General features: G+C 36.1%; 1 protein-coding gene across 1 annotated transcript; it reads left to right on the forward strand.

Annotated features, from left to right (window-relative positions):
- The first annotated feature begins 14,723 nt into the window (after positions 1-14,723).
- On the forward strand, positions 14,724-54,731 carry TNFSF8 (TNF superfamily member 8). The gene is made up of 4 exons (XM_074211745.1): positions 14,724-15,395; positions 27,464-27,509; positions 46,339-46,410; positions 50,663-54,731. Exons 1-4 carry the CDS (start codon positions 15,198-15,200, stop codon positions 51,061-51,063), a joined length of 717 nt encoding a protein of 238 aa, XP_074067846.1. The 5' UTR covers positions 14,724-15,197; the 3' UTR covers positions 51,064-54,731.
- Positions 54,732-72,089: the final 17,358 nt, after the last annotated feature.

The raw sequence follows: 72,089 nt of genomic DNA on the forward strand, positions 1-72,089 counted from the left end.
GTGCTTAGTGCAGTGCCCAGGGCATAGTAAAGTCTACATACATGTTAGCTCTTATTTATAGTGTTATTACTACTGCTGTTGTTGTTGTTATTCCCAACCCTACCATGAAGTCTGTGACCCAGAGATACTGACATCCTTTCTTTCCTCTCCTGGGACTCTCTTTGTCCCATCTCCAGTGTTTTTTTCCTGGCTTTTCACCATGCCTGGTATAGTCTTCTTATTCATCTTTGCCTACTGCTTCTCTGCCTTCCTCAAAGTTTCAACTAAAATGCTATTGTCTACAAGCTTATCCTTCAATCCCTCTTAATTTTGGTACCTTCTATCAGTGGAGTACTTCTAGTTTATCCTGTGTATTGCTTGTTTATGAAAAAATTTGATTGCATACTGTCACCTTCACTAGACTGTAAGCTCCTAGAGAGCAGGAAATATGGGTTTTTTGTGTTTGGGGTGGGGAGGTGATCTCTTACTTTCTTTGTATACTTACCACAGTATTTGATGCATTAGATTGTATCTGACAACACTGCAGGTGACAACAAAACATTGAAGCATAAATGCTTATTGACAGATGCATACATAAGCAGAAAACAAGCTAGTTGGATAATAGCTGTAAAATGTATATCATTGATTATTTTAAAAGTCCAAATGTGCATTGAAAATCCAAGAAAAGAATCTCAAATGACATATCCTCTTATAACTTTATCAACTTTGAAAAGATCAGTGATTTTTCTTAGTAACGTACTGTTTTGTACTTTCCACAAGAGTTTTTTAAATCACTTTAAAAATACTGCCACGTAGCACCTAAAATTATCTAACAAAAGCTCATGAGTTTTTTGTTTTGTTTTGTTTTGTTTGTTTTTGCAAGGCAATAGGGTTAAGTGAATTGCCTAAAGTCACACAGGTAGGTAAATTATGTGTCTGAGATCAAATCTGAACTCAGGTGCACTGACTCAGAGCCAGTATTCTATCTACTGCTCCACCTAGTTGGCCCTAAAAGTTTTATATATGATCTTCTTTTGTGTTCTTTTCAAATTGAAATGTTTGTACTGATTGATGATTAAATTCATAATAAAAACAAAAATATATAAAGTTTTCATTTGCAAAAAGTTTTTCTCCTTGACTCATGTCTATACTTAATTTCTTTTCTTCATTGGTCACCCAGCCACATGAGCTTCAGACATCTATAAAGTGAACAGATTTTTGACTATGCCCACTACTTCTGCCTTGGGGGAGGTGCAACCTAATGAGCTGGGGATTTTTCCTCTCTTTCCCAGTAAGCATTTTCAGTACACAGAAGTAATCCGTAGAGCTACAGTTGTGGTTCATCTGTTTTTCTCCCCTTGCCCTCTGACAACTGACAACAAAACACTGAAACACACTTTGATGCAGTAGCCACTGTAGCAATAACAAAGTGTGTTCTGTTTCATGTCTGAAGGACTGAAGGATTTGACTCAAATAGCTCCTTGCTACCCAAGGCCAGAAACACTTTTTTGCTGAAAAACCAAGAAATGATCTAGCCTCCAGTTTCATAGAAATTAGAAAATAACTTCAGTCCATTTAAACAGAAAAGTTCACTTCCTGATTTTGCTAACGTCAGGAAATGTAAAGGTCGCCCCAGGAAATTCCTTGCTCAACTCCCAAACCAGTGTGATCAGAAGGCTCATAAATCTTAACAGACATCTAGTCACCTATTACTTTAGATCAATACATAAGAAGATGTATCAGTTCCCTCCACTGGGCCTCCTCTATCCCCACCCCCACTCCCATTAAAATCAAGCATTCTTGATTAACTAGTTTTCTTTACTTCATTTTATAAGCCTAAAATAGTAGACTTAGACAAAGAGAACAGGAGAGATGAGAGAAACCTCAGAACATAAAATATTAGACTAGAAAATGTTGAAAATCTTAAAATGACCAACAAAAATAAAACTTATAGACTAAAATGGTATGACGTTTGTGTGTGTGTGTGTGTGTGTGTGTGTGTGTGTGTTTGTGTATGTGTATCAATCATAGAATGTTAGGGATTTTAAAGAATCTCACCTAAGCCCCTCATTTAATAGATTGAAGCTATTTGCTCATGAGCACACAAAAGAATCTGGGTCACCTGACCCTGAGGCAAATTCTCTTTGATCTACAAAGTACCAAGTCTCTCCTTGAGCAGTGCTCTCTCTGATCTCTTCTCCCCAGATTTCACTAGATGTAACATGTTCTAAGACAATATCAATTATACTGATCTCTTTACTTTTCATCTAATGGGTCACACAGAAATAAAAAAATGAGTAGAAGGAAAGGGTAGAGAGTCTGAAGAAAGCAAAAAGCTTTTATGGAAATTAGGACTCATTTAATTCTAGTGAATGATATGCTAATTTTGGAGAAAGAACAAAAATAAATATTTATTAAGTGCCTATTAAGTGCCAGATCTTGTACTAAGCACTTTGCAAATAGTATCTCATTTCAGCTTCACAACTTTAGGGGATAGGTGCTATTACTATTACCATTTTATGGTTGAGAAAACTGAAAGAAATAGAGAGCAATAGTCTTGCCAATGGTCACAAAGCTAGTAAAATACCTGAGATAATTTGAACTTACATCTTCTGAGTCCAGCTCCACCAAGCTATCCTCTAGGACATCTAGTAGATGAATATTGCAAACTATTTTCATCTATTCATTTCTGAAGGTGAAACATTCGGCTATTAGTCCACATTAATCATTTTAATAAAAGTATATAATATCTTCCTTTTCTGAACCCTTTTTGAACTTAAGATCCTATCTAAACTTTATAATTCCACATACCAAATTGCTCTCTGAATATAGTAGGTGATGAATAAGTCTTCCTTGAATGAATGAATGAATGAATGAAAGAAAACAAATGAATGAAGTCAGTACCAAAAAGCTAAATTCAATTCAATATTTAGTGTGGTTCTAACTTGATCTATCATTATTGCACATATGTCCTAATGTAGTCACCTAAAATCAGTGGAAAAAGAGAAACAGGCACAGTATTTCTCTTTTCTCCTACCTAGTATCTCACACTGGGCTGGACATATGAATATTCCCTTTGGGTTCATCAAATCTCATAAAACTGTATTTTCCCTAAAATGTTTATTAATTAAGACCCTTCACTGCTTGAGACTGGATAATTTATCAAACATTAACATCTTACATTAATAATAATTATTAGAGAGAAGGAGAAGGGTAAAATATGAAGGACTTAATGATTATGAACTGCATGTATTCCTGCATAGAAAAATGATACTGATAATACTCATATGAAACTTCTCATTTAATAGAGCAGGTAGAAGTAGTTTTTAATAGATGAAGTGCAGGAGGGAGCTGAATTTGAAGATATAATATATTGTAAAAATGGAGTAAACAGCTAAAAGGGAAATATAATGGGAGTAAGAGAAAGGAGAGGTGAAGTAGGCTAAGATATTTCATACAATAAGATTTTATTTTACAATGAGCTTTTGCAGTGGTATGGAAGGGGAGAAGGCAAAGGGGAATGAGGGAACCTTCACTCTCATCAGAAATGGCTCAGAGAGGAAACAGGATACACATTCAATAGGGTATAGACATCTAGAGTAAAAAGGAGAGAAGGGGAAAGGGGGAAGTGGGGGATGTGGGTGATAGAGGAGAGGGTATATCATAGGAGAGAATAGTCAGATATAACACATTTTCTTTTTTACTTCTTGCAAGGGGCTGGGATTGGGTGGCCTGTCTGAGACCACAGGAATGGGTGGTTGCTGAGTCTCAAGGGTGGTATGTGGTCTCAAGGCCTCTTGGTCCCAGGGCTAGCAATCAATCCACTGTGCCACTCAGCTACCCTACAGCACATTTTAGAAGAGGGACAGAGTGAAAGCAGAGAGAGGAAAAAATAATATATGATAGTTGGGTGGTATGAATGGAGGGAATTATAATCAGCAACAGCAACAGTGGAAAAATATGGAAGTAACTTTTCTGATGGACTTATAAAGAATGTGATCCACCCGAGACAGAGGTGATGGTATCAGAACACAGACTGAAACACATTTTTGTTCTCTTTCTTTTACTTTATTTCTCATGAGGGTCTATATTTTTGGCGGGGAGGGAATATTATATTTCCTCTTAAACAAGAATATTTTAGTAATGTATAAAAAATCTCTTGTACAAAAATATTCATAGCAGTTCTGTTCATGGTGGCAAAAGAATTGGAAATTGAGTAAATGTCCTTCAATTGGGGAATGACTTAACAAAATGTGGCATAAGTATGTGATGGAACACTATTGTTCTATTAAAAGCCAGGAGGGATGGGAATTCAGGGAAACCTGGAAGGATTGAGCGAGATGAGCAGAACCAGAGGAACATTGTGCACCCTAGAAGCAACATGGGGGTGATGATAAACCTTGATGGACATGCTCATTCCATTAGTGTAACAATCAGGCACAATATTTTATTTTCTTTCTTAGGGATATGATTTCTCTCTCATCACATTCAACTTAGATCCATGTATACCATGGCAACAATGTAAAGACTAACTGACTGCCTTATGTGGAGAGTGGGGGGGAGAGAAGCAAGATTAGGGGGGAAAATTGTAAAAAAAATTCAAAATAAAATAAAAATTATTATTATTGTATTTGCAAGTATTTTATGATTTTCACAAAATCTCACTTTTCTCCTTATCATCGATGACCTTTAAGGTAGGAAGGGCAAGGGTCATCTCCTATATCATAGACATAAGGAAATTGATGTTCAGAAAGTATAAATGACCTACTTGGATCTATGATATTGATATGTTTGGAAATTTGTAATACTGCCACCTCATTAATAATATAGGAGGGGAAAACCTTCATAATATCTAGTACCTATAAACCCCAATACAAAATTAGAATTCATTTTAGTAAATTGTATCATTATTCAAGCTCAACCTAGTCCCTCACTATAGGTCTTCCTAACAGCATATATTTCAAATATTCAGAGATCACTTAGAGGTCCAGAAAAGAAAAGTAACATGTCCACAGTCATATAAATGAATAATTACAGAAGTGGCATGAGAACTCAGAGCTACTGATTCCCGGTCCAGGACTTTTAAAATAGTATGGCATACAAGGAAATAACTGTTACATTGAAGCAGAGTAAAGGATGTCATATCTGACTGAAAAAGGAGATGGTCATAGTAATAGTAACTTAGGAGGGTAAAGTAATAGTAATTTAGGTATTACCCTGGAATCTTCTGATATCAAGAGCAAATGAAAAACTGACCCCAGCTCACTGAGGAAATCTGTGGAGGCCTTATGGGAGAATATAGGCCAGAGTCATGGAGAAAGATAGAAAGGAATAGGCTTCGGTGTGTATTTTTAAGTGCAGGAGCAAGATCAAGGATTCATTTAAGTGGTATAGCAGAGAGGGACCTGGCTTGAAATATTGTTTCTATCACAGCTATGTGATCTGAATAGGTTATTTAACTCTCCACCTAAGTTCAGGTGCTTCAACTGGAAAACGAGAGAAATGATACCTATCTTACTTGATGACACAGAGATAGAACCTTCAAATTTTGGATGTACCTCCCAGCTCAGGATCTGTAAATTTGTGTTGCTTATATCTGGTATCTCTCAAGACCCTATACCATGGAAAGAAGAATTCCTGTTCCTTCATTGAGAGACAGCTGCCATCTATGCAAGATATAGAGGATATATGGAAATGGAATCCAAGCAGGTCTTCATTATACAGGATTGTTTCTCTTTCTTTTGCTAATTTAGAAAGTATTCTCTCATTCAGGGGCTGACAATCAGAATACAATCCCTGCTGTTCACCCAAACCCTCAAGTCATACTATATACAGGTTATGGCTCCCAGGTGCATCTTTGCAAAATAGAAAGAAAAGAGAGATGTCAGTACACAAGGAGATTTGGAGAAGATTAAATGGGAGAAAGAGGTAGGGAAGTGTGGAACTGTTTTCTGAAAAAGAATTGCCCTTAGGATAATCACTTTTTACAAAAGAGGGTTTTTTTGAGATTTTATTGAATTTTTATTGAATTTTACAATTTTCCCCCTAATCTTGCTTCCCTCCCCTGCCCCCACAGAAGGCAGTCTGATAATCTTTACATTGTTTTCATGCTAGACATTGATCAAAGTACAAAAGAGTTTCATACAGTCAATCATTAATGGAATATCTTTTCTGTACTAAGCACTGTGGGGGGATATGAAAGAAATTATTAGAATCTCAAGGAATTCGCAAGCTAGTTGGGAAGACCAGATTCAAGCACATGGAACAATTAGCTTAAAGTGGAATGCAACTAATTGCTAAATTGTATGCAAAGACTATAAAAATTGTAGTCTTCAGGAGACACAAAAATTCAAAGTAATGAAAAAAAGCTTCATGGAAGTTATGTGAAATTTGGACTCTATCATAAAGGATGGTTATAATAGATGATTGTTCAGGAGCTGGGGAGAGGACAGGGAAAAAACAAGTGAAAAGTATAAGCAGTAATAAGTCCATTGTATTTTGCTGTTGATCAGTCATCTTCATGACTCCATTTAGGATTTTCTTGGTGAAAATACTAGAGTGATTTGCCATTTCTTTTTCCAGTTCAATTTACAGGTGAGGCAAAGAGGGTTAAATGACTTTCCCAGGGTCACACAGCTACTAAGTTTTTGAGGCAAGATTTGAACTCAGGAAGAGGTGTCTTCTTTGGATTGAAGTTATAGTTCTATATTTAATTATCATTCTTTTCCAGTTGAGAAAATTCCCCTCTCTGGATCTCTATTTTCTCATTTGTAAAATGAGATCTAGTATTAGATGATCTCTTTCTTTCATATAACTTTCTATGAATCTATGACCAATTAGAAGAGAAGGTACTTTTCCCCCTACTCCCGGAGTTATACAAGATATGGTGATTTGGGAAAGGACAGTCTGATTGTGTAAGGGCCTCAAAACAAAAGAAAAAATCAGATATGATGGGTGGAAATTAGGGAACCAATGAATGTTCTTGAGGAAGGGAGTGGCATGATAAAAACTGTGCCACCTGGTCTAATGAGTGGTAAAGAACTAGGCCATTCTGAATATCTCGAATGCTCTGAAGATTTTTCAGTAAGAACAAAGTTCTGTTTTCCTACATGTCCTCTAATCACCCCCTGTGACTATATATTGTATGCAAAACCTGTAACAGTAACTAAAACATTTTTTTTTCCATTGCTGGCCCCAGGAGGGGGGTAAAGGGTAAGGAAGATCTGCTCTTTTAGCAAAGTCTTTTTATTTCTCAAACACCCACATCTTCCATTTCAACTATCAGAAGTTTTCCATTTTCAACAAAGAGGCTGAGGTAGTGAAGTGTTTTCAGCAGTTCTCTAGAGAATGCAACCTTCTCCAAAAACCAGCTCCCATACCTACCTCAAAAGTGTTCCACCACAGCCTCTAACCAATGTAACTACTAAAGTAACCAGTTGATGTCCTTGATTCTCCCAATATCTAGCATAACTAATAATATCTTTTTGTAGAAGAGAAGAAACAGCTAAGAAAATAGTGTTCTCTCTAGCCTCATTTATAAAAGGGGGATAATAGCAATTTAACTGCTTCAGGAATGGAGAAGGCTGGGTCATTTGATCTTTTGAGGTCAGTTTCAACATTATTCTTTTGATAAATTTAGTTATTTGAGGAGAGAATTAGGTTCTTTGAAGGGTCCAGATATCAAAAGGCTAAACTAGAGGCGGCTAGGTGGTGCAGTGGATAGAGCACTGGCCCTGGAGTCAGGAGTAGCTGAGTTCAAATCTGACCTCAGACACTTAATAATTACCTAGCTGTGTGGCCTTGGGCAAGTCACTTAACCCCATTTCCCTTGAAAAAAAATCTAAAAAAAAGGCTAAACTAAATCATCTTTAGCTACCATGTGTGCTTCAAACCCACTGCAAGGCAGCCATAAGGAACCGCAAATGACATTTCAGACATAAGTTGTGTGAAAGTCCTGTAAATTTTCACTCAAGCTTCCTCCACTCTAAAACAGAGATGAGAACCTACTCTCCAGGGTTGTTGTGAGAACCAAATGAAATAATATATAATCAATTTGCAAATCTCTAAAGCACTGCATGAATGTTGATCTCTGTCAACATGCATATATTAAACCATTATTATAGGAATAAAATAAAACTATCCCCTTAAGGACCTCAAATTCTAATTGGGAATATAAAACATAAATAACTAGTTATATACAAAATATAAGCAAGTTGGGTGGATAGTAAGCTCTGAAAGACAATCACCCAGAAGCTAAGAAAATCTGGAAAGACTTCATGTAGAAGGAAGGACTTGAGCTGAATGTTAAGGAAGCTAACAGAGAAGAGAGAATATTTATAGCTCAGGGACAGCATGGAGATGGATGATGGCAAGGCAGATTTGTAGACTAGCAAGGTCACTATCGGTGGATCACAGAGGACATGGAGAAGAATAAAATGGAAAAAGACTAAAAAAGATAGAAAGGGACAAGGTTAAAGAGGACTTGAAATGGTAAAGAATTTTATATTTGATTCTAGATGTTATAGAGAACCACTGAAAATTATTGAGTGGTTAGACCAAAACTTCAGAAAAACATTTTTGTCAGTTGAATGGAAGATGGATTGCAGTGGAGAGGTTCTTGAAGCTTGGAGACCAATTAGAAAGATATAGTTATTAATTGTCAAATCAAATGGTCTTTTCTCAGTCTTATTCTTTTTTCGACTTCCCTATGGCCTTTAACATGATAATCCTTTTTCTCTTTGATATTCTCTTCTCTCTTGAATTATTTCTCACTTCTGTTTCTCTTCCTACATGTCTGATCACTTCTGTTTTTGCTGGATCTTCATTCAAATTATACTTGCTTACCATGGGAGTCTCACAAGCTCTCTCTTGGGGTCTCTTCTATGTTATTTCACTTAGTGATCTAATCAGACTCATGAATTCAATTATCTCTAAAACAAATACTTTAGTCTTAACCTCTCTTCCGTCCTTCAATCTCACAGCTGCAGCTACCTATTAGACGTCTCAAACTTGAAGTCTCATGTACATCTTAAACTCAACATGACCAAAACAAAATTCTTTACCTTTTACCTAAAATTCCTTCCCTCTTCCTAATTTCTCTATTAAGGGAACTACCATAATCCCAGTCAACCAGGCTAACAACCTACTGTTATCCTCTATTCTTTACTCTTTATTGCCTCCTATATTCAAATTTGTTTTTACCTATGCAACATCTTTCTTATACAGCTATCCTTTCCACACTGTAGGGTTGGGGTACAGTACCACATGACCTGGAAAATCCATATAAATTTTTTGAGCCTTCCTTTGCAGCAGAACAGCCTGATGCTTTTCTTTTTCCTTTATGATCATTAAATATCTACTATGTAGCATATTGCACTATGCCCCCAAATACCATGTGTTCAACATAAGCAGAGATAGAAAGTTTAGGTAAAACATTCTCATTATACTGACTTCATGGACTCTGCAGAAAAGTAAGGAGATAAGACGAATATATAGGCAACTATCCTACAAACAATTATAGGAAACAGTCCTAAAAGAGGTAAATGATGCTGTGTAGGATTTGGAGAAAATGGTTGTGACAGAAGAGTGAACTCGGAGTACCATAAAGAGTATTTTATGGTAAAATTTGGGTTAATTATTTGGTCAAGAGTTCTGTACCTTATGTTGACATTCATGTGTCATCTGCAACTTCTGCAAGACTTCCAAAAAATTCCCTTTTAATATTTCATGTCATTCCATGATATATAGCAAAACCATTATGGGAAAAGTCATCATACATTCTCCAATTGATAAATGGTCAAATGATATGAATAGATAGTTTTCTGTCCATTCATATGAATGAAGAAATTAAATGAAGAAATTGAAGCTATATATAATCATATGAAAAAATGCTCCAAATTATTATTGATTAAAACAACAATGAGGTATCACCTCACACCTACCAAGATGAGAAAAAGGGAAGATGATCAATGTTGGAGAGGTTGTATGAGGATTGGGACACTGATGCATTGTTGGTGGAATTGTGAACAGATCCAACCTTTCTGGAGAACAATATGGAACTATACCCAAAGAACAATAAAAATGTTCATACCCTTTGACCTAGCAATTCCAATTCTAGGTCTATATCCAGAAGAAATTATAAAAAAGGGAAAAGTCCTACGTGTTTCAAAATATTCACAGCAGCTCTTTTTGTAGTGACAAAGAATTGGAAATTGAGGGGATGCCCATCAATTGGGGAATGGCTAAACAAGTTAGGATATATGAATACTATGGAATATTATAGTTCTATAAGAAACTATAAATGGTCAAACTCTAGAGAAGCAAGGAATAACTTATGGGATCTGATGCTAAGCAAAGGGAGCAAAAGCAAGAAAACAATGTACATATTAATGACACTGTGAGATGAACAATCTTGATGGAAGCAGCTCAGAGAGCTAGGACAACCATATGAGACTGGCTATGGACAATGTTATCCTCATCCAGAAGAAGAAAAAAACAAAACAAAGCAAAACACACAAAAATAAACAAAAACCCTTTAGAGTTTGATGAACACTTTATAAAAATTATCTCTTATGTATCGCTTTCCCTTAATCCTAATTCCTCATACCAAAAATAATGAATCTATAAACATGTTTAACAAAAATATGAATGTACAATGCTAACCTTACTGTTTGCTGCTAAGGGGAGGAGGTGGAAATGGAGGGTGGAAGGATATTTCGTAACTTAAAAATATACATGCACATATGGATGAAAATAAGCAAACAAATGAATAAATAAATAGAAAGAAAGAAAAGTCATGATGCAGAAGAGAAAACAGTCTATTTCTCCTCTCCTCTGACATTGCCACATTCCTCATCATCTCATGCCTGGATCATTGTGACAGCCTTCTGATTAGTCTCCCTGCCTCTATTCAGATCTCAGCCAAAGGCTCCCTTTATGAAGAAGCTTTTCTCAGTCCTCATCAATTTTGATACCTTCCCTCTGATATTATATATCCAGTTTAACCTGTATATAGTTTTATACTAAGATTTTTACATATTGTTTGCCCCCATTAGACTGTGGACAATTTGAGAATCAGGACTGGGGTTTTTTTGGTATAACCAGGGTTTAGCAGAGTGATTAATCCATTGGTTGGGCTATTAATATTAATGTTAATACTTTATTATTGTAGAGTTATTCATTGAATAAGTATTTATCAAGTATCTACTATGTACACACTGCACTATGTCCTCACCTACTGTGTACTCAGAATCAGCAGAGATAGAAAGCTTAAGTAAAATATTCTCATTTTCCTGTCTTCATGGATTCTACAGAAAAGTAAGGAGATAAGATGCATATATTGGCAACCATCATACAACAATTAGAAGGAACCAGATCAAAAGAGGTAAAAATTGCAGTGTGGGATTTAGGGGGAATGGTTATGACAGAAGAGGGAAATCAGAGTAAATTTCATGAAAGATGTGGCATTTCAGTTATCTTCTTGTTATTTGGTGTTAAGTCATTTCAGTCAGGTCCTACTCTTCCTGACTCTATTTGGAGCTTTTCTGGCAAAGATACTAGAGTGGTTTTCCATTCCTTATCCAGCTCATTTTACATATGAGGAAACTGAAGCAAACAAGGTCAAGTGACTTGCCTAGGATCACAAAGTTATTAAGTGTATTAGGTCAGATTTGAATTTAGGAAGATGAAACTTCCTGACTCTAGGTCCAAGACCCTATCCATTCCATCTCCTAGCTGCCTAAGCTGCCTTATTCTCTATAAGAAAGGAATGAATTCACCAGGAAAAGAGGAAAAGGAAGAATAATCCTAACACAGAGAACAATGAAAGCTATGTTATAGAGCTCTAGAATGAAGCATGTGCATGAGGAACAAAGAATCAAGGACACTGAAAGTCTCAGTCCTGAGAGACTGAGCTAATTTATTTCTTTTTAAAGAGAGGCAAGGAAGCATATATTGGAAAGGGCACTTACCTTAAAGTCAGAACTCCTGATCTCAAGTACCAAATCTAGTACCAGAAACCATGATATCCTGGAAAGAAGGTTAGACAGGACTAGTGAGGAAAAACCTGGTTCAAATCCTGGGTCTAACACTTACTAACTGTAAAATCTTGGCCATGCCACTTATATTAATCCTCGGTTTCTTTATCTGTAAAGTGAGAATAATAATGTTTACCTTGCAGGGTTATTGTGAAGAAAGTATTTTGCCAATCTTAAAGTACTATATGTGTGTGTTATTCTTATTAGCCATGGAAAAGTCTGAGAATGACTCTGAGCCTCTGTTTCTTCATTTTTCAAAGAGATATAGGAATATTTTCTCTCTGGAAATTCTCTCTGGAAACTTCACAGGGTTATCATAAAGAAGATTCTGTCTCTGCCTCTATCTGTTTGTTATGTGTATTTATATATATGCATATATATTTATATAAATACATAAATATTTTTAATTTGAAGGCAATTGGGATAAAGTGAATTACCCAGGGTCACACAACTATTAAGAGTCTGAAACTGAACTCTCCTGACTCCAGGGTCAGTGCTCTATCTACTGCACCACTCTACTGCCCCCATACTCTATATATTTTAAAGGGCTATAGAAATATAAAAGGTAGCATTTCCTACTTCCACATCAAAAAGCCCCAGATTCAAGTCCAGCCTCTGAGACATGACCCTGAGCAAATCACTTACCTTCACATTGCCTGTAAACAGCTCTCCAAGACTCTAAATTGTAGAGAAAGTGTTTATCTAGATTGAGTAAACTCCTCACTGGAGCTCCTTACACCAAGGGAATTGCAAGCCCAGGCAAAATTAGAATAAAGGAAATGTGAACTATCAGTTAATTTTGGATTCAACCTCTGTGTAGACCTTGGGAAAGCCATGGCATCCTCAGACATTCTTCAGACAAAATCACCTGGAAGTAGAATGGGAGGGGGCAATAAAGAGTCAAGAAACCACTGAGCCACATTTGAAAGCAACTACCGACAAGAATTCTGATTCTAAATGCAAATCTAGAAATAGAAAAACTCAGAGTCTTAATTGAAGAGTTCAGAGAAAATCTAAAATCAGTTGTCCATATCTACTCTAGACAACACTGAAGTGTACCTGATATAAAATTTAATTTCAGAAAAAAATATCCCAAATATCCTTGAATTATCCACACTTAAAGTATGGGAAAATACAAATTCAAAACTGAAATAATGCTACTGTTTTAACTGTTGCAGTTTATTTTCAAAATATTTGGGCATCCTAGTATGATGAATATGTCAATCAATCCCTTTTACTCATATCAGTAAGGAAGGAAGGAATATAAGCAATAAGCTTATAGAACAATTGGAGGTGGGCAGAGGTACATTCTGTATGAGATATACAACAGTCATGTAACAACTCCATGTTAAATAAAAGGTATTTTCCTGAGATTTATGAACTTAGATTGTTTTAAGAGTTTGAAAATTGCATTTCAATATAACTGTCTCCTTTGTAATCATTTGTAATTTTTTTCTGCATTTAAAAAAGCATTTTTTTCTGAGAAGGGTCCATAAGTTTCATAAGACTGTCAAAGAAGGAGGACCAGGACACCAAAAAAGGTTAATAACCCCTGAATTACAGTTAAGGAAATCATGCTTTACCCAACTGACTATTGATCTGTTTCTGTATTATCTGGTAAAAGCACATTAATTGTTAAAACTTGGGATATAGCTAGGTCCTATGTGAGTAAAATAGATGTTTAGATAATATGTGGCATTCTTCTCCAGTCATGTCACTCTTTTGACATGCCAGTATAGCAAACAAGAAATGATGTCCATAGGTCTTGTTAAGAATAGAAATATAATGGTATTGCTACTTAATCTGGTTGATAGTAGACTCTCTCCAGAGATTCAATAGCTCCAGATAAAGTTTTCAATCAACTAGGTTACTGGCAAATAGTATTTGTTGAGACATTATTCTAGAATAGTGTAGCTAACCTAATGCTGGAGACATTTTAAGAACACTTTCATAAAATCTCAGATCTACAATGGATCTGAAATATCACTTAATCCAATCCATTAATTTTGTAAATCAGGAAACTATGTCCTGGAAGGGGGGGGATAGATTCATTGTGAATTAGTGACTAAGCCAGACAGAGAACTCATGCCTTCTGACTCAGTCCAAAAACCTTGTACACAGGATATCCTTTCCTATCCTTCCATAAGTCTCAGAAGAATTTTGTCTATTCCTTTCATAGGTTTGAAACATAAAGGAACCTAAAGAATATTTAGTCAACCCCTCTCATTTTTCAACCGAGAATACTGAGACTCAGAGAGGTTCAAAGATTTATCCAGGATCATACAGGTGCTTAGTATTATAATTGTGATTAAAACACATATTTACTTACTCCCTGTCCTGCTATTCCAATCTACCTTTCAAGAGAGAAACCCTACAAATATCGTGATACATCTAGATACATAGTTATAGCCATATAAATAGTTAGTTTTATAAATGTGTTTATAGCTATTTACATATTTACTTATAGCTTTATACATTACTATTATGTACATAGAAACAGATAGACAGATAAAGATATAGAGAAAGTGAAATACCCATTTTTAACTACAAGCATTAATATTGTTAAAAACTAATTCATTTGAGTTATAGGATAACATTTATATCTAAGCAGAACCTTATAAAACATTTTATTCTCCATCATTTTACAGATAAGGAAACTGAGCCAAGTAAGGGGAAATAACTTGCCCAAGAACCTTTCCATTGTGAAATCCAGTCTTCCTGACCCCCAAACAGATCTCTGGGTAGGTAACTCTTTTAAGTGGAGAATATCGTGTAGAAATGACTCTCTGGAAGAAGAAAGCATTAGTCGAAGCACTAAGCTGCCACTACCGGTGACTGTAAGTGAAACATCAATTCACTCCACACAACTTCACACAGAAAGAGAGCCGGGGGTGAGATTTGCTTCCCACTCGTCTTCTGACATCAGACCCCTTCGATGTAGCTCACAGGACAACCAGCAACAAAATCCTTGGCAAGAAAATGAATCTCTTTCTCCCATCGCCTGCTGCCTTTCACTTCACGCCCCCAGAAAAGCCTTTCTTCATCCGACAAACAGTGAAGATTTTTTTCCAGGTCACATGATCCAGGATGAAGGGGGAAAATCCTATTTGGAACAGAAATGACCTGTGAGCCTCAACAGATCAAGGGTGATAAGGTGTGAGGTGGAGGGGAGCTATATAAAGAATGTCCTCTGTACCACAGCAAACATCCCTCCACCAAATGAATGCTTCTCTTGAGGCAGCCATGAATGTGTCTGAAGGCACAGTCACAAGCCAGCTCAGGACCACTAGCCGAACTTACTTTTATTTCATCACGGCCACCCTGGTTCTGTGTCTCATCTTTTCTCTGGCGACTATAATGGTCTTAGTAGTTCAGAAGAAGGTAAGTCAATGACCTCTCTCCCTTCCTGTCTTAACTTTTGTTTTGTTGTGTTGTGTTTTGTTCTTCCTGGAGGTATTCTTTGAAAAACCCAATAAATTATTTGAGATAAACAGTAACAACTCAAATTCAGAGAGAAAAGAGGAACTATATTCTGGTTAAATTGTTTGTTTGACAAGGGCACACTTTTTTCGGGTAGTTCCTCAAATCTTTCAGAGAGTTAAGGAAGAGGCGCCCACAGACAACAAGTGCATGATGGAAGTAAGTTTGTAAGTCAGCTTTTTACAAGAGATCCAGACATAGAACTCATAACATGGCAGGAAGCAATGATTGCAGGCAACATGATATCATACTCCTACATTTGTCTTCTGTTCTAAAGACTTGGCCTTCAAGTTCAAAATAAGTCCCATTTATATGTTCCATATGTTAAATCCTAAAGTTGATTCTTCTCTAAGGAGACAAGCCAAAAATGAATTGTCAGGGCAAAAATTACTTCCATTTCTCTGCTTCATTAAGGTATTTTCTTCACAATTACTCTGTGAGGACTGCAGATATTAAGGTTTCCCCCCCTACTTTAATGATAGGAACTTCAAGCCAAAGAAGTAAGATTCCCATGGTCACATTAATAGAGAAACAGGCAAAGACACTCCTGAGAATTGAGGTGAACAAAAGGCTTTACATGAAAACTGTAAAGTTGGAACTATCCTAGAGTGAGAAGGGCTATCTGGAAAGTTCATTTTCAGGCCCATCTTTGAAAGTTCCCCTGCCCTCCCTATCATATCCAGTGCTTCTCCCCCCAAAAGAAAAGAAGGTGAATTATTCCCTAAAGACTTCCTCAAAACTTTACAATGATCACTGATAGTAGTGGAAGTTATACTATGTACTAGTACCAGTATTATGTAATTTAGGGTTCAGATGACCTTAGTTTCCCCTATTTAGAAGAGGTTAGATCCAGAAAAGTTTCTGAAAAATGTTATGTTCGAACCTCGAAATATTCATGCTGGAAAGGACTTTAAAGATTACTTGATTCAATCTCCTCATTTTACAAATTAGGAAACTGAAGGTCAGATACTAATAGTAATTTGCCCAAGGTCAAATCATTTATTGATTGGTAAGAAAGCCAAGATTATAACCAGGATTTCCTGACTCTTGAGTACAGAGTTCTTATTTCATTTCAATTAAAGGCATTGAAGTTCCTATACTTAGCATCAAAGTAAGCATAGACAAATTATTTAGTCTCTTGGAACCTCAGTCTTCTCATCTATAAAAAAGGAATCATAAATTCTTAAAATGGAAAAAGACCTTAGGGGCCATCAGATCTTATGGTGAATATTCAGAGAAATCCCTTCAAAGGATAAAAAATATTTGCCATACCTATCTCATAGGGCTTTGAGGAAAGGGCTTTGTAAACCCCAGGATGCTACATTATCGTAGTCTATGCTACCACAACTACTATTATTATTATGGAATTATAAAATCCACAAGCATTTAATAAGTTCCTACTATATGTCAGAGCATACTGTGAGAATAAATGAAATAACAAAGACAAAAGTTAAGCAATTCTTGTTCTAGAAAAGTTTAGCCTAGTAGGGAAAAATAACATGTATGAATATAGCTATCCACAAAAAGTGATGGGGGGCACAAATCACTAAAATGGGGGTCAAGTATTATTTAAAACATAAAAAATCCAGAAGGATAAAGTTACAAACTATGATTATTATAAAGGAATATTCCAAAGCACATTTCATCTGTACTAATAAAACTAAAATCAAAGCAAACCACGGGAATAGTCATCATAATGTGCTTCATAGTTCATTTTTATAATGTTACTGAGGCAATTCTGAATTTTATGAAATGTTCTAGTTTTGCTAGGTGACACATGATAAATGAATATACATTCCATAGTCATTAAGGACAAGGGACTGAAAGTTTCCTAAAAATCAACTGCTTATGGCAAAAACTCTCGGTCAGTTTTCAAGTCAGGAACTCAAGCTAGATATAAAAACCAATTATAAGATTAAGCAATAAGGTTAGAAATGACATGTTATTTTTACTTTTAAATCAGTTTTCTTTGTTTTGAGGTTTTCAAAATACTCTACTTATAAAGGATATTGATAAATGGTGCAATAATTAATTAATGTCTATCCTCATACATCAATGACCACAACAAGAAAATAGAAGCAGTCCTTAAGTAGTCCTTTTTTTTCATAGGTTACATATACTATCATAGGCAATAATATTTTACTAATAGGCCCCAGATATTATATCATATAACAATGTAAATAACTAGGCAGTTGTTGAGAACTTTCAGCTGAGGATATATGTATCTAAATGGAATAACACTCTCAGATTTCCCAGAGTGACTTCATTCCTGAGTCATTGCCCATATATACACATATATGTATTTATATATACATATATTGATACATACAAATATATAAATGTTTGTTTATGTATATATATGCATGTATATACATGTGTGTACATATACATATATTTGAAGCCCAACTAATAAAATCAGAAAAGAAGATTGAGAGCAATCATGGAATATATATAGTCAAAAATAATTCTAAAAAATATTCCTGGCAAGGGAGTTGGTAGGAACCTTAGAAAGTTAGACCTAAGAGACCATAGAACATAAAATTTAAGACTGGACCTGGACCTGGACTTGGAAGGAATCCTAGAATGTAGAATTTTAGAGGTGGGAGGGAACTGAGAATCTAATTTTAGGAACCTTAGGATATAGAATTTTAGAGATGGAAGGGACTTTAGAACCTGGAATTTTAAGGTAAAAAGCAATCTTAAAGATCTGATTTTATAATTTTATAGATTTAGAAACTCAGGGATCCATACAATATTTAATGGTAGAGCTAGGACTAAATCCTAGGTCACCAGTACTCTTTTTTGCCACATTTTGAATTCTCATCTGAATCCAGTGTAAACTTTTGTTCTCCTATTTCCTTCAATATAGAGATGTCTGGATCATTTATTGAGTATGGTTGTCTTATTTACCAGTAAACAAAACAGTAGAAATGTCTTTACATCAAATTTTGTGCCCTCTTCTCCTTAAGCTAACCTTTCAACTTGGAAGTATAAATGGATTAGAAAAATCTGATTCCATGACTGAGCACATATTTATTTCCTTCCCAAAGAAGTTTCAGGCATCTTAGACTGAAGGACTCTTAAAAGGACAAGCAAGCCATGACAGAACTCTAGAGACTCCTTCAGGTGTTTACAGACTTACTGAAAAAAATAAGTCATGTGCATACCTAATATAGATGATGTATATAGATAATACCTTTAGCAATGTATGCAGGGAGTCATTTTACAACACCAATTTCTTGAGAGTCTTAGAGAAAGGAGGAATCTTCAATATGAACTAGAAAGATCAGAAAAAGCTACATAAAGAATTAAAACTTGAAATAGTATGTGAATAAGCTTTTATAAAAATGTAGTCATGGGGCAGCTAGGTGGCACAATGGATAGAGCATGAGCCCTGGAGTCAGGAGTACCTGAGTTCAAATCCAGCCTCAGACACTTAATAATTACCTAGCTATGTGGCCTTGGGCAAGCCACTTAACCCCACTGTCTGGGAAAAAACTAAAAAAAAAAATGCAGTAAGGGATAATTGATCAATGGTGTATTCATTACTGTTTTAGGATGCATATTCAGGATAAGGGAAGAAATACTCATAAAAATGCATACAAAATTTTCTGAATCTATAATTTTAAAATCTCGATTATACTATATTCTCCCAATTGAGGAAGAAACTTAGGTAGAGAGAAGACCATCAGTTTACTTTACCTATAGGGACTGGTGGACGTGAGCAATATAATTCTGTTAATGAACTCACCAAGGAATCTGCCTTTAAAAGCAGAGCTAACCTCAGCTATGTAGATAAAGACTCCAACCCAACCCATCCTCAGTCCAAGTTTATGCCCCATTAAACCATATACATTGAAGAGAAATGGTCTTCATAGATTAGGATCCAAAATCTGCTTGGTATGTCCTGAGTTGCTATCAACTGGCCATCTATTACCTGATCTATGGACAGGAACGAGGGACATATGATAGGAAAAACCTACTAATTTTCAAGAGACTATTTGCAAGAGAGAGAGAAATACAGACAGAGAGGCAGAGAGATTCAGACAGAGAAGATAGAGGTAGAGACTGAGGGATTGACCCAAGCAAATGGGGAAAGAATGAGAGAGAAAGAAATGTTGACCCAGAGAAAGAGAAGGAAGTTTTACCGGGAGGGAAAAAAAAGAAATATTGACAGAAAGGCAGGTAGTTACAATAAGCCAGATGAATTAATAGCAAGAGATTGAGAGAAATACCAATTTCCTGATGGGAGAGATAGAATAGGGATAAAAAGGAAGGATAAAATCACAAATTTGGAGACTTGTGTTTAAACTATAATAGTTCTAATTTTTCTAGCACATTAAGATTTACAAAGCACTTTCCTCAGGACAACACTATGAGGTAGGTACTATACAGGGTGAGTATTCTTTAGTCCTATTTTATAAGGTCTTGAAACTGAAGCTCAAAGAGGTTTGAAAGGTTTGCTCAGATGGACAGTATTTTCAGAACCAGACTTCTTGACTTCCAACTCCACTCTTATTTCTCCTAACTTAGCTGATTCTTCCCTTCTCTGGGTCTCAGTTTCCATCTTTGAAAATTGAAGGGATGGCTAGAAGATCTCTAAGGATGTTGCCAAATTTATCACTAAGCTTCTTTCTGCCATCCAGGACCTTACTTGAATGGAGTGAAGAATGGACAATAGTCAAATAGTTGCTGACAGGGGAAAACGGACTCTGCCTTGGATAGTACATACTAGGACCAGGGCTGAAGCAAAGGAAGCCCAATGCTACGTGACTCCTTGGAAATAACATGATACACTAAAGAAGTGTATTATCTTCTTATAATTGTAACTGAGCTCTTCCTATTCTTACTTCATGGCCTGTCCTTTGGGCCAGAGCAAGAAAGGATTATTATTGGGGGAAGGGGGAAGGCTAAGTATGGAAAGGGGTATTTATTTTCTTATTTTCATTTGTAGTAGGTTTTAAGTATTGATTTTTTTATTTTTTTAAGAAAGATTTTTTTTATTTTGAGTTTTACAATTTTTCCCTCCATTCTTGCTTCCCTCCCCCCCACAGAAGGCATTCTGTTAGTCTTTACATTGTTTCCATGGTATACACTGATCTCAGTTGAATGTGATGACAGAGAAATCATATCCTTGAGGAAGAAAAATAAAGTAAGAGATGGTGAAATTACACAATAATATAACTTTTTTTCCTTATTTGATGGTAATAGTCTTTGGTCTTTGTTCAAAGTCCATAATTCTTTCTGTGGATACAGATGGTATTCTCCATTGCAGATAGCCCAAAATTTTCCCTGGTTGTTGCACTGAAGGGATGAGCAAGTCCATCAAAGTTGATCATCACCCCCATCTTGCTGTTAGGGTGTACAATATTTTTCTGGTTCTTCTCTTTAAGTGTTGATTTTAAACAACTGTTTTTTGTATAATCCAGTTAGCACTTTCTCTAAAAAAAAAAATCAAAACATTTTGGTCACAGGGGGCTATATCCATTATCACAGATTCCAAATCTTCTAATATTAGCAATAATTGTGCTGCTTCTGTTTCCTGTGCTGTTTCCTTTGCATAATATTTTCACAATATTTTTCAGTGACACTAACTATACCCCATGTGAAGTAAGCATCAACTATTAGCACATGGATTCCAAACACAGATTTTTCTTTTCAGGAGAGCTCAGACTCCATAAAAAGTCATGTGTATATATATCAAAAAACAGTCTTGAACTCAAAAGCTCCTCAGCTGTAAAATGAGAATGATAATTGTACCTACTTAATTCGGCTGTAAGGATCAAGTGAAATAATATATAGAAAGTGCTTTCTTCAAGGACTATATAGATGTTATTTTATTGCTATTATCATTATTATAGGCTAAAGATGGACAGAGGAAATTGGGCTAGTAACCACTAATTAATGGTTACATGTGATTGTCTAATTCAACTCTCATCAAAGAAAAAGCACTTGAATCTAATTGCTTCTTTCTGCAATTGGAGATATTGAGTCAAATTGTTGCAGTATATCCGCTACTCCCTAGAAAAGAGATTTATCCTAAAAAAGGTGACTAGGGTCACAAGAATAGAGTTGGAACAGACTAAAAAAGCCAGAGCAATTAATGGCAAAACACTAAGAAAAAAACCAATTTCTAGTTCAATTCTCTCACTTTGTCAGTTAAGAAAAATGAGGTCCAAAGGCATTAAATGACTTAATCAAGGTCATATAGGCATTAAGTAGTGGATCCAGGATTTGCACTCTGGTCCTCTGGTTCTAATATTAGATCATATGGAAGAGTTATACCTCACCAGAGTTGTAACCAGGGCAAATTAGCTTAGAGGGAGAAGGTAAAGGAGCAGGCAGGGGACATATATGCTTCATGGGCAGCTGTCTTCTAGAGTATCAAACCTTACCAGGAAGATTAATTCAAAAGTAAGAAGAGGTGGTAAGAATAATCACAATGCATGATGCTAGAGCTCTATCAGTCAGGTCAGGGGCTGAAGAAAAAAAGTGTTTTCAACCAAGTGTTGAAACCTGGAAATAGCAGCTCCATTTGCCCTTTGGGTGGTTACAGTACTATTGTGTGGCGTGAGATTTCTGAATAAGACTGAAAGGGAAGCCACAAAGGGAACCCTGATACAATAGTATCATCTTGTGTAGTCCAAAGGGGTGAATGAAATGTGTTACTAAGACAAAGGTGACCTATAGAAAGGACAGCTCTGCTTCTGTATGCTCTATAGCCCTGACTAAATTACTTCCTTTCTCTGGAGTTTGGTTATTCATCTCAAATATGAGCAAGTTAAACTAGAGAATCTCAAAGGTTTTGTTTTATTTCATTTTTAGTAGGTTTAATATCCTTCCACGATTCTAGGCTTCTTTACCACTGTGATCAAATATAGGTAATAAAAACCAAAGTAAAGTCTTAATGTCACTTATCCTAGAAGCAGCTAAGTTGGTCAGTAGATAGATTACCCCAAGCCTGGAGTCAGGAAGTCCCGAGTTAAAATCCAGCCTCAGGTACTTAATAGCTGTGTGACTCTGTCTGCTTCATTTGTAAAATGGGGGGGGGGGGTAATACTATATCCTATATCACAGGGTTGTTGTGAGAATCGAATGAGATAACTGATAAATCCCATAATAGGTTGCTTCCTTTTTCCTTCCCTAGAGATATTAGCTCTAAGACTTACAATGTGATCATGGGAAATCACTTCATCTCCCTAAGGCTTCACTTGTTCATTTGTAAAACTAGGGGGAAAATACTTTCACTGCCAGCTTCATATGTCTGTTATAAAAAAAGGTCTTTCATTAACCTTAAAAGACTATATTAGAATGAGTTGTTATTATATTCTGGAAAAGAACAGATGGTTAACAGTACAGTTTATACTGAACAGAGCAGGAAATTGGATGGATGGCCTTTAACCTTTTCATTTTTATCAGTTAGAAATTTCTTTAGGTTAAGAGACTAGACTGCATGCATTCTCCAGGTCCCCTCCATTCTCAAGGGTTTCAGTACATGACATTATACTTTATCTCACCCCTAAAAGTCTTTTAAAAGTCAGGGGATGGAAGATGCTTAAAGCATTAGACTTGATTACAAATTACATTTCTTTGAACTATTAAAACTAACGAATGAATAACCATGCTCTTGAAAAATTTGCCGATATGAAATTCTAAGTCAATTTCCTTTTTTCATAAAGATGGTGAAAAGAGGCATAGTGTTAGTAACATTGGTAGCATCCTTAGAAATCCTCTTGCCCAGTCATTCATTTCTCAGAGGAGGAAACTGAGACCAGAGAAGGGAAGAAACAGCTTACTCACTAACTTAGGAGAAAAGAAGAATGGAATTGGAGTCAGGAGACCTTAGTCTGAAAATACTCTGAGACTCTGAGCAAACTCCAGTTGCCTAATCTATAAAATAGGAATACACTACATACTGTCTACCACATAGTACCATTAAGTGCAATAAAAATGTGAGCAAAGGAGCACAATGTGGTCAGGAAGACCTGAGTTCAAATCGGTCTCAGATACTCACTGACTGTGTGAGATTAATAAGCTGGTTGCTTAATGTTGTTTTCCTCAGTTTTCTCATCTGCAAAAAAGAGCCAGAGAAGGAAATGGTAAATCACTCCAGAATCTTTGCCAAGAAAACTCCAAATGGGGAGTCAGACATGACAACTGACCAATGACAATTATAATTTAAACTCGGGCCTCTGATTTGAACTCAGGTCTTTGATTGTTTTCTTCTCTTCCTTCTTTATAACACTGTAGAATAACGTAGAATTCAGGACATGTCCCTGAACCAATGACTGCAAATCAGTGAGAGACAGCATATCTCAAAATGTCCTGGGTATTACTTTATCTCAATGAAAATAATTTGAATCATAAAATAGTAGAGTTGGATCAAACCTTCATCTAAGAATGTTAGAATACAGAACATGGATTTGTTAGAGTTGGAAGGGTCTTTGGAGATCATCTAGTCAAGATGTCATATTTTATAGGTATAAACAGAGAGAAGGAGTTGAGCTGTCATCAACTTGACAAGTCACGCACCAAGTGAATCATTGACAGAGCGATGTGTCCTGTGATCCCTTCTAGGAACTTTCTACGAAACCACATTGCATCTGTTTATGGCTATACCTCCAAAAGTCCCTTCTTCATTCAAAAGCAAACAGTCTTGAGAGGGATAACAGATTAACTCTCAGTTCTGAACACAGTATCCTGTATGTTTAAAGAGTACCTTAGGTCTTTCTGATTTGAATTAAACTCACTTGCTCAATAATTAGGACCTTATAAATGAATAATTTATCAGGGAAATCAAAGAACATGCTCCTCATGGAATAATAGGACATGGAACAGCTAAATAAGAAGTTATTTTATGATATTCAGAAGTTAGCTAGAATTTCATTCATTGTCTACCCAGTCCAATGCACAAGTAAAAATGAAGTGTGCAGTTGCTTATAGCATCACCCACTTGTTACTCCAAATGACTTCCAAAAAGAGATCCATCAGTTAGTGAAGTTACTTCATAGAATCAGTCTCTCTAAGGGACCTCAAAGGTCATCTAGTCAACATTTTTCTCTCCTGCTTATATTTTATGAATGAAGAAAATAAGGTGCTGTCCTGCAATTCTACCTTCAAACTCTTGGTCATCCAATATCTGCTAGAAGACATTCTTGAATTTTTTCTAATTAACAATTATTTTTCCTCTCTTTTTCCAAGTCCTTCATTTAAAATAAAAAACAAAAACAAAATACTTATAACAAATATGATTAGTCAAGCAAAATGAGTATTCCATTGGCTTTGTACAAAAAAAATGTGTCTTATTCTCCATATTTAGGTCATCACCTCTTTGTCAGAAGAGAATAGCATTCTTCATTACTGGTCCTCTGGACTCATAGTTGGTCATTGTATTATGACGAATTCTTAAACCTTTCAAAATTTGTAATTTTCACAGCATTAGGATAGAAAGCTTGCCACCTCATGGAGCAGTCTATTGTATTACAGAAAATATTTTATTTTTTAAAAAGACCATCCTTTTAGATGGTAGATAAATAACTTGATATCTATTTGGACTGGTTCTGCTTATCGGAACAAGTCAGGCCCTTCTTCCATAGAATGTTTCTTCAAATTTTGAAGACAATAGTGTACTTTAGTCTTTTTAGTCATTCCTGAACTGTGTTTAGATACCATCATGGACAACAAGTGATTAAATGGCACAGTCAGGGGAAGCAAGAGAACTATGGTAAATTCTGTGTGGATCCTCTTTTCCCAAGTGACTCTCCCTCCTAGGAGATACCACCTAGTATCTCCTTGCCTCATTTCCTTTCAAGAACTAGGAATATTTTACAGTCTTCTATTCTAAATCCCAAACTTTTCCTTACCAAGCATTATCCCTTCTTGTTTTATGGCAAACTGTGATTAATTCAACTGAAGGAGTAGTTTTCTATCTCTAACTAAAGATTCTCATACAGAAAGCATCTGATAGGATTTTCATTTTGATGTATTGAAAGATTCAGATTTAGACCTATGTGATTACTCCCCTCCACCATTAAAGACCATGACTTAGTAAAGATAGGGGCGAATTGGAGCATGGTCAAAGGAAAGTGTCTAGGATAATGAGGAAACTCACTACAGTCCCCTCCATTTCTAGATCTATGATCCTGTGAAACTGAAGATTATTCAATGTGGTGACTTGTTGAAAGAACTGGGGGAGTATTTGTGTACATAGTGTCACAGACCTATGTTTGGAAAGTGGCCTTAGAGACTTTTTCATTTTACTTATGATGAAACTGAGATGGGAGATGCAATGTGATTTGCTCAAGGCGATATAGTTTGCAAGTATCAGAGAAAAAGAAAAGAATGCTATGATGGTAAGGGTAGAGGTAGAGGTTGTCTTCCAATATTTGAAGTACAACTAGAAAAAAAAGAGATTCTATTTACTCTGCAGATGGTAGAATTAAATATGGAATCAGGACTTAGATTGTAGAGAGGTTGATTTAGGCTTAAAGCAAGGGGGGGAAATTCCTCTGGTCATTCTATATTTTATCAATGTCCTTGTTAAGTTACATTCGGCATTGTTAGTTTCATAGAAAACTAAATCTTTCATGGATCAGAGTGAGAATTAGAGTGTTTGCTATCCAAAAGTGGAATGGATTGTAGGGAGTTCCTCCAAATCAGAGGTCTTCTTATAAAGGCTAGAGGCCTCCTTGGATATTTTAAAGGAGATTCCCATGCAAGTAAGTGTCAGGCTATATATAGTCTCTGAGATGTCTTCCCACTAAGAATTTTTGTGATTCTGTGAATTTCTTAAGAATTCACAAGATTGGGCGGCTAGGTGGTGCAGTGGATAAAGCACCAGCCCTGGAGTCAGGAGTACCTGGGTTCAAATCCGGTCTCAGACACTTAATAATGACCTAGCTGTGTGGCCTTGGGCAAGCCACTTAACCCCATTTGCCTTGCAAAAAAACTTAAAAAAAAGAATTCACAAGATTAAAAAAATCTATAATTTAATGGCTACCTTGCTAGTGATGTCTCCTTGACTAGCTATGTTGAACCTAAGAACAGATGCATAGCTCATCTTTGGATCTACATTATCTCAGAGATGAATTCAGCTTAGTTCCACCAGAATTTTAAAGAATACAAAACTTAAAATAATAATTTTAAAAGATCATAACAGTTTTAAATATTTGGATTTTCATTTTGATGGCACTTATTCTAATTCAACTACATGGGGGAAAAAACTGAGCTTTTTAATCTAGTCAGCCTGAATGAGCAAGGTATAGTATAAGTTATAGATGGTTCATTTATCCTCTATATACATAAACCCTTTCAGCATCCACACCCCAGGTGAGCTCCTTCTCCATCCAACTCACTTATATCTACCAGAGAGGTTCAAGGTTTATTGTCCCCAGGACTCCCAAAAGGGGTTAATGCTAAAGGTGTCCTCTCATTTTGAAGAATCGAGCTTTCTCACTGTGACTTGGTATTCTAGACTGTCTGTTATGGGACCAGTGTCTTGGAAGTAACTTTTCTTGCTCAAATGAATTCATTGTAACTATTTCTTATAATATTTTTACATTACAAGTTACAAAATCAGAGGCATTATAGGTTCAGGAGTTATTTTCTATTGCCTGACCTAGATTCCAAAATTATTCAAGACACCTGTGCCTATATTCAAATCCTTGCCAATATATCAGAGTTTGTGTCCTATCATCTTTGTGTCCCAACAACTCTGATATCACAGTCCCTGCAAAACACAACAAGGTATCAATGAAGGCAGTAGTGGAAGCCAAGTGGGACAGCCTAACATAAAACAACTTGATCAGTTTGAAATTTCCTGGTTGTCCAAAAGCATAAGTATTTTCCTATAAAAGAATTCATGTCAGGAGGAGAAAACACAATTGAAGCAAGCTACAGTACTCAAAAAGAAGCATGTAATACTAAGTTTAAAAGACATCTTTCAGTTTGGGCTTCTTTTCTTCCTTCAGGAACCTCTCCCTCAGTCATCTGACAAGTTCAACCGTATAAAAGGAGGTAAGATTTTGAAATTATTAATAAATACTTCAATTACTTGACTTGTTATAAAATTCTGTTGCTTGACTGTCAGAAGAGAAAACAAAACCCGCATCCTGGAATGGATTGGTCAGAGATTTTCTATACTTAGGGTAGGACTTGAGAGGCCAAAGAGCAATAGCTCCCACTAACGGACAACCATTTCTAGTGAAAAGACTGGATCTAGAATCAAAAAATAGAAGTTTGAGCCCTGATTTTGCCACTTACTTTGCAACATCAGTTTCCTCTGCTGAAAAATGAAAAAAAAGGTGAGTTAGATCATCTATAAGTCTCCTTCCACCTCTGATATTCTGTTTTAGGATACTGTCTCCAAATACCAACTGTTAAAACAAACTACTCATTGTTATTAACACTTTAGAATACATGTTTACTAAAAGCAAATTGTTAACTTTTTAAAGAAAGACAAAGGCCCTTAGAAAATGGCAGATAATTAACCAATTACTAAAGCATTTATCAAGATCTTAGAATGTCCCAAGTACAAAGGATACTGCCAACAGTGTGAATTCTAAAGGATTAGACAGTGTCTAAATAACTTCAAATATGTAAGATGGAGTCAGAAACCAACTAAAATTTGGAGAATAGAAGGAAGAAGATAGGGACCAGGAAAGCACTTCTTGGTGGAATATTGTATTGAGGTACCCTGAATAAGAGAGGACAAGAATCAGGGGTGAGAAATATAAGAAAGAGCCAACATCAAATCTCACCAATTTCATCGTTCTGTAAAAAAAGTATTTAAGATTACAGGGTCCACTAATCAGAGGGTGACTGAGTAATGTTGCCTTAGTCCAGATACTCTTTTATATTAAGGAAGCTATTTCTCTACCAGAATCCAAAAGGTCCCTGGAGTAGTCAATGCAAATTTATCATGTCTACTATAGAAATTCTTCCAGAATGAAAATTCAACAACACAAGGGCAAATCTGTTACTCCTTTGCAAAAGAAAGCTAAAATTAGTATCAGATTAAATTAATTTAGTAGGGGATGTCTATCAACTTCATTTTATCCTCACTCACAACCCTTTGGTGGGTAGGAAAATACTGTTTTTGTTTTCTGCAAGACAATGGGGTTGAGTGACTTGCCCAAGGCCAAACAGCTAGGTAACTATTAAATGTCTGAGTCTGGATTTGAATTCAGGTCCTCCTGACTCCAGGGTCAGTGCTCTATCTACTGTACCACCTAGTTGCCCCTAGGGAAATACTGTTAATCCCATTTTATAAATTAAAAAACAGAGACTAACAAAAGTTGGATGACTTAATGAAGCACATTCATAATAATGCTGGAGACTCACCCCTTATTCCTAGACCAGTCCTCATCTCATTATGACAACTCTGTGTTTCTGCCAGTTGATTTAAATTCCATTTATTTTTTTGCCCCATGGCTTTCTGTATTTTTGATGCAGCTGTAGTTAATTCTTGGCCCAAGAAACCCCATTGATACATAGATGAGCAGGGATTTCACTTGAATATTAAGCCCCAAGGAGGTTTCTCTGTGTATTAAGGAAGGGAAAAAATTAAAGAACAATCCAGAAAAAAAATAAAAGCATGTCCTTCATTTATTATAACTTTATTCAAGAAAAGCCTATGCAATGAGTTGTCCTATTTGCAAAACCTCAGAACAGAGGAGATGTACCATTCAACAAAACCCACTATAGTGAACTCATCATTGAATCTTGCCAGGCTTTTTATTGGGAATGTCAGAGGACAAACCTAAAACCCTATAGGGAATCCTCAACCTTCACATTGATGTAAATTTTCTGCCCACACAATACTCAGAAACAGCAAATAGTGAGCACCTCCACTGAGGTAGGAGTTTTTGTTCATATGAAAAAAAGAAAAAAAAAAAGAGATGATGAAATGTGATGAACCATCATTACAGGAAAACCACAAAAAGCAGAAGCCAAATATGCAGTGAAAGGATTTCTGTGTCCCAATAGAATCCTCCACTTTCCCTGCCCCCATACTAATATACTAGCTATAGCTAGTAGATTCAAAGAATATTAGTAGTAAAAGAAGCCTTAAATCATTGATGTTAAACTCAAAACAAGAAATGGGGTTAGTAAACCATATATAAAGATCCCTGAAGGTTGCAAGTTAACTTAGAAAACCACATAATAACATACATGTTCTACTGTATTTTTATTCTGCAACTGAACTAATTAAAATAATTGCATTTTAATCTGGTTTGGGCTTGGGAGTGTTGTGTTCAACCTCATGTCTGATGTCAATGCTTTAAAGCATAGAATATTAGATACTAGACTATGAGAGTTGATAGGTATCTCAGTCTATTAAAGCTCAAAGTAATCCCAGAGTATGATATCTAGGAGCTGGAAAGAACTTTAGAACATTAAATGGTAGAACATGGATTATATAGAAAATTTATATATATATATATATATATATATATATATACATATATATATATATATATATATAGAGAGAGAGAGAGAGAGAGAGAGAGAGAGAACTTTAAAGCACATAGTATTAGCGTCCAGAGGGACCATCAGATTATAAATTTAGAACTGGAAGTAACCTTAGAGGTTATTTAATCAACAACTGGACAAATCTAGTCAAGGACCATGAAGGCTAATTGCTTTGTCCAATATATTGTAGCTAGTAAATGTAGGAGGAAGGGTTTGAAACCAGATCTCCAAGGTTTTCCCACTATCTAATGCTGCCTCTCATAACATATAGGGTCTTAGAGCCAGAAAATATCTGAAAATAGATATCAGAGCTGGAAGAAATCTTAGAACATCAGGAGAAAAGGAGAGATGTGATGTAGTAGAAAGCATGGGATATTTAAAATAATGAAGGATCTGTGTTGCTAACTATGTGACATTGGGCAAATCTCTTAAGCCAACTGAGTCTCAATTTTGTAAAGGATGATAATGCCCACAGTATGTACTTAATGGGATTGTTATGAGGAGCAAATGAGATAATTTACATAAAGCACTTTGCCAATAAATAAAAATCATCATTATTACTGTTGTTATAGCTAAAAGGAACATATAAAAGTCAAAACTAAAAGAAATCTTAGAACACAGAATGTTGAGCTAGAAGCATCTTAGAACATTGATTAAAGCTAAAAGGGTCTCTAAGAGGGACCTAAAAAAACAAAATAAAATGTTAGGACTAGAAAGAACCCTTAGAGACCATCTAGCTCAATCCCATTTGCATTACAAAGGAGGATTACTGATCTTGAGCTGGACCGGACTTCAAATTCCAGCTCACCCAAATGGTTCATTTGCCAAAGGAGGGACTGCTCCCAATAACTTGTCCAAGATCACATAGTCAAAAGCAGGATTCTGAGTCCCTCAGACCCCAGATTCAATGCTCTTTTTATCCCCAGTCAAGGGAAGTTGAAGAAATAGTCAATTATTTTGAAAAAAAGTGAAAATTAGGGGGTAGTGGTCTTTATATACAGAGCTTAGAATTGGAGGAAATGTGAAAGATCTTAAGACCACAGGAGACTTTTTTATTGTTACTGCTGAGTTGTTTCAATTGTGTCAGACGCTTCCTAATTCCATTTGGGGTTGTCTTGGCAAAGACACTAGAATAGTTTACCATTTCTTCTCCATTTTATTTTATAGATGAAGAAAGCTGAGGTAAACAGGATTAAGTGAGTTGCCCAGAGTCACATGACTAATAAATGTCTGAAGCCAGATTTAAAACCAGGAAAATGTGTCTTCCTGATTCCAAGCCCAGTATTCACCTAGCTGTCCCAAAAGAAGCTTACTGCATTGCATTCTATTGAAATATAAGAACTTGCTCTTATAAAAACTATTTTGATAACTATATCAGTCAATATCCCTTTAAATCCTATGTATTTTATTTTATACATTTAAAAATATTAATATGAAAAAGGGTCCATATTCATCACCAGACTACAAAAGGAGTTCAAAAGACAGAAAGAAAGATTAATAATTTCTGAACTGAAACAAGTCCTAATTTTATAAATGACAAGAGTAAAGCCCAGGTTAATCAAGTTATCCAAGGGCACACAAGCAACAAGGAGAGTATGGGTCCTCTGACTTCAGAATCAACACTTCACCACATAATACTTCTTTTCTAAGTGAGTCCTAGAGCATAAAGGCAATCCCTAATACCATATAAAAGTCTAAGGCCACACAATATTTTAGGAAATATTTTTGGGACCCTTTTTCTACCTTCCTCTTGAAGACCTCTTGATTTCTCCAAGAAAGGATGACTCATTCCAACACCTTTGAAACTGTGTCACTGTGTGCCCTTTAAGGACATTCCTTCACTGAAAAAAGATACCACCTGATGGTATCCAAGGCAATGAGGAAGCTTTAAATAGCACAGGTAAAAAGAGTCTTTTAATGGAAAACAGAAGATTGATTTCTCTAGTCATCACCTTCCCATTTAATAGGACCAAAAACTGTTATGTCCTACTACTCTTAAGATACAATTAATAGATGCCCTGAGATTGCTGTCCTGAGATTACTACCCTGAGATTACCAGACCCTAACATCCGAAGAGCACATTGTCTGCCTGCTAGATCTAGTCCTGATCTATCATTACTGAAGCCCAATTATTCCTGACTTGTGCCTTGGCAGGATCTGGTGGATGAGCCTGAAATCATCTGTTGGCAGACTAGAAAAAAATGAATTTTTGAAGGTTAATTAAAGGCTTATTTCCCAGACTGCTTTAACTTTCTCCAGAGTATTTGATCTAACAGCATTGCAATGAGGGATAAGAGAGCACTATTTCTTTCATTAAATCTTTTTCTAATAGGAAACTTTTTTTAATAGATTCATTTGAATCGCCACGTCTTAGAGTATTAGATTTTCCACAAATAGAATGGCTAAAATGTTTTCAGTTTTTGCCCTGAAAAAAAGGGTCCAGTACTGAGGGCTCTTTCAATTCTATAGAAATCTGAATGGCAAAGAATGATCTTTCCTAGTGATATACAGAAAATGTTTAATAACTGTCTTTCTTCGGGGGAAAAAAGGGTATATCCATTTGATCACCAAATTTTTAGCCATTTGGCCCTTCTGATATTTCTTACAGCCATCTCTGACATCCCAGACCCACCCTAGTCCAGGCCCAATTAAAATGTTAGAATTAAGTAATTCAAGAGCAGTTTGATGTTTTGAGTGCAAAGAGAGAACACAAATGAGAAGATAAGGAATTTAACTTTTTATTTTAAAAAATGTGGATTTTCAAGTTGAATGGAATATTCAAATAATAAGACAAAACTTTAGAGAAAAAATGGAAATATCTTTAGAAAAGATAGTTGTGAAATTCTGATGATGGAATTACCTATTTCAAAAATCTTTGGTGGCTAACAGTTATCTACAGAATAAATTTAATTGCTTTAATTTTATAATTTGGATAGAAAGGTATTAATATTCATTCCCCCTTGTCATCTTTCCTCATGCTTTCCACTCCCACATAAAATGCCCACACTCCTCTTCACTTGTAATTCAAGGTTCAACTCAGAATGTGCTTCTGTGATTAAGCCTTCCTGAACCATTCCAGTCCATGTTGTTCTTTAAAAAGTCCAAACCGTGCAATTCATCCCTACATTACTTTGCAATTATTGATTCTCAAAATTGGACTAGACCTTTTACAAAAAAAGAAGAGCCCCATCTGCCATCCCTCTAATACATCTCAAATGGTATCAGTGAGAGCTGGGAAAGAATAGGGAAAGGATTCTCTCAGGACACATTTTGCAAGAGGAAGCTCATTGCTTCTTAAAGCAGTCTAGTTTATATCTAGACAGATCTAATTATTAGGAAATCTTTGAGTAAAAGTTTGTCTTTATTTTCATACACACTAATCCTGAGACCATGAGATATTTGAAAAGAGACAAGCTTCTTCCTTCTCTTCCATGATCTAATTAATGACAGTTTTGTATATGATTTCTATGGTCCTTTCCAACCCTCACTTCTCCAGTTCTAATTTTGATTGTGTGTATGTGTGTTTGTGTGTGTATACATATTCCAAGAAGGACAAAAGCTACATTTCCAACTTATGTATCTAGTCTTAAAATCACATAGTTACTAGAATAGAACTGGGTACACATTAAGTGCTCAAAAAGTATTTGTTGCTCACAAAATAGTATCAGTTGCTAGCATGTAGATGGAAATGTTGTCTGCCATAATTTTCCTTATAGGGCTATAGTCTCTTGGAAACAAGTATTGTCACGAGAGTCAAGCAAATAAGTCTCATTTCCCAATCACTTGCATGAGACCACTGCCAATGTCTATGCCCTTCAGTAGCAACAAGATGAAATGGTAGGACTCAGGGACATTTGCCATATTCATACAATAAGCCCAGCATTTAGTCTGTCTATAAGGCTCAAGAAATGAAATTAAGTTTGGCTTCTTGAAAATATACCAGCTTGGACACAACACATAATTGCCCCAGAATCAGTCTGGTTTGTTAGTGTACAATGTACAACAGGTCTGGATCTGGAGGTTGGGACTTAATTGGAAAATTTAAAGCCTCTTCGTGGTCAAATCCATTACTCACAGTTTTTGTATATCCTCATTTCCAGGGAGTTCATGAGATCCAGGTAACCAAGTTTATCTTTAATTATACATTGCCAACTGTCTCCCCCAAACAAGAAACTTAAACCAAGTGTAGTTAGGGTGTTTTGTTGTTTTTTCCCTAAAAGTAAGGGGAAAACTATCAGAACAGAAATCTAAAAGAGGTTAAAAATAGATGATGCCATTTGAGTTCTGGAAGTATGAATCTCTAAAGATCCTTCTCTCTCCATCCTTGACTTTCTCAGAAACACAACTGATTTAATCAAATCACACATTTTTTGAAGGAGAGAAAGAAAGAAAGAAATGAAGATAAGAGTTAATATTTAAGAAAGACATGCTAGTCATGCTATAACTAGTACTTCAGTCAAAGTAGGATGAGGATGCTTTCAATCAGATGAGGGAGTAACTGAGTCTGGGTGTAATATGCTGTTTTAGGCTAGGATCACGTATCTTATCTTCCCAGCTAACTCAACCTGGAAGGTGTGCCTGGGAATGAAACTTGGTCTCCTAAGGTCCCTTCCAGGTCCTAAAGATAATGGACAAGTCACAAAATCACAGAAAGAGCTTGGAGGGATCTTGGAACAGGTTCATTGAATCAGAAAATATTTGAGGGGTACCTACTATGAGCTATGTAGCCTCATTTGACCCTTTGCTTTCTCATCTATAAAATTGGACAATATAATCTTTCAAGTGTTTTCCAGCTTGTCTCAGATATTTAATAATTACCTATCTGTGTGGCCTTGGGCAAGCCACTTAACCCCATCTGCCTTGCAAAAAAACCTAAAAAAAAAAGAAAAAAGAAAAGATCTTGTGAATAGAGTTCTGGACTTTGAGTCAGAAAAATACCTAGGTTCCACTCCTGCCTCTGATACTCACTAGCATTGGAACTACAGACAAGTCACTTAACTTCTCTCTCCTTATCTGTTATATGGAAATAATTCATAACTGTGGTAGCCACCTCACAGGGTGATTATCAGATCTAAGGGTGATCCTGTATACTAAAACCCTTTGCAAATACATCAGCTATGATTATTTGCATGGGGAAATAAGCTGACAACAATAATGATTTACATTTGTATCTTCTTTCATGATTTCTTATCAAAGAAGTTCCAAGTTTAGTAGGGAATGCATCATTGTTCTCTTTATGCAGATGAGAAAACTAAGACTCAAAGAAATGAAGTTGTACTCAGTCACATAGTAAGTACTGGAGCAGGGATTGGAAATCAGGCCTTCTACCTGCAATTCCAATACTTTTCAGGAATTTATTTAAAATAATTATATTTTGTATTTATTAATAAAATCAAAAGAAAGCCCTGCATTCAAAATTGGCCTTAGACATTTACTAGTTGTGTGACCCTGGGCAAGTCATTTAAGTCAGTTTTTCTTGGTTTCCTCATCTGTCAAATGAATTGAAGAAGAAAATGGTAAGCCACTCTAGTATCTCTAACAAGAAAACCATAAATGAGGTCACAAAGAGTCAGATGCAATGGAACAACAACAACAACAATTTATAAAAGTGCCAAATTAATAATATGGAAGGCACACAGATTTTATAAGTAGAAAGGATAGTAGATAGTCACTAGACCATCCAATTCCCCATTCATCCTCCATTTTACAAATGGAGAAACTAGGACCCAGAAAGCAAAGGTAATAACAGTTTCTGTAAGGTAATAAGTCACTGGGCCTGGACTTGAACCAAGGTCTTCTAATTGGTTCCAAATCCAGGTTTCTTTCAACTCTATCATATAAAACCATGAAGTTGGAAGAAATAGAGGAGTATTGATCTGGGATAGGTATGGAATATAATCCTGTCTAGTCTTTGACACCAAGGACAGTGCTTGATTATATGTAGCCTTCTTGGAATGTAAGATAGATGAATGTGTACAATGCTTAGTCACTAGCAGTTAATAAAAGTGTATTGAATTAAACAAAACTAATCAAAAAAGGAAAAACAAATAATTCAAGTTCCTTTAGCTATTAATACTTCAAGTATAAGCTGATTTCTTCCTGTAGGGATTCTGCTCATCCCAGCAGTGCTTTCATGCAGACAGTAGAGAGAACCATTCACTTAACTTTTGGTGGCTCAACCTGTTTTGGTCTCTTCAAACTGCTCTGCTACCTACTAAGTTATGGGAGTGACAACGTAAACATAATTTGACTTCCTACATGCTAAGTGCAGAGATAGAACTTCTACTTGTGTTTGCAGAAATCCAGATGGGAGAATAGGCCATGCATTCTTGAAGATTCTCTTCCTCTTTAATATATGTTAAGCTAATTTTCTTTTGTCTATGCCAGAGTGATCTTTTTTTTACAACTTCCCCAAAAGTTCCCAAGATCATCCACTGAATAAAGAAAAAAAAAAGTTTAAGTATTTGAAGTATATTCAAGACCTCCACATGCTGACTCCAATCTAACTCTATCCCCTTCATTTCTCTATATACCAGCCTAAGTGGATTATCAATCTCATTTGCATACTGTCCTCATGAGATCATGGATCCAGAGATAGAAAGCAACTCACAGGCTCATCACTTCTAACTTGGTCTATTGGAATAATCTTCCTGTTTTCTGTCTCTTTTCAACTTACTCTCCATATATCTGTAAAAATTCTATAAGGTGGGGTGGCTAGGTGGAGCAGTGGGTAGAGCACAGACCCTGGAGTCAGGAGTACCTGAGTTCAAATCCGGCCTCAGACACTTAATAATTACCTAGCTGTGTGGCCTTGGGCAAGCCACTTAACCCCATTTGCCTTGCAAAAACCTAAAAAAAAAAAAAGGTATAAGGTCTAAGTCTTCTCACATCACTTCCCAGCTCAAAAATGAATCCCTGTCCCCCACAATCGAAACAGACTTGTCTTCTTTTCCCCTAATCCCAACCTCTATCTATTTAAGTCTTCTCTCTTCTGCTAGTCTTGATTCCAGTTCAACCTGTTTCTCTGACTCAGCTTCACTTCAGAAGCAAAGGGATCAATAATCAACATTATTTAAGAACTTCCATCTTCTCTCAGCCCTTCTTCTGAATATTTCTTTGTACTCATCTCACTTTTTCAGGGAGTACTATATGTCTTATTAGCTCCTTCTACCTCTTTTAGATGTAAAGCAGGGCCCATCTTCTATCTCTTTGAATCCCTCGGCGTACTGTGAATAAAAGTAGATGGTTAGTAAATATTGAATGAATATGAAAAAAATCAACTTGAACATATAATAGAACATAGAATTTTAGAACAGGAAAGGATCTTAGAGATCATCTTCTCTAATCCTTTCTTTTTACAGATGAAACTGTCCCAAAGCAAAAAAGTAACATTGCAAAATCGCACAGTAAACTTGCAGCAGAGATGGTACCCAAGTCCATTGGCTTCTAGAGCTTCATCAAGACTATCTTTATATAAAACATAGCTTCCAAGTTTGGTAAATTTCCCAGTGAGTCAGTGTTTATAAATACTAAGCACTTTGGTAGGGCTACCAGAATAGACCAATCAGTCAGTGATCATTCTTTGACTTACTAATCATTTCTACCAACATGGTTTATCTGATTTTTTTAAGACAGTCAACTAGAGAAACTCAAGTTCTTCTCCTAACCAAGAAGTGTATAACTTTGGGGGCAGCTAGGTGGCACAATTGGTAGAGTACCTGAGTTCAAATTCTGCCTCAACCACTTAATAATTACCTGGTTGTGTGACCTTGGGCCATTGCCTTGCAAAAACAAAAACAATAAAAGGACTGAGTCCTGGGTCTAAAGAGAGACCCAGAGAAACAGTTAGGGTCAGGGCCAGGAGTCTAGCAGAACCATATGTAACATCATCCTCCAATTCCTTCAGCCCACTTCAACTTCTAAGTAACTGCTTAAGCTGATCCATCAGTTTCAGGGCAAAATTATGGGGGTGGGGGAAAAGAAAGGAACAAAAAACTGATGAGCTAAAGGTCACAGACCTTTTCAGAGGGTGTCACCAGACATAGACTCATAGAGCCATTAAAACACAAACATCTAAATCAGCAAAAATTAGAAACGAAAGGAATCTGAGGCTCAAGAAAGTTAAGTAATTTCTTCAAATTTCATTAAACTAAATACAATAATATAATAAAATTATGTTAATGCCATTAGTATATCCCAGGTTCAAGAACTTCAAGAATAAGTCTATTAAGACAAAGGTATAGAAGCTTTTGTTGTTGTCAGTTCCACAAATGTACATTTGTAACCTAGCATTTTCAAGACAAGGGTAAAATACTAAAATATAAAGATAAAAAATGTACTGCCCTCAAGGAATTTACTTTCTATTGTTAGGATGAATGTACTGAAATAAAGACAATTAAATTTGATGAAGACGCAAAGGAGAATAGTGGAAAGGAACGGACATATGTGAGTGAGGTTGTAAAGTTAGAATCAAAAGGATTTAGAAACCAATTGGATAGGGAAGTAGGGGAAATATGAGTTTAGGAAAACTCTGAAAGTGGTATCCTCACCAGAAATAGGGAATTTTGGAAAAAGGATAGATTTAGTGACAAAGATGATGAGTTTAGTTTTAGATATGAGGCACTTCAGTTGGCTAATGAGACCTCCAAGTGGACATGTTTGGCAGGTGAGGTGGTATTGGAGTTCAGGGGAAAGGTTATGACTGGATATATGGAAATAAATCAATGAACCCAGAGAAGACAAGATCACCAACCTAGAAGTGCACTGCTATGTAACTGGATAAGGGAGAAGATAGATAATGATTCAGCAAAAGAGATTGAGAAAGAACAATCAAGTATAAAAAAGAACAGGAAAGATAATGTCATGAAAATTTTTTAAAAAGGATAGAACTTCTAAAAATAACAGTTAAATTTTCAAAAGTCACAGGCATCAAGAAAAAATGAAAACAGGAAAAAAGCCAAAAAATATAGCAGTTGAAAAACAAATGTTAATATGCTTGGCAAGATGGTGGCATTTATTTTAGCATAGCTTCTCTACTTTCAATCTTCTCAAGAAAAAAGAAATTTAACAGATTTGGTGGTACAGAATGTCTGAACTGGAATCACCCATCTCCCTGAGTTCAAATCTGGCCTCAGGTACTTAATGGCTGTGTGACCCTGGGCAAGTTAGCTTGTTTGTCTCCTCAAATGTGCAAAAGAAAGGCAGCCACTGAGGGGAGGGGGGTGGGAAGGGAAGGTGGAAGGTAATTTTGTAACTTAAAAATATACATATGCATATGGATGGTTGTAGAAAAACCTTCATATCAAATATTTGGAAAAAATAAAGCATCAATTAAAAAAGGAAGAAAGAAATGGCAAACCACTCTAGCATCTTTGTCAAGAAACCAAACTGAAAATGACTGAAATGATTGAACAGCAATAGCAATAATAATTAAAAATGTGTCGTCAATAAAAAGAGACAAAATATGTCCCTTCAGTCCCTTCAGTCCCTTCCAAGTCAGCAGCAAAATCCCAAGCTACCTAAAAGTATTAATCACCTAAACTATTCCCTTCTTCCTCTAACTCTATTCCTGTCCTTCTAGCAGGGAATCCTCAACCAAGAAGTGAAAATCAGTAGTCTTGCCCAGTATTGCAACAGAAAGGGGTTGTGGAAGATCAGAAAAGAGAGAAGGGAAAATGGTATTGCAAAGCTGAGGGGAAGTGGCTTCTATATCTGAGGGGAAAGGACCTAAAACTCTAGCTGTGTCCAGTCATGTCCTAATGGAATGTCTATATGGCAGGAACCAAGCCAGATCCCCAAACCTGTCCATAAAAGAGGCTGAACCACCAAACTTGTAGTTTTGTGCAAGAAAACAGTTGCCACAATAGAGGAAGGTGGAGGAACCAAACATTGAGGAGGTAAACCTCATAAAAACTCCTAGGAATTCAATTCCAATCAAATCAACTAACACTTACTATACTATACTATACTATACTATACTATACTATACTATACTATACTATACTATACTATACTATACTATACTACACAGACTTTATAGTCTGAAAAACTAAAAGATCTGGCTGCACCCCACCCACAAATAGATAAACTAACCTTAAGACTCATAAAAATGAAAAGAAAAATGACTACAAATTCCCCTCCAAGGAAAGGTCACAAAGCAGAGAATAAATATTGTACTTTAAAAGAAAATGAGTTGCCCTCCCCCAAAAGGAAGATGAAAAATTTAGAGGATCCCACAGAGAACACAGAAAAACTAGTAAGAAACTCCAGGACAATATATATTTTGTTATATTATAATTTGGGTCTGAAATTGGAGTTTTTAACTCATCAGTCAACAAGCATTTATTAAACATATACTAAAAGTGTAAGAAGTAGGAAGAAAAAGTAAAATAATAATAATTCCTGTCATAAAAGAGTTTACATTTTAAGAGGAAAAATAACATGCATATACAATATACATACAAAGTAGAAACAAGATAAGAGAAAGTCACTGCATTCTGGAAGAAATGAGAAAAGATTGCTGAAGAAGATGGGACTGAGTCTTGATGGAAACCAAGGATTCTAAAAGACAGAGGTAGGAGGAAAATAAACAAAATAGATGACTTAAAATACAAAGGAAAATATCAGCAAAATAATAATTCTGAAAAACAGAATGACAGATCTGGAATTTAATAAAAAGGCAAAGAAAAATTGGTGGAAGAAAAGTTGATGACCATGATTATAAAAGAACACATGAAAATCAAAGCAAGTGAACTTCAAGAACAAGAACATGAACAAGAACAACAAGAATCTTTATTTTATCCTATCATTCCCAAAAGTCATTATCTCACAGAATTCACAGAAACTCACAATTGAAAGAGACATTTAAAGTCATCTCATCTAATTCCTACCTGAATAAGAATTTCTATTTTACATCCAAGTGGGCCTCCAACCTCTGCTTGAGGATATCCAGTGAGAAAAAATACAATAAGTTTAGAAGTATCCCATTCTTCTCAGAAGAGCTCAAATTAAGTTTTTCTTTATATATCAAGTCTAATTTATCCTCTCAGCAACTTCATTCCAATTCTATCTCCCAGAGTCAAGACTAATAAATCCAATACCTAATTCCACTTGAGACCTTAAATGTTTGAAAAACACCTATTATATCTTCCCCCCACCAAAAGAAAAATCTCTCCTCTTCTCTAAGAAATAGTATTTCAATCTTCTCTTGACATAAACTCAACAACCCTCACCACACTAAATGTCTTTTCTCCAGGTACTTTCTGGCTTATTAATGACCTGCTAAACTTTGATTCCAAAAGGTAATAGGAATAATAAATTTAAAAGTCTACCTACCATACTCAAGAAATAATTCAAGAAAACTGCTTAGAAGTTTTGAAAACAATGATCAAAGTACTAACTGATAGAACTGATTGGTTGTCAACAGAGGAAAATTTCAAGGCATATTGTCAATAATTTTTACATTTTCTTTTTTTTAATTTAAGGCAATGGAGTTAAGTGACTTGCCCAAGGCCGCAGCTAGGCAGTTATTAAGTATCTGAGGCTGAATTTGAACCCAGGTCCTCCTGATTCCAGGGCTAGTACTCTATCCACTGTACCATTTAGCTGCCCCAAGCTTTACATTTTCAGCACTAAATAACAAATTTTGCAAATGACCAGGAAAAAACCTTCAATTCTGAAATAAGTCAGATGTAATAGATCAGGATTACTTCAAATCAACAATAAATCAGAGATATAGAATAGCTGAAAAAGTAAAGAATCACAGGATCCACCCCCCCCAAAATAAAATATTTCAATGATGAACCAACCTATTTATCAAATCAAAGCTCTAAATATGAACCTTCAAAAAAAGAACCAGAGAGTATTTAATTTTCAAATACTGATGATGATGATGATGATGATGATGATGATGATATTTGTCCTTCATTTTCAAGGAAGATCAAGAGATCAGGGAGATGATGTCATGACATACATGTGAATTGGATTTGAGTGAGAGGGAATGCTGTGCTAAGTCACCAGTCTCATTTTCTCCTCCAGAGTCTATCTGGATCCAGTGATTAGATATGAATCAAGATGACTGGAGATGGCCCTAGATGTGAGGGTTTAGTAACTTGTCCAAGGTCACACAGTTAGTACGTGTCGAGGTGACTTGAGGTTGGACTTGAATCAGGTCCTCCTGATTCGAGGTCCAGTGATTTATACATTGCTGCTAGCTGATTTTTATTACAAAAAAAAAGAAAGAAGTAGCCTAAAGGCAGAAAGTACTATTGTCAAGAAAAGACTAAAACAATCAGTTAACTGATTTTCCTGATCATTACAAAACTCTATTTTTATAAGCTACTGAAGGTTTAAAGAAAAAGGAAAGATAAATTATTTAAGGAATAAAAGAATATAAGGAGGAGGCAGGTAGGTAGTACAATGGATAGAGCCCTGGCCCTGGAGTCAGGAGGTCCTGAGTTCAAATTTGACCTCACACACTTAATAATTACCTAACTGTGTGACCTTGGACAAGTTGATTAACCCCATTGCCTAAAATAAGTAAAAGAATACAATGGGAAAAAAATTTAAAGGAACCAAAAGAGTCAGGAGAAAGGAAGGGAGAAGAATTAATTTAATAGTTTATGAATGATAAACCATGTTCTCCTATAAGTAAATCAATCTTTTCAATGTGGAGTAGGGTGATAGCATAATAGTAAGCTACTCAAAGGGAAAGCAACAGATGGGGAGAGGCAGGAGTTAAAGAAAAAAAAATTCCTTCAATCCCAAATGTATACATAAAAACTGGATAATTTTTCACTCTCAAAATATATGAGATGTTGTTAGAATCAGGTAAAAACAATGGAGAAAAAGGGATCAGAGGCAGGAAATGAAAGACTGATCATACCTTAAAAGGGGAAAGGAAATGGTGTCATTGGAATATGTTTCCATGGTGGGAGGAGGTAGAAGAGAGATAAATGCCTTATAATAGGTGACATTGGGGTGAATGGACACATTGGGATTTCTTGAAGAATGCTTACTCTGAATAAAGATTGTGCTTCTCAACGTGGCCTCTCACCTCAGGAGAGAAAATAGACATGTATTATCCCCTAGTCATGAAGAGAGAACATGGTGGGATGGAGGAAGAGGAACATTGGGAGGGATGAGTACTCATGATAAAGCTAGGGGATAGGATCAGACCTCCTGACTCAGAATATAGACTAACTTCTCAATACCACATTACACCTTTCTTGAGTTAATATTTCATGGAATTATACACAAAAGAAAACCACAAAAAATTAGGAAAATTATAATATTGAAAGAAGAAAAATAAAGAAGAAAAATATCTCATGAATGACTTGTCAAGATTAAAAAGAAATGAGAAAATAAAATTCAGAATAACTAAAGGATAGAAATAAGGAAAAGGAAAAGAAAGTGATTATTTCTCAGAAATGAGTGCCATAAAAGAGTATTATTTAAGTTAAGAGTTGATGGAGAATTATGGAGTGGAATTTGAAATCACAATCTGATTGAAGATGAGGAATCAAAACTGAATGGAAGGGAGGAGAAGAAGGGAGAGAAGGGAGAGAAGGGAAGGGAGAGAAACTAGCATTTTAAATAAGTGCTATTAATAGCTAAAAGCTAGGGAAGCCCAGATATTGGTTTGGTCATCAGCACTTTAATTGCAAGATGGCATTTATTGAGAAGTACTGAATTAACTAACTTCAGTAAGCTTAAGGACAATTCCAAGGATGGCTGATCCTAATTAAACTTTTTTTATATGTTATAAAATAATTGTCCTCCCCGCTCTGCTGATAGTATACCATCACCTCTATCCCCATCAACATCCTACTAATACCATTCTATATTATCTGAAAGTCTTAAATGACTTCAAAAGAAGAGAATGATCTTAAATATCTATTCTTCACCTAGTAAAACAGAGCACAATGCTACTGCATCTGAGATAGTATATTTTTGCATTGATAGGAAAGATAAACCTTCCTTGGTAAAATACCTGTAACTGGAATTAATATGCTGAGTAGCTTAAAAGAAAAGTAGTTACTGATAGAGGCCACCAAAGATTATTGATTTCAGATAATCAAAGTTGCACATGAAGTTTGACTAAATGGTCACATAGCAGAGTTAATAACATATACATAAAAATCTTTTATCTAAGATATGTTATTCACCCAATAATATAAGTCAAATAGCCATCCCCAATAGGTAAGAGATCAGAGTATATGGTAATACAATTTTCAAAAGAAGAAATGTGAGCTATAAATGATATTAAATGCTCCAAATTGCTAATAGGGATTATTAATTGCTAATAGTAAGATGTGTCTTCACTTTCACAAATTAAAGTGACAAATATGGAAATAATCAACACTAGAGTATTGCTGACAATATAATATATATATATATATACTATATTTTCTAATATACTTTTAGTGCAGCTATAATTTGGATCCCCTTCTAGAAAGCATTTCAATTTAATCTGAGAAAAATCACTAGATTTTTCTGACCCTTTGATCTAGTAACTACAAAACTGGGAACATATCCCAAGAACAAAGACAGATTTATCACTACCAAAATATTCAAAGCTGATAATTTTTGCTGGTAAATATTATGAATATATGAAGAACTGATTTTCTGGGGAAACTATATGCATGAAATGCTTTTGGATGTTTTTGGTTAGAGGTAATCAGAATTAAGTGAATCGCCCAAGGTCGCACAGCTAGTAAGAAGATCTGAGTACAGTTTGGAGCTCAGATCTTCCTGAGTCTCTGGTGGGAGCTTTATGCACTATACTACCTAGATGCTTCATGACACACTTTTAAGTTTAATGTACCTAATTAACATCTTCTTCATCACTTACATCTAGACATTGAGTAATAACCCAAGTCTTAATTTTTAGCCAATTTCTGAGCTACAAATATTCACAATGAAAATTTAATAATCAGCTCTCACAATCTGGATTCAGCATACTCCAGGCTCTTTTGTAGTGTGAAAAACAGAAAATAAAGTGGGAACTCATAATTTGGAGAAGAATGAAATAAAATTTGATATGTTAATATAATGGAATAATGTGATGCTATAAGAAATTATGACTGAAAAATCAGAGGAATATTGTGAATTCTTTTATGAACTAGTACAGAGTCAATAAAGCAGAAGTAGAGAACAATAAATATAATGAGTATGATGATGTAAATCAATATATGAATCAAATTCTAATAAAGCAAAATGTCACGAACAGTTGAGGAGATAAACTGTGTGTAAAGAAGTAAGAGATATAGGTGTCAAACGCTATCTGACGTGATTACCATGTGAGTTGTTTTTACTTACCTATTTTTCTCCATTACAAGAGTGGGTTCTGTTTGTGAGTGCATATTGAGAAGTGACTCAATAGTATAAGCAATTTTTAAAGAACAGTGATAGTCTTTGAGAAAGCAAATTCAATAAGGTGATGAGGTCTGAATCCCTTGAATGATGAGAAAATGCAGGTAAAAAGTATGAAGAATAATTTCTATCAATACAAGGGAAAATGGTATAAGATGATTGTTTAAAATGATTGAAGGATCAAAGGCAGTAGGAATTTGTTTTCTAGGAATAAGGAAGACCTGAGCATGTCTGTGGGCAGGCAGGAAGAAGCCAGTAAGTAAGGAGAGAATAAAAAGGAGAAAGGTGGGTTAAGGAAGGGAGAGGAAGAGGGAGAAAGAGAGAGAGAGAGGAGAAGGGAGAAGGAAGAGGGAAGGAGAGGATGAAAAGAGACAGGGAGAGAGAGACAGAGAGAGAGAGAGAGAGAGAGAGAGAGAGAGAACAGAGAGAGAGAGAACAGAGAGACAGAGGCAGTAACATAGTCAGAGACAGAGAGGAAACAGCTAGAGAAAACCTGGGAAAATGCCATGAAAAGAGGTTAGCCTCAGAAAAGAAATGCACCATTTACCTCTTTAGAAACTGAAATATAAGATGAAAGAACAACTGAAGATGTAAAGAAATTTAAAGGAGATATGAAGGATATGGAGATATGGGATATGAAGAAAGATAATAAGAGATATGAAGATAAGTTAATTCCCTATCCTTATAAAATGTTAAATACTTTGCATTTCTTTGGTTATCTTACTATACTTGTTTATGATAGCAGTCCTTCTCTTTTCCTTTTGAAGAGAAACTTCCCCTCCAACTTGACAACATCTTTTTCCTTCTCTCTCTTCATATATACAGTCACAATTTGGTATTCATCCCTGTCTTTGAAAAATTGTTAATGGTTGAAACCCTAAAAGCAGGGGGGAAATTATCATTATTCTAAAGCAAGGGCCATGTAGGATTACCAGAAATATGTCTGCTGTTCCCAAAAGTTGAGATGAAACATTGATGTTTCTCTCATTTTGGCTTTTAGAAAACTGCTCATCTGACATCTTAAGGATCCTGAAGAAGCCTGTAATGACTGAAGCATCAGCATATCTACAAGGTCAGTAAATGAGTTCCATTTATATAATCCTCCAAGTCCTCCTTAGAATCTTGAATCTGGTTATTATTGTTCAGTAGTCTCAATTTCTTCATGATCCATCTATGGTTGTCTTCGCAAAGATACTAGAATAGTTTGCCATTTCCTTTTCCAGTTCATTTTACAGATGAGGAACCGAGGCAAACAGAGTTAAGTGACTTACCCAGGATCAGTTCATAAGTATCTGAGGCCAAATTTGAACACAGGTCTTCTTGACTCCAAGCCTGTAACTCTATTCACTGAATCACCTAGTTAGGAATTGTATAACCAAAATCATTCTAGGAAGGGAAGAAGGTAGGAAGGAGGGAAGGAAGGAAGGAAGGAAGGAAGGAAGGAAGGAAGGAAGGAAGGAAGGAAGGAAGGAAGGAAGGAAGGAAGGAAGGAAGGAAGGAAGAGAGGGAGGGAGGGAGGAAAAAAGAAGGAGGGAGGGAGGGATCAATCAAGATTAAGAATTTATTATATATATCAATTCCATACTGAACCTGGGAACACAAAAGCAATATACTCCCTTGTATCAAGGAACTTTCATTCTATTAAGGGAAGATAAAACACGCTATAAAAGGAAATGGTAACCAAGGAGTTATGTTTTATTTTGCAAAGTCACAGGGATGATAAGTGGAAAAGAAGAATTTGGCACATTCTTTCCAAATGTAAAGATATTGTTGGTTTGATTATGGCTTCAAATCTGGAAAGAGGAGAAGGGGTATGGAAAGGTCTGGGAGAGATAAAATATATAGTGGTGGTAGAGCAGCAGATAAAAAGATGGTTAGGATATAAAGTGACGTATGCTTAGATATGGCTAGATATGCGAGAGCAGGAGTTCCAGATACAAGTCAAAGGATCAATGAATTTTACGACACTTTTGACAATCTCCCTCACAGTTACTAAAACTAGACATATAAAAGAATGATTCTAGATATCACTTGCACTAATGAGACACATTAAATACATGCTAGACCTCTCTGATTGACATCATAATGAACAATCCCAAAACCTTTTTTCATATTATTAGATGCTTCTGTCAAGAGACATGTGTTTGGAAGAAACACTAAAATGTGTTGCTATTCCAACACTTCAGTGAAAAAGAAATCTAACATTAGCCATAAGTCTCTGTCATTAACCACAGTCATCATATTTTCCTTTTTTAATTTGCTTTTGTCAGTGAATTAAATCTTACCCCTAGCAAAAGACTTGCTTCAGAGATCAGAGAGAAAACTTTTTTACCTTCCATTGCAAAATAGCAATATAGCAGCATCAGCAGTTAAAACTACTAATCTTTAGCTTGTTTTGAAAAATAAATAACTTAATAATGATAATTATTATTATTATTACAACTAGCATTGATATAATGTCAATTATGTGCCAGGTACTGTGTTATGTGTATTTTTAAAGAAAAATTACACTTTTTGACCCTCATATCAGACCTGGGAGGTAATGTGCAACAAAGAGGTTAAATGATTTGTTCAAGGTCCACAGCTAGGAAGTTTCTCAGGCCACATTTGAACTCAAGTAGATGTCACTTTATTGTTGAAGGTTAGTTTTAACAAGGTCAGTCTCAGTAACACAGAATTATAGAATGTCAGAGTCAAAAGAGAATCAAAAGATCATCTAGTCCAACCTAGACTAAAATAGATTACTATGATTATATCAAATTGACAAGTATCTGCAGGAACATAATCTAACAAGAATAAGATAAAAGTTGTTAACTGAGGAAAAAATCCTTGATTCAAATATTTCTGATAATCATTGTATTTGTGTCTGATTCTTTGTAACCCTATTTAGGATTGTCTTGGTGAAGATACTGAAATAGTTGGCCTTTTTCTTCTCCAGTTCATTTTACAAATGAGGAAAGTGAGGCAAACAGGGTTAAGTGACTTGCCCAAGATCACACAACTAGCAATTGTCTAGGATCAGATTTGAATTCAAGCTTGATGCTGTATCCAATTTATCACCTTCCTAAAAAGTACAAGACCAAAAATCATACCCCAAAAGATAAGTGGTCAAAGTATATGAATAAGCAACTCTCAAAAGACCAGCAGACTATTCATGACTATATGAAAGAATGTTTCAAGTCATAATATCAAATATCAAAATAATGATATCAAATCAAAATAGCTCTTAGGTTTAAAAGCTCTACATGCAGAAAATTGGTAAAGATAATAAAAAATAATAGTTAATGTTAGATGGTTATGGATAGACAGACACATTAACACATTCTTAGTGTTTCAATGGGTCTAAGCATTCTGGAAAGTAATTTGCATAAATAACTAAACATGTCCATGACCTTTAATCCAGAGATTTCATTTCTGGGAATATATCAATGGTAAAAAGAAAGGTTCCATACACACACACACACACACACACACACATATATATGTATATATAAATATATAGATAGATACACAGTGTATATACAGATATAACTGCAAAGAATTTGAAAACAATAAATGCTCATTGCTTGGAGAATGGCTAAACAAATTATGATAGATTAATGTAGTAGAATATCAACACTTTTATGGGAAATGGTAAATACAGGGAAGTATGGGAAGTCATACTTCAGTAATTAAAATTAGGAAAATAATATATACAATAACTACAGCAATAAAAATGGAAATAATAACAATAAAACATAGAAACTGAATGTTGTGGAATTATAATAACCAAACTTGACCCCAAAGAAGCATTATAAGGACTCTTCCATTTCTTTAAAGAAGTGGAGGGCTATGAAACAGTATATACAATGGCAGACATTTTTTATATTTTATCTTGCCAAACTATATTATTTTTGTTTTTTAATCTTTATTTTTTATTATAAGAAATAGATTGCTGAGAGTAGAAGACAGAGATGTGTTAAGAACAGTAGGTGATATAAGAAACAAAAAATAGCAATCAAATTGCATTTAAATAAAAACTGGAATTCCTTCTACAATAACCCTGAAAAGTGGCCATCCAACCTGAAGATTGTTAATAAAGAGGAACTTATTATCTCCTGAAGGAGCCCATTCTATCTTGGAATAAATTTAATTAATAGAAAGGATTTTCCCCTATGTCATGCCTGTGGCACAGTGGAAACTGTGCTGCATTTGAAGTCAAAGAAGAAGTAGTTGAAATTCCAGCTCTGCTACTTACTACCTGTGAAACTTTGAGCAAGTTTCTTCTTTAGATTTCAATTTCCTCATTTAGAAAACGAAGGCATTAGATTTGAAAACCTCTAGCTACCTTTCAGTTGTAAATCTAGGATCCAATGAAACTATAATCCATTAGATGAAACTTCCACTCATTGCTACAAATTCTTGCTTTGGAAGCATACAAGATAAATTGTGCATGTGATAGTCCTTAGAAGGATAAGTAGGATGGTGAAGGTCCTCAGTTTCATGACTCATGAGAATCAGTCACAGGTACTGGATGTGTTCAGCTTGGGAAAGGGAAAGAAGATATGAGAACTATTTACAGGATTTGAAAGACTATCAGGTACAATTGATATTACACTTCATCTGTTGAACCCCATTGGGTGAAATAAAAAGTAATAAGTACAAGATGTAAGGAGGCAAATGTAGGCTTGATATCAAGAGGAAGATGTTAACAGCTAGAGCTATCCAAAGGAGAAATGAGCTGCTTCAGAAGGACATGGGTTCTCCCTCAGAAGGAAGAGAGATGGAACTTCAAGCAAAGATAGAATGACAGGTTGATGATGGGTGTGTTCTAGAAAGGACTTTTTTAATGCATGGATTGAACTGAATGGCCATTGAGATGACTTCTAATTGAGATTTCAGGGTCCAGTGAGTCTTTGAAATACCTCATTAATAATCATCATCATAGTAATAATAATAATAATAGTAACTGCTGGCATTAATATATTACAAAGTGCTTTACTTATATTATTCCATTTAATCCTCACCACAGCCCTGAAAGGTAAGTACTATTACTATCTCCATTTTACAAATGAAGAAATTGGAGTAGAGTGTTGTCAAGTGCCTTGCCCAGAGTCACACAGGAAGTAAATATCAAAAATAGGATTTGAATTTAGGATTCTTGAGTCTAATACCAATGTTCTATCCACTTTGTCAGTTAGATATCTCTGACAGAGATCCTATAACGACTGTATTCTCAAAGATCCTCAATGCCTTGATTATTCTAATTAAACACTCTTATTAGATCATTCTAGACTATTTCCCAAATGCTCACAACAATTCTATTTTTTTGTTTCTCTTTTCAGTTTCAAAGTCAATAAACAGTTCCAAACTGAACTGGGACAAAGAGGGCATCCTCAATGGCATTGGTTATCATGATGGAAATCTGATCATCCAATCTCCAGGCTTGTACATTATCTATTGCCAGTTGCAATTTACTGTGCAGGATTGTCCAAACAAACCTATTGACCTGAAGTTGGAACTTCTCGTCAATAACCAATCAAAGAAGCAAACTATAGTTACTGTGTGTGAATCAAAAACAGGAACAAAGAAAATCTACAATAATCTCTCCCAGTTCTTTCTGAAGTATCTAGATGTCAACAGTACTGTGTCCATCAAGGTTGAAGAATTCCAATATGTGGATATAGATACACTTCCTCTTGACAGTGTGTTGGCAGCCTTCAAGTATTCAAGAAATTGTTACTGAGCAACCAACCTCCTTTGACCCTTGGAGAGAAACCATTCACTAATACTACACATCATTTATAGTTTTTTCATAGACTAAAGAGAAAAAAAGAAGCCTTTTCATTGGAGATCTTTAATCATTAGATTAAAACCCCAAACAGTGTGAAATATTTGCCTACCCCTCTATAATTCATCACTCATTCTGTGATCCAAAGAGGGGCTTTTGGTGGAAGTGTTTTCAGAAGGGAAACAATAGGAATTTCAGTCTCACAGCAATCACACTTACCAAGCATCCACAACTAAAACTCCAGATCAGTGAAATATTAACCAAACAAGAAAGATTGGGCTACCTCTACCTTCAGTCTGGTTTGGTGATACTGAATATTACAGTAAATGTTTGGACTGGACAGGGAATCATAAGATCTGAAATACACATTAGGGAGAATTCCCTACAGCAGGCCATTCTGATGCTGATAGAATTATGGGGGAAATGTATTTAAATACAAGAGATGATTCAAAGAAAGACTAATTAGATAAGATGCTCAGGAAACTATTAACTAAGACCTATATTTATTCCAATTAAAAGTAACCCACAACAAACTCAAGCATTTGTCTCTTGCTATCTCAAAACATGCAGTGCCATACGTTTATTAAACATCATCTTGTGACAGTGTCTATATTGCATGGCAGTCATGGAAGAAGCAAATGGCTGTTGCTACAGATGTCTGGAGTCTTTCTCTTTTGGATGGAAGAGAATTAGTTGTATGTGACTTGGACAATCACCTCCTTAGTATCTGTCCTGATCCTAATTTCTGAAAGTATTTCTCAGAAAAACAATAAGATCCAGGGTTAGGTAATTATGTTGGGGGAATCTTAATTCTGGGTAACAATAATGGTCCATCATTGTGATCAGAAGATAACAGAAGAAAATCCTAAATGACTACAGTTAACTTCATTAGTTGTTTTGGGGCAAAAATGATTGTGATAATTTTACAAAAGCCTCAGTGCAACAACTCTCTCTTTGGCACCCAGACATCTGGTCAAAAGCATATGATTAGATAGAGAACCCAAGGAGAAGTGGCTTCCTACAGTAGGTATATTCCTATCTTGTAGAACACAAATTAAAGTTTGGTAAACCAGAATTACTCTTCCACTGATTTCATCAGAATTTCAGAGTTTCATGGCTTCCCTTGGGCTTTTTGTTTCAGTGTTCAGCAGCCCCTCACCCCTGAACTTTTGATCACTCTATCTCCCTCTCCCTGACCCCAGCCCAACTTTTCTCTTAAGCAACAATCTGTAAACACTTAAATACATTAGTTAGCAACCACTCTTCTTACTCATTTCAATTTATGGTTATTAAGCACTTTCACATTCATTTCAATTGATCCTTATGACAAAAGAGAAAGTCAAGATCTGGAGAAATAAAATTAATTTGTCTAAAGTCACATGGCTACTAAGTATTAAAGTCAGAAAGAAAACTTGGGTCACTTGATTCAAATGCCTAGGGTTGTCAGGAATCTTGTGACATATGTAAATAATCTTTATTAATAGAATTAGTAAATTCTTGTTTGAATAGAAATGTTAAGTATTTCTTTGAGGTTTCAAAAAATCAACCTCAAAAGTACATTATGAAAGAGGCACGATTAGAGGAAGTTTGTCTAAAAAGTACGTGTCAACTCTGTAATTGGCAGCCAAAGAAACTAATATGGCCTAGGACTGCACTGGGAGCAGCAAACTACTAGGAAAAGGAGGGGATAAGTTTGATATATACTGTTGTCATCAGATCACATCTATATAATTATGTTCAGTTTGTAGTGCCACCATTTATGAAGGACATTGATAAAGGTGAAACTGTCCAAGGAAGGGCAACCAAGATAACTGAATATCTTTAGTTTGTCATGTGAGAACCAGTTGAAAGAATTTGAGATGTTTAACTTGGAAAAGACAGAGTAGGATTGGAATCACTTTTCAAGTTGTCCAGTGAAAGGTTATAAAGTGCAAGAGGGATTATATTTGTTCTAGTTAGCCCAGAGGGCAGAACCAATCAATCAATAAACATTTATTACTTATTATGTGTTAGGTGGCATCTAGGTGGTAGAGTACAAAAAGCATCAGGTGTGGATTCAGGAAGCTTTGAGTTCAACCAACTATATGATCCTGGGCAAGTCACTTCTCTATTTACTTCAGCTCCTCATGTGTATAATTAATGTTTGTTCATTATTCTCAAAGAGGACCTTGACATCAGGGAAATGATAGCATGACATACATGTGAATTGGATTTGGGTGAGGGGGTGTTGTGCTAAGTCACCAGTCTCACTTTCTCCTCTGTGTTTAAAATTAGCTGGAGAAGGCTAATTTGTCAGGAGTATTAAATCATTTCTTTTATTTGCCAAGAAAACCTCAAATGGGGTGATGAAGAGTTGGACATGACTGAATCAACTGAACAACAAAAATGTGCCAGATACTATGCTATGTACTGGAAATGTAAATACAACTAGAAAAACAGTCCCTGCCCTCAAGGAGCACAGTTCTAGTGGAACATGTAAAAGGAGACTGAAAAGGGAAATTGGGGGTTGGAAGGTACTCCAGACAGCAGTCTAGAGACACTGTTGCCAGAAGCCAATGTGGTCCAACTACATATCTTTCCTCTCTGTGAATAATTTACTGGGACTCCAGCTTCAGCTTGCAGAATTCCAATGAGTCCACTGGGTTTGCTGTGGGCAGCTATTTATAAAAAAAAATCAGAGATCTAATATAAAGAAAATATAAGGCCATAAAGTCTATCAGTCTGGATCTCAGTCTTTCCATTTTGTGAAATTCCCCTCCAATTTTGATTTTCCTCTCTTCTTCTGACCCTGATATCCTCATACAAACTTCCTTCACTGTCCTATCAAGATAGTCCCTTCAGTACTGAGTCCTCTCCAAATTCTCCCCCGCAAGATAGAGTAACATTTCAACAAAGATCAAAGATTTTAGTCAAGAATATAAAATGCTAGAAATATCAGATTCAATAGAACATTTGGGGACAAAAGAATCTTCCCACAACCCCTGAAATTTCAATTAATGCTGTCTTCCTGGAAGATCTGCTATATAATCACTTTGAAGGGTAGGGAATCCATTTTTATGTGCTTTTATACTCCCATTAAGTTTTAACAAAGTGATTAACAAAGAACATAAACATTTCATAAATGTTTGTTGAATGAATTTAACAGGCCCTATCTAAATAAACTCTTCAGATTAATTGCATACAGACTAGAAAAGGTCAGGCTAGGAAATAACCTTAAAAATTATGTAGTCTATTCCCCTCATTTTATGGAAAAGAGTAAAACAGCATGCACGCAGTCATACAATTTGAAGTCACAACTTTATGTGGTTGATAACATGTTCAAATCAAACCTGCTACTTAAGTCAAGAGTTTATGTTCATTAACACAATATTACCTATTTACAATAAACCTTATGATGGTCCTCAGGATCATACACAAGTATCCTTGCCATCATCTCGTTCATTTCATCTTTTGTTGATGTTTGTTTTGGACCATGAACCGAAAAAGGGCAAAATGTGCCCTGCTTCTGAAAGACTGACATAAAGTATTTTCTATGAATCCTGTCAATGTGATCTTTGTCCCTGATCTGCCTGAAAATTGAGTACATTATATTTATATGGCATTGATATCTACCTCATTATGACCCTGCTGTTGGATCAGAAGACAAACATTCATATGATCAGCGGGATCCTCATCTGAGACTTTTGTCCTCTAGAATCTTTTCAGGACACACAATCTGACCCTTTTATTCTAGTTAAAAGGATGAAAAGAAGATGGAATCTAGGACTCAGCCAGTCAAAGTCAATCCTCCTATCTACAGATGTACTTTGATATAATCAAATCATAAGATAATCACGAGTGGTCAAAAGACATTTCAGGACTCCCCCTGAATATAATAGTCATTTCGCCAAAAAGACAGTCTTATATATAGCTTTTTTGTTCAAGCAAAGTCATAACTGGTCAATTTGGTACCCTGGGGAAATATAATCTCACATCAACTTTACAGTTCTGTTAAGGAAGGGAGGGGCAGGAAGAATCTAGATTCTATTCTGTGAATGAAGGAAGAGACCCTGGAATACCAGAGGATGGAACAAAACCAGAATTAGCAAAGTAGGGATATATGGTAGAGTCTCTCTGGCAGCTTTTATTTTAGCTAGTTATTCTTGCTAACTAGGGACTGAGCTCAGTTACTGAAGAAATACAATTATCAATTTCCTTTAAATTTCAATGCCCTGCTTTTTTGTAGTATACTAAATAATGCCCCATGGGAAAGAAAAATAACTTTATACCTCCTTCCTTAAAACTCCCTAGATACTACTAGTTTGTTACATTTTTTTTAGGTTGTTGCAAGGCAAATGGGGTTAAGTGGCTTGCCCAAGGTCACACAGCTAAGTAATTATTAAGTGTCTGAGACCAGATTTGAACCCAGGTACTCCTGACTCCAAGGCCGGTGCTTTATCCACTATGCCACCTAGCCGCCTCTAGCTTGCTACATTTTTAAGGAGTCTTTCGTGGCCCTTCATTTATTCCTATTATGCATTCAGAATGTCCCTGTTTCCTGAATAACATATAGTATATTATGAACAGCTAAAGCTCAGGAAAGTTTCAAGTTCCTTTTGCATCCTATTTATAAGTGTGTATCTTGGATACACAAGATATAGAAAATGTGAACAGATTGCTTTTTTTCTTCAGAAGAAAAAGAAAAACTTTTTTGAAGAAAATTATAGGAGCCCAGCCCTCAGGGCACACAGCAAGCAGCATGGTCTTTCAGCAGCCTAGACCCGGAAACAGAAGCAGGTGGAGCCATTAAGCAGGAGCCCCCAGGGCATGAGCCCACTGAGCTGAGGGAGGGGAGTGAAGAGAGACTGCCAAACTCTGCCCCTGGAACAGGACTCTGGAGCTCTAACCACATTCAGATCCTGTTCGCAGTCTAGGCCCCCCCATAGAACAGCAGGGCTCCCCCCACCTCAGCCCCATGGCAGAGGGGGGCGCTTATGTTCATTCACAGACCCTCACACACTGAGACCCTTGTGGGAGTGTCCCAAAAGCTCAGGAAGCACCCCCAAAAAACAGGATTAGGCTGGGAAAATGAACAAACAAAGAAACAAGAGGAAGGAAGACCATTGAGAAATATTTTGCAAATGAGCCCAAGAAGGATCAAAATACTCAGTCTGAAGATGAGGAAGCACAAGCTCCTGCATCTAAAGACTCCAAGAAAAACAGAAATTGGGCTTCGGCTATGATAGAGCTCAAAAAAGACTTTGAAAATCAAATGAGGGAGTTGGAAGAAAAACTGGGAAAAGAAAGGAGAGAGATGCAGGAAAAACATGAAAATGAAGTCAGCAGCTTAGTCAAGGAAATCCAAAAAAATGCTGAAGAAAATAGCATGCTAAAAACCAGCTTGTCAAATGGATAAAACAGTTCAAAAAGTTATTGAGGAGAAGAATGCTTTAAAAAGCAAAATTGGCCAGATGGAAAAAGAGATAAGAAAACTCTCTCAGGAGAACAAATCCTTCAGACAAAGAATAGAATTCAGGGAGATTGATGAATTTACCAGAAATCAGGAATCAATACTTCAAAACCAAAAAAATGAAAAATTAGAAGAAAACAACTGATATGGAAAACAGACTTAGGAAAGATAATTTGAAAATTATTGGAATACCTGAAAGTCATGATCAGGAAAAGAGCCTTGACATCATTTTCAAAGAATTACTACAGGAAAATTGCCCTGGTATTCTAGAAGCAGAGGGCAAAATAGAAAGTGAGAGAATCCACCAATTTCCCCGAGAAAGAGATCCAAAAAAAAGCCCCAGGAATATTATAGCCAAGTTCCAGAACTCCCAAGTCAAAGAGAAAATATTACAAGCAGCCAGAAGGACACAGTTCAAATATCGTGGAGCTGCAGTCAGGATCACATAGGACTTAGCAGCAACTACATTGGAAGCTCATAGGGCTTGGAATACAATATGCCGGAAGGCAAAAGAGCTTAGAATGCAGCCAATAATGAACTACCCAGCAAGGCTGAATGTCCTCTTCCAGGGAAAAAGATGGACTTTCAATGAACCAGGGGAGTTTCAAAGGTTCCTTTTGGAATGGCCAGAGCTGAACAGAAAGTTTGATCTTCAGATACAGGACTCAGGTGAAGCATGGAGATTGGAGGAGAGGGGGGAAATATGAATGACTTAATGAGGATGAACTGCATGTATAGAAAAATGATACTGATAATATTCATATGAACCTTCTCAGTTAATAGAGCAGGTAGAGGGAGCTTTTATAGTTGAAGCACAGGAGAAAGCTGAATTTGAAGATAAAATATGGTGTAAAAATGGAGTCAGTAGGGAAAAAAAGGGAAATGGAATGGGAGAAAGAAAAAGGAGAGGGGGAATAGTCCAAGATATTTCACATAATAAGATTTTTTTTTATTACAATGAGCTATTGCAATGATATGGAAGGGGGGAGGCAAGGGGGAATGAGGGAACCTTTGCTCCCATCAGAGATGGCTAGGAGAGGAAACAGCAAATATACTCAATGGGGTATAGACAACTGGAGTAAGAAGGAGGGGGGGGATGTAAATAAAGGAGGAGAGGATGGACCATGGGGGGACAGTGGTCAGATATAACACATTTTCTTTTTTTACTTCTTGCAAGGGGCTAGGATTGGAAGGCCTGTCCAGGACCATAGGGCTAGGTGGATTCTGGGCCTAAGGGGGTGGTATGGGGGCTCAGGGCTTCTTGGCCCCAGGACCAGGGATCTGTCTGCTGCGCCACTCAGAAACCCTACAGCAGAGTCAGAGTGAAAGGAGAGAGAAAATATAGTACATGATAGTGGAGAAATAAGAAAGGAGGGAGTTGCGAGCAGCAATGGTAACATTGGAAAAATATAGAAGTAACTTTTGTGATGGACTTATCATAAAGAATGTGATCCACTCACAACAGAGTTGATGGTGTTGGAACAAAGACTGAAACACATTTTTTGTTATTATTATTTGGGGGAGGGTGCAGGGCAAGTGGGGCTGGGTGGCCTGCCTGGGGCCACAAAGCAGGGTGGTCATTGGGTGTCTGGGGCTGGATTCAGACCCAGGTGCTCCTGGCTCAAGGGCCAATGCTCTGTCTGCCACCCAGCCACACCTACTATTATTACTATTTTATTTTATTTTGGGTCTTTCTTTTTTTTTCTGTTTTCTTCTTTTTTGGTTTTTGCAGGGCAGTGGGGATCAGGTGGCATACATGTCACATGGCTGGGTGATTATTGGGTTTACGAGGCTGGATATGGACTCCGGTGCTCATGGCTCCAGGGCTGGTGCTTCATCCATTGCACCACCTGGCCATACCTACAATTATTACTATTATTTTTTTTAATTTTAATTTTTTTCTCCCCCCTTTACTTTTTTGCCCAAGCAAGTCTATCTATATTCATGGGGGGAGGGGTATTTTGTTTACTTGTAAACAAGTATATTTTATTAATGTAAAGAAAAACATTTGTACAAAATGAGAATAAAAAATAAATTAAAAAAAGAAAATTATATTTGCCCTTCTGTGGTAAATATCAGAGATCTGAAAAAACTCAGCAATCTTCCAGATTTTTTAAGCTCTTGTCCAAATTCTGTACTGCCACCTCCCTCTAAAACTTTTTAGATCAGGAAGGAGCTGGGAGTCATATACTGGGAGAATATGGAACATCAGACATTAAAGAAAGTTTCAAAAGGAATGTTAGAATTATAAAGGATACAAAAATATAGAATGTGAGAAAATGGAATGTTATAGTTAGAAAGAATCTCAGAGGGCCAGAAATGGAAAAAACCTCAACAAAGAAATTACTAAGGTTGTGGAAAAGATGATGGAATGTACAAACATGTAATGTGAAAGCTGAAAATATACTTAGAATATAGAATATAAGACAAATAGAATATTTGAACTGAAAAGAATTTAAGAGACTGCTACATTAGCCAGATTTCAAAGAACAGAAACAAAGTTACATCAATTTTAATTTAACCAAAGCAGGCTTTTTTAAAAGTGTATGCAAACAATATGTACATATTCATATACAATAGAAGAGTGTAAGACATGTACTCCCAGATAGACCACTATTTAGAGTCCTCACTTTGGTCTGATGTGGGGAAAGGAAGCTAAACATATATATAATCAACATTAACAATTCTGGCCCAAGAGAGAAGATAACAAGAGGGAATCCCAGAGATCTTGAGGAGATCTTGGCTAGTGATACAAAGCGCAGTGATGGCAAAACAAGGTCTCTGGGATACTCTAAGGTTACTCTTGTGGAGGACAACATTGAGGAAGTAAGGTCCAGGAAGGTTCCTACTGAGAGATAGTACTAGAAGGTTTAAGGATTCCAAAACATCCAGAACAAATATACAGCTTTCACCTTAATGGACACATGGAAAAAAGTTTAGTCCTCCTTGGTCAGTTTTTCTAAAAGAGAGGTAGCTCATTTCCCAAAATATTGTTCTATTCTACTGCATTTTCCAACCCAGGGAGAAAGTGATAGAGATAAGAAAAAATATGAGTCTACTAGTCCCTCAATCCTCAGATAAGCAAGCCATCTGTGCCATCTGTGGTGTGTCCAGTTACCAAACTTAAGTTCAGTCACAAGCCCAAGTAGTTTGTGAGAAAATGATAAAATGGGATAATTAGCTTCAAAACAAGTTCTGGATAGTCCATTAGTATTAGGGACAATGAAATTTCCTATTGAGTTAGACTAAGGGAGTTGGATGCCTTATAGTCTAAGTGAATCTAAAATACCTTAATGATTCTATTAGTAGATCAAATGAGACTAATAGGGTTAGCATTTGTAGGCAGAGACTGTTTCATTGTATATTTATTAATCTAGCATCATTCTATCTCTATGTATAGTACTCCTCTTCAATTTTAATTGACCTGAATTAAATGTTTAAGCTAAAGTATCATTTTACAAAGTAGGAACCTAAGGACCAAAAAGAGAAACCATTATTATTATTATACCTGGCAGTATGGTACAGTGGAACAAAGCCTAGACTTAGATTAGGAGACCCTGGTATTGATCCAGATTTGTCAGTTCTTTCTCCACCAAGCCTAGGGAAAAGCATAGCATTCAACTATGCCAGTTCTTATCACCCAAAAATTATTTGGGGTGGTTACTTGGGTTGGTGAGCTATGCATTGTCCAGTATGGGTAAAAATTTGAGTCACACTGAGATCTCATCCCCAAAGGAAAACACAAATAGAGGGGAGTAAGAAAGTAAATGATAAGTAAAACAAAAAAGACTAAAAGTACCAAATATTTCAGGAAGACATTTCAAAGACCTTAAGCTTACACAGATGAATCAACAGGAAAAATAACAACAGAAGTAATTTAACAATTCAATTCAGAAGCAACACATTCATCAAGTCATCAGAAGAAAAACTTTTAATATCAATGTAAAGAACATTCAAAAATGCAAAATTATTCTGAACCAGGAGCCAAGATGGTGGAGTAAAGGCAGGGACTCCAGCAAGCTCTCCCCCAAGCCACTCCAAATACCTTTAAATAATGACTCTAACCAAATATGTTGGCAAAACCCACAAAAAGACTGAGTGAAACAATTTTCCAGCCTAAGACAACTTGAAAGAACTATGAGAAGGGTCTGTTATACCAGAGCTAGATAGGACTCACAGAGCAATCTGGACCTCACCAGAGCCAACTCAGTTCAGCCAACAAAGAACAAACCACAGGAACCTGGGTCTGTGGTAGCACTGGCAGTTTCCATACCTCTCTGCACAGGGATTTCCAAGGACAATCAGGAAGGTCAGAAGGAAAACTCTGCCACACCAGAGTGAGGGGGAGATGAGCACAGGTCTCAACATAGTCCTGGTCCCAGAAGACCAGGAGCAGGTCCCAGGTTCCACCAGGTAGCTGCTTCCAGAGCTCTTAGTCTATGGAGGGCAAGGGGTCGGTAAAGGGGTGGGGAGATTTCAATAGTCTCTGTGCTATCCCTGAGGCAGGACTCTGTTGCTTCGCCCATACTCAGATCCAATTCAAAGTCTGGGGCCACAATCTCAGGAAATGGAGCAGAAGCCCAATAGAGCTTACTGCCTGTAGCAGAGCAGGGACCCTCCTCACAAATCCGGGCCAGAAATGAATGCTTGTGGTCATTCAGAGACCAGAGAACAGGCCTCTCACAAGACCTTAGAAGAATTGAGAACTTGTAAGTCCCTGGGAGGCTAGGGTAAAAACACTCAAGAGCTTGGGACAGTGGGTCCTTCACCCTGGAAGCAGAGCCCCACATTAACAAAAATGAAGTCATAGGCTGAGGAAATGAGCAAACAACAAAAGAAAAAGAATATGACTACAGACAATTTCTTTGGTCCCATAGGGGATCAAAATACATACTCAGAAGATGATAAAGTCAAAGTTTCTGCATCTAAAGAAACTATGACTTGGTCTCAGGTTATGGAAAAAAACTTTGAAAATCAAGTAAGGGAGGTAGAGGAAAAATTGGGAAGAGAAATGAAAGCGATGTGAGAAAATCATGAAAACCAAACCAACAGTTTGGTGAGAAAGATACCAAAAATATTGAAGAAAATAACATCTTAAAAACCAGTTAGGATCAAATAAAAAAGCAATCCCAAAGGTCAATGAGGAGAAGAATGCCTTAAAAAGCAGAACTGATCAAATGTTGAAGGAGATATAAAACCTCTCTGAAGAAAGTAACTCCTTAAAATGTAGAAGGGAACTATGGGAAGCTGATGACTTTGTGAGAAACCAAGAAACAATAAAACAAAAACAAAACAATGGAAAAACTAGAATAAAATGTGAAATATCTCACCTGAAGAACAGATCCAAAAAAGATAATTTAAAAATTATTAGACTACCTGAAAGTCACAATCAAATTATCCAGGAAAATTGTCCTGATATCCTAGAAGCAAACAATAAAATAGAAATTGAATGAATCCACTGATCATCTCCTGAAAGAGATACCAAAATGAAAACTGCCAGGAATATTATAGCCAAATTTCAGAACTCCCAAGTCAAGGAGAAAATATTGTAAGCAGCCAGAAAGAAACAATTCAAATATGGTTGAACTACAGTCAGGATAATCCAAGTTTTATAGCTTCTACATTAAGGGATTGTTGGGCTTGATATGATATTCTGGAAAGCAAAAGAGCTTGGATTACAACCAAGAATCAACTACTCATCAAAACTGAACATACTCTTTCAGGGGAAAAGATGAACATTCACTGAAATAGGGGACTTTTAAACTTTTCTGATTAAATGGTCAGGTTGAACAAGAAGTTTGATCTTCAAGTACAGGATTCAGATGAAGTATAGAGAGGGTAGACAGTCAGGGAAAATCTTGAGGCACTTAATGATACTGTATGGTTTGTATTCCTGCATGGGAAGATGAACATTCTCATTTATGGGGCAGCTAGGTGGTACAGTGGATAGAGCACCCACCCTGGAGTCAAGAGTACCTGAGTTCAGATCCTGCCTCACACTCTTGATAATTACCTAGCTGTGTAACCTTGGGCAATCCACTTGGCCCCATTTGCCTTGCAAAACTAAAAAAAATTACTCTCATTTATTATGGCAGTCAGAAGGAGTATACATAGGCAAGGCACAGAAAGGAGTTGAATTTGAAAACAAAATATATTTGAAAGATAGATTTAATAGGGGTAAAAGGAATGTATTGAGAGAAAGGGAAAGGAGAGGAAAATGGGTAAGTTATTTTACATAAAATAGGCAAGAAAAAGCTTTTGTAGAAGAGTGGAAGAGGGTGAAGGTAAGGGAAGTGAGTAAGCCTTATTCTCACCAGAAGTGTCTCAGACAGGGAAGAACATACACAATCAATTGGATATAGTAAGTAAGAAGATGGGGGAGAGGGTGTAGATGATAAAAGGGAGGGAAGATTGTGAGAAAGGATTGTCAGGTGCAGCACACTTTTGAGGAGGGACAGGGTGAAAGAAGAGAGAGAGAATAGAATAAATGGCTGTAGGGGGAACAGCATGGAGGGAAATACAGTTAGAAATAGCAACTGTGAGAAAAAATATTGAAACAAGCTTCCCCGATAAAGACCTCTTTTCTCAAACATAGAGAACTTAGTCAAATATATAAAAAAGCCATTTCCCCAATTGATAAATGATCAAGAAATATGAATAATTTTCAAATGAGGCTATCAATGCAATCTATTTAAACATTTTTTGAATGTTCTACCATGGTACTGATACCTAAACCAGGAAGAGTCAAAACAGAGAAAGAAAATTATAGACCTATCTCCCTAATGAATATAGATGCAAAAATCTTAAAATCTTAGCAAGGTTATTACAGCAAGTTATCACTAAGGTAATACAAAATGACTAATCATGATTTATCCCAGGAATGCAGGGTTTGTTAAATATTAAGAAAACTGTTAGTATAATTAACTATATCAACACCAAACCTATCAGAAATCATATGATTATATCAATAAATGCTAAAAAAGCCTTTGACAGGGGCAGCTGGTGGTGCAGTGGATAAAGCACCAGCCCTGGAATCAGGAGTACCTGGGTTCAAATAAGGTCTCAGACACTTAATAATTACCTAGCTGTGTGGCCTTGGGCAAGCCACTTAACCCCATTTGCCTTGCAAAAACCTTAAAAAAAAAGCCTTTGACAAAATACACCACTCATTCCTACTGAAAAAGACTAGAGAATGTAGGAATAAATGGATTGTGCCTTAAAATGATTAGCAGTATCTATCTGAAACCATCAACAAGCATTATGTGCAATGGGGATAAGTAAGAGACATTCTCAATAAGACTGGGGTGAAGCAAAGACGCCCATTATCACCACTATTATTCAACATTGTGCTAGAAATGCTAGCTTCAGCAATAAGAGAAGAAAAAAATTGAAGGAATTAGAATTGGGAAAGAAGAAACAAAACTCTCACTCTTTGCAGATGACATGATGTTATACCAAGAGAATCCTAAAAAATCATCTAAATAAACTACTAGAAACAATTAGCAATCTTAGCAAAGTCACAGGATATAAAATAAACCCTCATAAATCATCAGCATTTTTCTATATAGCAAGATACAGCAGTAAGAGTTAGAAAGAGAAATCCCATTCAAAGTAACTTCAAACAATATAAAATACTTGAGAGTCTATCTGCCAAGACAGATTCAGAAACTCTGAACACAACTACAAAACACTTTTCACACAAATAAAATCAGATGTAAATAACTGGGCAAATATCAACTGCTTATGGATAGGCCGAGCTAATATTTTAAAAACAACAAATCTATCTAAATTAATCTACTTATTTAGTGCCCTACCAATCAAAATTCAAAAAAAATACTTTGAGTTCAAACTTGTAAGTATATACATATGAAGAAATAAAAAATCAAGAATTTCCAAGAATTTAATAAAAAAAAAGTACAAAATAAGATGGCTCAGCCCTACCAGATTTATAATTATATTATAAAGCATCAGTCATTAAAATTGTCTGGTATTGGCTAAGAAATAGAGTGGTGAATCTGTGGAATAGACTAGGTGAAAAAAATAGCAGGAAATGATTATAGTAGTCTACTGTTTGATATACCCAAAGAGTCCAGCTTTGGGGATTAAAAATTCCCTTTTTGATAAAAACTGTTGGAAAAATTGGAAGTCACTATGACAGAAACTTGAATTAAACCAACATCTCACACCTTATACCAAGATAAGATGAAAATGGGTACAGGATTCAGACATAAAAGACAATATTATAAGCAAACCAGGAGAACAAAGAATAGTTTAGCTGTCAGATCTATGAAAAGGGAAATAGTTTATGATCAAGGAAGAGATGGAGAACATCATAAAAAACAATCTAGATAGTTTCAATTATATTAAATTAAAATGATTTTTCACAAACAAAACACTGTAACCAAGATCAAAAGAAATGTAGTAAATTGGGAAACATTTTTTATAACTAGCATTTCCGACAAAGGACTCATTTCTTTTGTTTGTTTTTTGTTTTTTTTTATTTATTTATTCTTATTTTTGTACATTTTTTATACATCACTAAAATATTCTTGTTTAATAGTAAACATAATACCCCCTCCCTCAAAAAACTATAGACCCGCATGAGTGATAAAGTAAAGGAAAGAGAAAAATTAAAATTAAAATAATAATAATAATAATAATAATAATAATATAATAGATGCAGCCAGGTGGTGCAGTGGATGGAGCACCGACCCTGGAGCCAGGAGCACCTGAGCCCAAATCTGGCCCCAGACACCCAACAATCACCCAGCTGTGTTACCCTGGGCAAGCCACCCCAACTGTAAAAACCAAAAAAAAAGTCCCAAAATAATAATAATAATAATAATAATAATAATAATAATAATAATAATAATAATAATAATAGTTGGGGTGGCCAGGTAGCGCAGCATACAAAGCACCAGCCCTGGAGCCAGGAGCACCCAAGTCCAAATCTGGCCTCAGGAACCCAACAATCACCCAGCTGTGTGGCCCCAGGCAAGCCACCCAGGCCCATTTGTCCTCCAACCTCCCCCACACACAAATAATCATAATAATAATAATAATAAATGTGCTTCAGACTGTGTTCCAACACCTCCAGCTCTGTCATGGGTGGATCACATTCATTATGATAAATCCATCACAAAATCTACTTCCATTTTTTTCCACCGCTGCCATTTCTGATCGCAACTCCCTCCATTTGTACTTCCCCACTACCATATACTATATTTTCTCTCTCCTTTCACTCTGTCCCTCTTCTTAATGTGTTGTAGGGTAACTGAGTGGTGCAGCAGACAGATCCCCAGCCCTGAGGCCAAGAGGCCCCAAGCCTACATACCACCCCTTAGGCCCAGCATCCACCCAGCCCTATGGTCCTGGACAGGCCACCCAATCCCAGCCCCTTGCAAGAAGTAAAAAAGAAAATGTGTTATATCTGACCACTCTCCCCACATGGTCCAGCCTCTCCTCCATCATTCACATCCCCCCCCTTCCCCCTGTTCCCCTTCTCTACTTCTTACTCTAGATGTCTATACCCCATTGAATATATTTGCTGTTTCCTCTCCTCACCACCTCTGCTGAGAGCGAAGGTTCCCTCATTCCCCCTTGCCTTCCCCCCTTCCATATCATTGCAATAGCTCATTGTAATAAAAAAATTTTATTATATGAAATATCTTAGCCTATTCCACCTCTCCTTTTTCTTTCTCCCATTACATTTCCCTTTTAGCCATTGACTCCATTTTTACACTATACTATATCTTCAAATACACCTCTCTCCTGTGCTTCATCTACAAAAGCTCCTTCTACCTGCTCTATTAAATGAGAAGGTTCATATGAGTATTATCAGCATCATTTTTCTATGCAGGAATACATGTAGTTCATCATCATCATTAGGTCCCTCATATTTTACCCTTCTCCTCCACTCTCTGTGCTTCACCTGAGTCCTGTATTTGAAGATCAAACTTTCTGTTCAGCTCTGCCCATTCCAACATGAACATTTGAAATTCCCCTGGTTCATTGAAAGCTCATCTTTTTCCTCAGGAAGAGGACATTCAGTTTTGCTGGGTAGTTAATTCTCGGTTGCATTTTGAGTTCTTTTGCCTTCCAGAATATTATATTTCAAGCACTATGAGCTTTTAATGTAGGTGCTTCTAAGTCCTGTGTGATCCTGACTGCAGCTGCACGATATTTGAATTGTGTCCTTCTGGCTGCTTGTAATATTTTCTCTTTGACTTGGGAGTTCTGGAACTTGGCTATAATATTCCTGGGGCTTTTTTTTGGATCTCTTTCTCGGGGAAATTGGTGGATTCTCTCACTTTCTATTTTGCCCTCTGCTTCTAGGATATCAGGGCAATTTTCCTGTAGTAATTCTTTGAAAATGATGTCAAGGCTCTTTTCCTGATCATGACTTTCAGGTATTCCAATATTTTTTTTAAATTATCTTTCCTGAATCTCTTTTCCAGATCAGTTGTTTTTTCAATGAGATGTTTCACATTTTCTTCTAATTTTTCATTCTTTTGGTTTTGAAGTATTGTATCTTGATTTCTCGTAAAATCAGCAACTTACTTCAGTTCCATTCTACATCTGAAAGATTTATTTTCCTCAGAGAGCTTTCTTATCTCTTTTTCCATCTGGCCAGTTCTGCTTTTTAAAGCATTCTTCTCCTCAAAAACTTTTTAAACTGCTTTATCCATTTGACCTATGCTGGTTTTTAACATGTTATTTTCTTCAGCATTTTTTTTGGATCTCCTTGACTAAGCTGCTGACTTCTTTTTCATGTTTTCCTGCATCTCTCTCATTTCTTTTCCCAATTTTTCTTCTGTCTCCCTCACTTGATTTTCAAAGTCTTTTTGAGCTCTGTCATAGCCTGAGCCCAATTTCCATTTTTCTTGGAGTCTTTAGATGAAGGAGCTTGTACTTGCTCATCTTCAGATTGAGTATTTTGATCCTCTTTGGGATTATAGACAAAGTATTTCTCAAAGGTGTTCCTATTTTTTCTCTACTTACTCATTTCTCCAGCCTGTGACTGGTTTTGGGGTGCTTCCTGAGCTTTTGAGTATTATTGGGACACCCCCTCACAAGGATCTTCATGTTTGAGGCTCTATCTTCCCTCCTCATCTGTGAATGACCACAAGTGCACCCCTCTGCCACAGGGCTGAGGTGGTGGGGCTGCTGTTCTATTGGGGGGCCTAGACTGTGATCAGGATCTCAATGTGGTCAGAGCCTCAGAATCCTGTTCCAGGGACAGACCTCTGCAGTCTCTCCCCTCTCCCCTACCTAGGCTCAGCACTCACACCTAAGGGCTCCTGCTTACCAGCTCTGCCTACTTCCAGTTCCTGGATCTGGGCTGCTGCAGCCATGCTGCTCACTGAGTGCCCTGAGGTCTGGGCTTAATAGACTCACTCTGGCAGAGGTCCCCCCAGCTGATCCCCCAAGTTGTGCCTGGTGCTCCCCTGGAGTGTAGATCAGGAAACTCCTTGCTGCCATTAGCCACAGCTCCCAGCACCCTGGGGCTGCCTCCTGGAAGCTGAAGTTCCCTCACTCTGGTGGCCTTCCCTCTAACCCCATGGAGCAGAGACTTTGTGCACTTTTCCAGGTTACCTTGGGCTGGAGAATTGCCTCACTGGATCTCTCTCTGTTGGTTCTGTCCCTCGAAAATTCAGTTAAGAGTCCTTATTTTATAAATTTGGAAATATCAGAAAGAGAGCACCTTAAGAGAGGATCCTCTCCTGTCACCATCTTGGCTCCACCACCCTCAAAATGTATTCCAGAAAAGATGAAATATGGGAAGAAAAGAATCTATTTGTATAGGGATATATAACCCTATATACATATACACATATATATATATATATATATATATATATATATATATATATATATATGTGTGTGTGTGTGTGTGTGTGTGGGTCGGGGAATGGCTGAACACATTTTAGTATGTGATTTAGATAAAATTCCATTTTGTTATGGGAAGGATGAATGAATGCTCTCAATGAAAAACTTACATGAGCAGATGCAATGGTAAATGTACATTATACAAAGTAATATTGCAGGATGATCAGCTGTGTATGACATCAGCAATGCTGAGTACTTATGCTGAAGTACTTATGATAAAGAATGCTATCTATCCCAAAAACAGAGCTGATGGTGTCTGAATACAGATTGAAGCATTGAAGTGAACTTTATTTTTCTTGAGGTTTCTCTTTTGTGTATGTGTGTTTGTGTGGGGGGTTATGTTTACTTTTAGAACATAACTACTGTTGCAGTGTTTTTCATGGCTACACATTTTTAACCTTCACCAAGTAGCTTGCTTTCTCAGTGAGAGGGAATGGGTGGGAGGAAGGGAGAGAGTTTGGAACTCAAGGTTTTAGAAGTAAATGTTGTAATCTGTTTCTGCATGTAGTTGGAAAAAATTTAAAAATAAAATTTAAAGAAATTATTCTGAAACCACTAGAAAAAGAAAAAGATATTATAATAATGTGTTCCAAAGAGCAATGGAGCTAATGATGAAACCTGGAATGACCTATCCTAACAAATCTCAATTAACCATATGGGACAAAATATAGCTATTCCACGATAAAGAATAATTTGAAACTTTTTAAATTATTTTAATTTTTAAAAGGTAGAGGAAGGAGTTGAATTTGAAATTAAAACATATTAAAAAGACAGAATTAATGGGGGAAAAGGAATGTATTGAGAGAAAGGGAAAGGAAAGGTAAAATGGAGTAAGTTATTTCACAAAATAAACAAGGAAAAGCTTCAAATGTTACCATTATGTATGAATGTTACAGTTTGCATTTCTCCAATCAACAGTGAGTAAAAAATATTTTAAATGACTATAGATAGCTTAGCATTTGCTTAGCATTTTATTTCCACCCAATTCCATGTAAAAATAATTTTTAAAATTCATTTTTAAAACTCTCCTTTCTTCCCTCCCAACATCAATTCCACTGAGAAGGGAAACAATTCAATAAAAGATATACAGGTGCAATCTTACAAAACATTTCTATAATAGTCATGTTGTGAAAAAAAAGGAAAAAAAAAAAGAAAAAACCTTCAAGAAAAATAAATTTAAATGTATTCTTTAATCTGTATTCAAACAGCATCAGTTCTTTGGTACTGGATGCCATTTTTCATCATAAGTCAGAGTTGTCTTGGATTATTGTATTGCTGAGGATAATTAAATCATTCACAACTGATCATCTTACATTATTGCAGTTATTTTGTACATTTCACTTGATATCTACTCATGCAAGTTCTTTCCAGTTTTTTCTTAGAATATTCTGCTCATCATTCCTTATAGTAGAATGATAATACCATTATAATCATATACCATAGTTTGTTCAGCTATTCCCCAATTGATGAGCAACCCCTCAATTTCCAATTCTTTGTCACCAGAAATGAGCAGTTATAAATATTTTTGTAACATAGGTCTTTTTCCTTTTTTTCTTTTTTATCTTTTGTGGGATACAAACACAGTAGTGACATTGCTAGATCAAAGGGTTTACATGGCTTTTTATAGCCCTTTAGGTACAGTCCCAAATTACTCTACAGAATAGTTGAATCAGTTCATGACCACTATGCATCAATATTTCATACTTCCCACTTTCTCTCCAACATGTCATTTTCCTTTTCTGTCATATTAGCCAATGTTATAAGTATGCATGTTACAATTTGTATTTCTCCAATCAATAGTGAATCACGATATTTTAATATAGTTACAGATAGCTTGATTATTTCACCTGAAAACTGTTCATAACTTTTAATCATTTATCAATTGGAAAATGGCTTTTTTTATTTGTTTATTTGTGTATTGTTTTATTTAGAAGATAAGCAGTTGGGATATTAGCAGCAACAGCAACAGCAGCCATGATGAGGGAATAAGTATTAAGGAAGGACAAAGGTACACAAAAGTTTATTTTTGAGTTCATGCTCCCCAAGAGCAGACTGGCTAATTTTTATAAATTTGATTTATTTTCTAAATGTTTGAAAAAAGAGGAGCAGCTAGGTGGCACAGTGGGTAGAGCACCAGCCCTGGAGGCAAGGGTACCTAAATTCAAATCTTGTCTCAGACACTTAATTACCTAGCTATGTGGCCTTGGGCAAGCCACTTAATCCCATTTGCCTTTCTAAAACCTAAAAGAGAGAGAGAGAGAGAGAGAGAGAGAGAGAGAGAGAGAGAGAGAGACTTTTATCAAAGAAATTTGCTTCTGAATATTTTTTTCACAATTATGATTGATAATTATATTTTCCTCCATCCTATCCCCCACAATTTATTCAATTCTCTTTCTATTTTCACCCTGTACCTCCTAGCTTCTGACTAATTCCTCCTCCACTCTTCTCTCTCTTCTATCATCTCTTCCCACATTTCTCTTATCAACTTTACCTCTTCTTTCCTGTAGGTAAGATAGGTTTCTATATTCAACTGAATATGAATATTATTCCCTCTTAGAGCCATTTATAATGAAAGTAATGTTCAATTAATCCCCCTCACATCCCCCTTCCCCTCCACTTATAAGATATTTTTTTCCCCTTGCTTCTTTTATGTGAGATAATTTATCCCATTCTATTCTTCTTTTCCTTTCAATGGATTCTTCTTTCACCCTTGATTTTATGTTATTTTATTTTAGGTTTTTGCAAGGCAAATGGGGTTAAGTGGCTTCTCCAAGGCTACACAGCTAGGTAATTAAGTGTCTGAGGCCGGATTTGAACTCAGGTACTCCTGACTCCAAGGCCGGTGCTCTATCCACTGTGCCACCTAACTGCCCCCTTGATTTATTTTTTAAGATATCACCCCTCCATATTCAACTGACACTTGTGCCTTCTATATGTATATATATATATATATATATGTATATATATATATATATACATATATATATATATATATATACATATATATAATGAGAAAGTTCTTCCAAGTTACCGGTATCATCTACCTATGTAGGAATATAAACAGTGAAATATTTTTAAAAGAAAATCAGAATTGAAGAGATTATTTGCTTCTCAAAATAAAACCCTCAGGGGGTGGCTAGGTGGCACAGTGGACAGAGCACCGGCCTTGGAGTCAGGAGTACCTGAGTTCAAATCCGGCCTCAGACACTTAATAATTACCTAGCTGTGTGGCTTTGGGCAAGCCACTTAACCCCATTACTTTGCAAAAAAAAAAAAAAAAAACCTCAAACTTCAGAAAAACTGGAGGAGTGAATAAATACAGCAGATAAGGACAATAACAGCAACAATGGGACAACAGGGAAACTAGTTCTTTCTAAATATTCACAAAGAGACAGGGATAAGGACGGAAATCTGATAGAAGCAATCATGAAAAGGTAGACAAGAGATACTTTGGACAGAAACTTGTAATTCCCTGCCTACAGATAAATGCTTCTTTTGTGAGATTACATTATAACATAGAAGAGTACACGTGGAGAGCAAGAGAATAAAGAGGAGTAAATGATGTATCAGGGTAAAATCAAGGACTGGTAATTAAGGGAAGTGATTTCTGTGGTCTCAGACAGAGAAAAGCTTAGAGAGAAGT

The sequence above is a fragment of the Macrotis lagotis genome, chromosome 1, assembly GCF_037893015.1.
Source record: "Macrotis lagotis isolate mMagLag1 chromosome 1, bilby.v1.9.chrom.fasta, whole genome shotgun sequence".
In the NCBI taxonomy this organism is placed as follows: domain Eukaryota; kingdom Metazoa; phylum Chordata; class Mammalia; order Peramelemorphia; family Peramelidae; genus Macrotis; species Macrotis lagotis.

What these genes read in the sequence shown, in the direction of transcription:
- TNFSF8 (XM_074211745.1), top strand. Translation starts at nt 15,198, where the DNA reads ATGTCCTCTGTACCACAGCAAACATCCCTCCACCAAATGAATGCTTCT. An exon ending in TCTTAGTAGTTCAGAAGAAG is followed by an intron (nt 15,396 to 27,463) that starts GTAAGTCAATGA and finishes TTCTTCCTTCAG; the next exon opens with GAACCTCTCCCTCAGTCATC. An exon ending in GTTCAACCGTATAAAAGGAG is followed by an intron (nt 27,510 to 46,338) that starts GTAAGATTTTGA and finishes TTTGGCTTTTAG; the next exon opens with AAAACTGCTCATCTGACATC.